General features: G+C 41.6%; 6 protein-coding genes across 6 annotated transcripts in view; all 6 read right to left on the bottom strand.

Moving 5' to 3' along the window:
• Positions 1-2,673, bottom strand: part of LOC306899748 (extracellular calcium-sensing receptor-like) — a gene marked incomplete at both ends in the record, with an annotated part of 3,230 nt that extends 557 nt beyond the window's left edge. The window contains 6 exons of the mRNA XM_079466220.1: positions 1-342; positions 443-566; positions 780-1,007; positions 1,076-1,870; positions 2,066-2,357; positions 2,462-2,673. The exon at positions 1-342 is cut by the window's left edge and continues 557 nt beyond it. Of these exons, the coding sequence (XP_079322346.1) occupies positions 1-342; positions 443-566; positions 780-1,007; positions 1,076-1,870; positions 2,066-2,357; positions 2,462-2,673 (1,993 nt within the window). The remainder of the gene's footprint in view (positions 343-442; positions 567-779; positions 1,008-1,075; positions 1,871-2,065; positions 2,358-2,461) is intronic.
• An 11,693-nt stretch (positions 2,674-14,366) lies between these two features.
• Positions 14,367-32,550, bottom strand: LOC306899597 (uncharacterized protein; the record flags this gene model as incomplete). The annotated part of the gene is made up of 17 exons (XM_079465962.1): positions 14,367-15,271; positions 15,345-15,468; positions 15,565-15,792; positions 15,975-16,760; positions 16,846-17,137; positions 17,254-17,486; positions 24,920-26,080; positions 26,214-26,444; positions 26,553-27,365; positions 27,753-28,038; positions 28,167-28,309; positions 29,331-30,229; positions 30,494-30,617; positions 30,713-30,946; positions 31,033-31,851; positions 31,951-32,239; positions 32,414-32,550. 17 exons carry the CDS (start codon positions 32,548-32,550, stop codon positions 14,367-14,369), a joined length of 7,704 nt encoding a protein of 2,567 aa, XP_079322088.1.
• On the bottom strand, positions 20,442-23,694 carry LOC306899749 (extracellular calcium-sensing receptor-like; the record flags this gene model as incomplete). Its single annotated transcript, XM_079466221.1, has 6 exons — positions 20,442-21,337; positions 21,485-21,608; positions 21,726-21,953; positions 22,100-22,891; positions 23,059-23,350; positions 23,480-23,694. The coding sequence occupies 6 exons, from the start codon at positions 23,692-23,694 to the stop codon at positions 20,442-20,444; spliced, it is 2,547 nt and encodes an 848-aa protein (XP_079322347.1).
• A 4,041-nt stretch (positions 32,551-36,591) lies between the features above and the next one.
• On the bottom strand, positions 36,592-42,964 carry LOC306899765 (extracellular calcium-sensing receptor-like; the record flags this gene model as incomplete). The annotated part of the gene is made up of 7 exons (XM_079466236.1): positions 36,592-37,322; positions 40,602-40,790; positions 40,951-41,074; positions 41,174-41,401; positions 41,475-42,230; positions 42,310-42,598; positions 42,828-42,964. The coding sequence occupies 7 exons, from the start codon at positions 42,962-42,964 to the stop codon at positions 36,592-36,594; spliced, it is 2,454 nt and encodes an 817-aa protein (XP_079322362.1).
• Positions 42,965-55,040: 12,076 nt separating this feature from the next.
• Positions 55,041-58,128, bottom strand: LOC306899760 (extracellular calcium-sensing receptor-like; the record flags this gene model as incomplete). Its single annotated transcript, XM_079466231.1, has 6 exons — positions 55,041-55,954; positions 56,112-56,235; positions 56,321-56,548; positions 56,623-57,378; positions 57,464-57,752; positions 57,992-58,128. The coding sequence occupies 6 exons, from the start codon at positions 58,126-58,128 to the stop codon at positions 55,041-55,043; spliced, it is 2,448 nt and encodes an 815-aa protein (XP_079322357.1).
• A 13,242-nt stretch (positions 58,129-71,370) lies between these two features.
• Positions 71,371-72,089, bottom strand: part of LOC306899759 (extracellular calcium-sensing receptor-like) — a gene marked incomplete at both ends in the record, with an annotated part of 5,707 nt that continues 4,988 nt past the window's right edge. Inside the window, one exon of the mRNA XM_079466230.1 lies at positions 71,371-71,847. Coding sequence (XP_079322356.1) covers positions 71,371-71,847 — 477 coding nt within the window. The remainder of the gene's footprint in view (positions 71,848-72,089) is intronic.

Here is a 72,089-nt window from a genome sequence, read left to right as displayed (position 1 = left end):
TACAGAGGACAAAAGTGATCCCGAACGCTGTGTGACGTAACATACAGGACCACTCAGTGGGGCGACCAATGAAAGTAAGTGAACAGAGAAAACACAGAGTCAATGAGAAGAGCAGCAGGAAGCTCAGCTCTGAGTTGTTGGCTCTCACGATAGGTGTTTCTTTATGAAGATAAAACACAAAAGATATAATTGATGTAAATAATACTCCAGTTAATGAGCAAATAAAAAGCACAATCCCCATGATTTCTGTGTAGGAAAGGAATTCAGTCACTTTTAATACACATTTGTCTTTGTTTTCATTGGACCAATACTCCAAATCACAAGGAAAGCAGTCACTAGAATCTGTGGAGAAGGAATTAATAAAAAAAATATTATTTTAATGAAAGCACATCACAAGATCTTTGGGTATTGGACAGTTTTAATAACATTTGCTAGGGTTTACCTGTGCTGTTACTGATTTCTCCATCTGCACATTGAATACAGTCATAACAGCAGACAGGTCTTCCTTTCTGTACAGCCTTCCTAGTGCCTGGAGGACAACTCTCACTACACACAGACACAGGCACCTGTGAAAAGATATGTAACATTATGTAAGGCACATATACAGAATATGATGATTTTAATGATTTGATGTTAGATTTAATTGCATAATTTCTCCCAGTATTTGTGCTAATTAACTTTGATATTTATTTATTTATTAATTATTCCTAAATGACCAATTCTTAATATGACTGTAACGGGCACTTCCCTCTACTCATGATTTACTTATTTTGACATACCTGACCACTTTTCTCAGCCCATACCATGTTTTCTTGATCAATTTGAAGTAGTTTCTCTGAAGGCAGTGAGCTGTCATACACACCAACAAGTTTAAACTGCAGACTTCCATCTTCAGCTGGCTGCCAGTTCACCAGATCATATTTTGCAACTGGATCACCACTCGCATCAAAAAAGAAATTCTCACCCGTTTTGAGGGTAAAACGGACATCTTTTATATACTCCAACACCTGACAATAAACACAATCATAATTGGTTTCCCTTTGAGTTTCCTGATCTATTTTATTATTTTAATCACCTTCTGTGGTGTGGGCAGATCTCCTTTGCTGCTGTTTGTGGCAGATTTGACATCATTTATTAAATTATGTAGTGCATGTGCGATAGCATACACTGATGTGTACACTTTACTTGCTATGCGCAGCTCTGATACATCAGTATATTCATTTTGTAGTTCTGTTAAGTGTTCTGAGCCCGTACATACACGTGTCATACTGCTGGTGTTTCTGAAAGTGCACTGAAAAACAGTTTCCCAGAATTCCCTCAAAAGTTCATTTTTTGGTTCTTGATCAGGGTGCACAGTCACGAGAAACTCCCGTAGGCCGTCAAGCTTGCCGTTCGCCACAGCAAAGCCCACAGCTCCTGTGAGAAAACTGTATTCTTTTGTTTCTGCTATAATTCGAGAGGTGATCCAGGATTCACTGGCGACCCACTGCAGAACAGTGATGTTTTGTTGTGCTAATAATTTCAGAAAGGGAACAAAGTCACCAAATGAGATAAAAGCCACCACCACCCTCGCTGTGGCTTTTTTAATCACTTCCAGTGTCTTTAAGAGCTGCTCTTGTGAATCAGTTCTAATTATTGCCTCTGAGTATTCAATACAAATCCCCTCTTGTTGTGCCATCTTTTCAAAAGCTGCAATTCCATTGTTACCATAGTCATTGCGACTCCTCACCGTTCCAACCCAAGTCCAGCCGAAGTGTTTGACAAGCTGAGCCAGCGCTTTGCTTTGGTAATAATCACTAGGTATTGTTCTGAAGAAGGACGGGAACCTCTTTCTGTCACTCAAGCATGCACATGTGGCAAAATGACTGACCTAAATAAAATAAAGCGGATTATTAACAACATTATTTCTTTCTTACAACAACATTATTTCTTACTCCACCCAATATTCTATACAAATTAAGTAACACTAAGTAAAACAATTGAAAAAGTGATTTTTTTTAATAACATTTGGAGCATCCTCATCATGCATGTAGACAACATTAAGCAGAAAAATAAGAGTTCTTACAACAGGGATGCTGAACGGTCCTACTAAAGATGCCATACCAATAGTGGGAGAAGAGCTTGATTCTCCAACAATGGCATGAACAAATGCTGGTTTAGTACAGGACTCATCATGCAAAGTCTCTTTATAGCCATTCATTAAAGCCATGCTTGATAATACAGTCTGAGATACAGATCCACAGGCATCATATATTTTATAGCCCAAAGTGACACCAGGCAACAGTTGTGTGCTGTTGTTAATCTCCTCTATGGCAAAAATCAGAGTCTGAGCAAATTTAAACTCACGTAAATTTAAGCTGCAAAAACACATGTCAACTGTCAGCAAATAATCTTTCTAGTAGAATTTCTAGTATGTACATTTTATCATCATTCCTGCTGTCAAAAAGTATCGTGCACTGACCTGATGCAGTTTGTTGGCTCTGGTTCAGAAGTGAATGGATGTATATTTAACATAACATTTCTATGGAGTGAGAAAACTGCCCCAATGTTGATGTCTCTTTCATCAGAAAGTAGTGGCCGGACTGGATGGCTCAGCATTCTGCAGACATGTGGTGTGGCTGTGACACAAGCTCCATATAACAGCAGAAGAAGTGACACTGTCTTCTTTGCCATTTCCATATGAAGGCAGAGCAGCAGCCTTTGTGTCAGAAGAGGGAAAGGCTCTGCCTTATATTATGTTTTGAAAATCCATTTGGCATCTAGTCTCGCGTAGCCAGACCTTTAGCCACATTCATTGGTAAAGACCCACCCAAGAGGCCATATGACTGGCTGGTAAAGCAACCAATCACATTTAGTTTTGTGCAGTGTCATGAGACATGGAATGCTTGTGGTCCAAAAGAGACACCTTTGGCTCAATCCTGCACAGATGCGAGGCGTCGAGAGAGTCCCCATTCTTAATGCTTAGGGGTCAGCTGTGGGCTGGTGGTTAGAGAGTTGGGCTTGTGATCAGAAGGTTGCCAGTTCTAATCTCAGGGCCAGCAGGTCATGACTGAAGTGCCCTTGAGCAAGGCACCTTACCCCTGATTGCTCTGCAGTAATATGTCACTGTAAAAAAACTAAAAGCGTCTGCCAAATGAATAAATGTAAATGTAATGCACCATCGCAAAGTGTGGACTGCTTGGGGACTTTCAAGTTTTCAACGAAGTAGCAGATGGAGGCCAACAGCCTCCCACCATACCTCCACCCCTGGTGCCCTCTCCTCAGGTAGCCCCCCCACAGATGGAGATTTCAACGGAGGGCATCAACTCCCTGCCAGCAGCCCATGAAGTGGCTCTGGCAGGTGCCACCCGGGGAGACCCAGGACATTGGGCGCAGCTCCAGCTATTGCTGTCGAGCCGCACTGGGACGGTTTTTGCCACATCTCAAATCAACCAGGGCCTGGTTGATCTCCAGGAGAGCTTTCCCTGGGTGCCCAGAGCATGCAACAGCTTTAATTCGACGTAGTGACATGCCACTTCCGCTGCCCTCTGCACTCTCCATGCGACGGTGCATCCTTCAGGGAAGACTTAAGGCTGGTAAGTCAGCAGACCCGCTGCCCCCCCTGCTCACCACACAACCTCCCCCCACTGGGGCAATGAAGCAGATCTCCCCGCTAGTTCATCCGTCATGATGTCCGGGGGCCTGGTCACAGCTGGTCACACCCTGAAGGATCTGCCGTAGAGGTAGGATTTAAACCAGCGGAGAGGACAGCCTGAGATTCCTAGAGATGACAGGGTTTCTGGCAGTATCTGGTGATTGACACTGCAGAGAGGTCTAGCAGAATCAGGACCGATGGTTTAGATTCTGCCTTGGCTAGCTGCAGTGCTTCTGTGACCGATAGCAGTGCAGTCATACCCAGGTCACTGCAGCGGGCAAAGCATTGTGGCATAAAGGACACAATGTCTCGTTCCCTCCATCAGGGAACTAGGGTTACATCCGTAACCAAGACGTTCCCTTTCTTTTGGTCTCTCGACGTTGTGTCGAACCGACAGATGGAGTTTTTATACGAAACACCACTGACCTTCGCTGTATCAGGACCTCAAGTGGCGTGAACCTGAACGGCTGAGAACTGCTGCAAATCATGATCTCCCAGTGAAAAAAGTAAGGCAGCACTTGAATGAGGGTGAGGGCTTTTACCAACGGGCGTTACAGGTGGGGGCCTTCCTACTCTAGATACGAGATGGCCGCCTGGCACCATGAGGGACACTGGGGAGGGCAGGAACCTCGAGAGAGGAGCCTGTGCTAAAGAGGCCACATCCTACTGACAGGGAGGTGATATGTGGAAATTACACACAAAGTCTCGCCAAATAGGGAGAACTCCTGGGAAATGGTGCACGACCCCAACAGGGGTTCATGGAACGGTGGAGTACACTGTGGGGAGGTCACAGGTTCACCAGCGGGGAATCAAGAGTGAGGAATATGTCAGATGGGACGACCCAAAGCTCAAGAAACAGGGGTTCACCCGAGGGAGAAACTCGCCTCTACAAAGCATTGGTATATGAGCCGCTCTGCCCGGCTCGTAACCAGAAGGGTTGCTTAATGGTGGATGGAATGCCTGTGCAATGCCTGCGGGAGAAAAGTGCGGCAATCTCTGTTTGGAGACAGCTCTCCCTGTGCTTGCTTACCGCAATAGAGAAAGCATCGCTCCCTGATGCGACGGTCACGTTCTGTAGGAGAGTCGCATACTACCCAACTGCATGGGTTTTGAAGACTCTACTGTAGGAGGGGAGCACTCCGTCTGGAAAGGGAAGACAGAGATAATGGTTGACTGGTGACTAAGGAAGCCAGAAAAACTTCCTGGGCTAATCAAGAGGGAAAATAAAAAAACCTTGACGTGAGCAAAGACAGCAGCCAGAACAGAGAGACACCTCTGGCGATGAACACAGCGGCACCTGCCATTGGCATCTTAGACCCGGCAGAGGGAGAAGGCAACAGACTTTGCCTTTTTTCAGCCTCAGCAGAGTCCTCAGCATCACGAAGAGGATGTGCCACTACAATGCGAAGAGGATGTGCCACTACCATGTGAAGAGGATGTGCCACTACAATCTCAGAGATCTGAATTGAACCCTGATAGGCCTGAGTTGGGTGAATCAGGGGTAGACCCTCTGATCTTGACACAAGGAGAGCAACAGATGGTAAGAGAGCGACCCCAAAAACTGAGACATCAGCCTGTTGTCCTGAGTTATGATTCATTGGGTCAACTGTCTTTGGTGCAAATAAACTGTAAGGTAACCGATACTCAGGTAACGCAGACCAAGGGTTACTGGAGGCCTTGAATGGCTCAGGTGTTTTAAAGAAATGTTTCCTTTGTTCACAGAAATTTCAGGTGGTGTAGTGTTTAAACTATGCAGTATGAGATTTACGACAATGACGTTTTACGTAATGACGTGTGGGAGTTCGCCTGCCGGATTACGGATATAACAACGGAGCGCCAGCATGTTAGCGCACGAGTGATTACGGCTGTCTTGGTAATAACTGTCTGGTGTCACATTAAAGCATACTGAATGTAAACGTCTGCTTCTTGTCGAACGTCAGTACAAGAACATCACATTGGCGACGAGGATAAACAGCAACACACTAAAAAAAGATGTCACTGGGAAACACCGTCACTCTGCAAGTATTCGATACTGAAACGGATCCGAGCTCGGTAGGACCACGTTGGACAAAATGGATACAAAGGTTTGAAAACTATATTACAGCAGTGAACATTACCGCAGATGCGAGGCAGAAAGCATTATTACTGCACATGGCGGGAGAGCGCGTGCATGACATCTATGACACGCTAGCAGCGGAGGAAGATACGTTTGCTGACGTTAAGCTGAAGCTAGGCACGTATTTTACGCCCAAAAAGAACGTCCAGTATCAAGTATACATATTCCGAAAGGCAGTACAGCAGCCGGGCGAGAACCTCGATACATACTGTACCAGACTACGCATGCTAGCAAAGAATTGTGAGTTTGCCGACGTGAGTCACGAAATAAAAGCACAGCTGATCCAAAGTTGCAGTTCAACGAGGCTGCGTAGAAGAGCACTCAGAGAACCCGAAAACAGCCTGGATGACCTTCTCGAGCACGGGAGAACTTTAGAACTGTCAGAGCAACAAGCAGCCGGCATGGAGCAAAGTGTAGCCGCATCAGTGAATGCTGTGCATCAAAATGGGCGAACAGATACCAGCCGACGCGCCGGGAGAGCTAAGCCCAACGTCCAGTGCAGGAACTGCGGTGGAAATTATCCACACGACGGAATATGCCCAGCAAAAGGAAAAGACTGTAAAGCATGCGGGAAACTAAATCACTTCGCCAAACAGTGCAGGGCACAACAAAGGACACCTGGAAAAGACTTTGAAATGAGACACAGAAATAACAGTAAGCAACACAAAATGCACAAGAAAGTGTATAACGTCACCAGCACAACACAGCATACCACACATGACTCGTCTAGTAGTGATGAAGCTTACGTATTTGCTGCCAGTAGCAACAAAAATACCACTCAACCACGCACACACATTTGGCTAAATGGTGTGAAAATTGCAGCAATGATCGATTCCGGGGCTGCAGTGAACATTATTAGTGAATCAGTCCTCCGTACACTGAGACCATGCCCACAGCTCAGCCCAGCTGATATACAGATATTCCCATATGGTAACACTGAACCACTGCCCATCACCGGTGCATTCACATGTAGCACAGAGACAGATAATAGGAAGACCACAGCCGAGTTCTATGTAATGAAGGGTGATAGCTGCTCTCTGCTAGGCTACAACACAGCTAAGGAGCTAGGCCTCATCAAGATCATAAACACTGTGTCTGCTCCAACCAGTCAAACAGTAGCAGATGAGTTGGTACAGAAACACCAGGAGCTGTTCGAGGGCATTGGTATGCTGAAAGACTTCCAGGTAAAGCTTCACATCAACACTGACATTCACCCAACCTGTCAGCCACACAGGCGAGTGCCATTCCACATCCGACAAAAGGTCGAAGAGGAGCTGAAACGGCTTGAGGATGACGACGTCATCGAGACAGTCACAGGCCCTACACCATGGGTCTCCCCCATTGTGACACCACCCAAGCCAAAGGATCCGGACAAGGTTAGAATCTGCGTCGACATGAGACAGGCCAACACCGCCATTCAACGTGAACGCCACATCACTCCCACCATGGATGACGTAATCCACGAGTTGAATGGAGCCACAGTTTTCTCCAAGCTCGACCTGACTGCCGGGTACCACCAGTTAGAACTCCACCCCAACAGCAGGTACATCACAACTTTTACCACACACCTGGGTTTGAGACGATACAAGCGCCTGAATTTTGGGATATCTTCAGCTGCAGAGGTGTTCCAGAATGCGATCTGCCAGACGCTGCAGGGCATCAAAGGAGTAAAAAATCTGAGCGACGACATCATTGTATATGGCAAAACACAGAAGGACCATGATGACAGCCTCAGAGCTGTGTTCCAGAGACTGAAGGATAGAGGGCTCACACTCAATAAAAAGAAATGTGAGTTTAACAAGAGTAAACTTGAATTCTTTGGATTTATTTTTTCAGCTGGTGGAATCTCAGCCGACCCGAAAAAAATTGCTGCCATCCAGCAGGCAAGTGATCCACAAGACCAGACTGAAGTCAGGAGTCTGCTGGGCATGGCGAACTACAGTGCTCGTTTTATTAAAGACTTTGCTTCCATCTCTGCACCACTACGCGAGCTGACCAGAAAAGACACACCATGGCACTGGACCCCTGAGCACGCCAGGGCACTACAGACGATCAAAGACAGCCTGACCAGCAACACGGTAATGTCATACTTCGATCCAGCCAAAGACACAGAGCTTGTAGTAGATGCGAGTCCAGTCGGTCTAGGCGCTGTTCTCTACCAAAAGGATGGAAAAGGAGAGAGGCATACCATAGCATACGCCAGCCGCGCTCTCAGTGACGTAGAAAGACGTTACTCACAAACGGAAAAGGAGGCACTGGCCATTGTGTGGAGTTGCGAACATTTTCACCTATACCTGTATGGCAACCCGTTCATCCTTGTCACTGACCACAAAGCTCTAGAGGTCATATGGAACAACCCTCGTTCAAAACCACCTGCAAGGATCGAGAGATGGGGACTGAGACTACAGCCCTACAACTTCAGGGTAGAATACAGAAAAGGTGTAGACAACCCTGCCGATTACATCTCCCGTCACCCCATCCTGATGCAGATGAGCGAAAGCACAAGAGCGGTGAAAGTGGCAGAGGAGTATGTCAACTTTGTAGCGGAACATGCAACACCAAAAGCTATGACTCTCCAGGAAATAAAAGACGAAACACTAAAAGACCCAATCCTGCAAAAGATTATTGCCCACATCAGAGACAACACATGGCACAAAATTACAGGCGACACACAACATGCAGAAACACTGAAAAAGTACAGACAGGTTAGTCGGGAGCTCACAGTGTCTCACACCGATGACATCATCCTGCGAGGTACGAAAATTGTCATCCCTGCATCCCTTGAGCACAGAGTATTACAGCTAGCTCACGAAGGACACCAGGGCATTGTAAAGACTAAGACACTGCTCAGGTCAAAGGTCTGGTTTCCTAACATAGACCAGAAAGCAGAACTGACGGTCAAGAACTGTCTAGCATGTCAAGCCAACACGCCTATTACACAGTCCGAGCCACTGAGAATGTCCGAGTTGCCAGAGGCCCCCTGGTTTAACGTCAGTGCAGATTTCTACGGGCCACTTCCAACTGGAGAATATCTACTAGTTGTCATAGATGAATACTCTCGCTACCCAGTTGTTGAAATTGTAAGATCTGTCTCAGCCAACACAGTCATCCCAATCATCGACAAAGTGTTCTCGATGTTCGGAATTCCCAGAGCTCTAAAAACGGACAACGGGCCCCCGTTTAACAGTGAGCAGTTTTCTAAATTCGCAGGCCATCTAGGTTTCCATCATCGGAAAATAACACCTCTCTGGCCTCAAGCAAATGCAACAGCGGAACGTTTTATGCGCACGCTTGGAAAAGCAATCCGTGTGGCAGAGACACAGAACACCCCGTGGAAACAGAGACTCAACACGTTTCTCCGCGAGTATCGCGCCACACCACACAGCACCACAGAAGCATCACCTGCTGAATTGTTGTTTAATCGCAAAATTCACACTAAGATCCCGTTGATCACCACAACCTGCGAATACAAAAATGATCACATCATCAGGGAGCGGGACACTAACGCAAAAGCAAAAATGAAGTCCAACTCTGATGCGCGCCGTCGTGCTAAACCAATCACATTCACCCCTGGTGACAAGGTACTTTGCAAACAACCTAAGCACAATAAACTTACTACCCCATACAACATCAAGCCATACGCTGTGGCAGAGGTCAATGGCTCCATGGTCACAGCGACCAGAGATGGACATTCCATAACAAGAAATTCGTCTTTCTTTAAAAAAATAATCTCCAAGACAACAGATGCGCCCGCAGTTCTAGATGAGGAGGAAGAGAGAATTGCTGATAATGAAGACACTGTTGCTGTGAAACCAGGGTATCCTTTTCGAGTTAACCGTCAGCGTCCATCATACCTCAAAGACTATGAGCTTGGGTGAAGAAGATCTACACTCAAACCCAGCATTTTGACCAGTTTAATGGTTTCTGAATGACTGTTCTCTCTCTTTTGTTTTTCTCTTCAGAAACTATTCACACAATGCGTAAGAATGCACCTCGGTAGTTTTGAGGTACTGTTTGCACTTTGATACTGTTCATTATAAGCACACTTGATAAGTTACATGGATGTGTTTGTTCTACAGGTTTGAATTATATGTTTACATTCGTACTGCCGAGCTACATATGTATAAAGTAATGGATCGAGTTGTTCAAAAAAAAAAGGAGTGATGTAGTGTTTAAACTATGCAGTATGAGATTTACGACAATGACGTTTTACGTAGTGACGTGTGGGAGTTCGCCTGCCGGATTACGGATATAACAACGGAGCGCCAGCATGTTAGCGCACGAGTGATTACGGCTGTCTTGGTAATAACTGTCTGGTGTCACATTAAAGCATACTGAATGTAAACGTCTGCTTCTTGTCGAACGTCAGTACAAGAACATCACAGGTGGAATTTTGTGGAGGAGAGTGTAGTAATTATTGAATGTTTGAATGATATGGCAGAAATATTGCACCCCCCTTTAAGATTTTGAATTGAGTAACGACTGAGTTCTGGAAAACTACTGTAATACTGATAATACAGTTGCATTGTATTTCTCAAATAGTGTTATTATTGTTTAAGCCAGCTTCACAAGTGGAAGGCACCCTAAGCCTTACACTAGTTTGAGGATTGGTGACTGATGCTAGGATAGCGGAAGTAGCATTCAGTATGTCATGAGAAAGTTCAAGTGCGCACGCTCCAGAGAGTTTTCCTGATACTGAACTGTGTTTTTCATATCTCTTACAGGTAGGATGACAATATTTCATCATTATTCTAAAAAGTAATGTGCAACAGTATTATATTTTCATAGACCTGCAGTCATGTCTGAGATATTACAGAATGTTGAACTTGATGTTGATTGAGAGTAGTAGCACCTAAAATGGCGTAATATTACAGTGACGTACTTTTACTCTGTAAAATACCGTAACACTAAGTGTGAGCAAAAATGATACAAGTATTTAAAAATACCATGGCTGAGATAAAAATTGTTTAGAAAAGTAATGGATAATTAACAGAATCTACATTTAAGAACATTAATTAGCTATGTGTGGTGTTCAGTGACTAAGCTAAGCGCATGTGTGAACAGGCCTGTGATCACACCGCTCCTATTTTAATTTCATCTACCGTCATATCAGCCACTCAGTGTAGAGAGCCTTTCGTGATGTTTTATTATTAGGAATTTGAGTCAGACTCAGTGTTAAAAATGCATTTATTATCCATTTAGTGAGGATGTGATGTTAAGATACAGTAACATATGTTGGTTTAAAATCAAGTTCACAAGAATGTTTAATATTGGGTTAAAACTGTGACTAAAATAATGATTAAAAAAGGAACGGTAAGAGTAAATACAGTTATAAATGCTGGAGTAACGTGAATATTCATCCTAAATCGTCATTATTATGGGTACAAGTTTGATGTATTTGCATTACTTAGTATTTGTGTTCAAGACGCGTAATGTGATACTTTAATGTTATTTGCTGTACACATGTGCTGTGTAAGAGTGACTATCAAACTTGTTTGGGCATTCTATTATGTTTTTGGATTTAGAAGGGTAACGTGTCGATTGTCATGTACAGTATTTGCATGGACATTTGCACAATTAGATATCATTGTTTTTGACTATAGGTTAAACTGATGCCAGGATAGTGGATGTAGCGTTCAGTATGTCATGAGAGAGTTCGAGTGGGCTGATTCGCAAGACCTTTTCAGGGCATCCTCTTTACCTCAGTCAGAGGGAAGGCTGCTCACGTGCTGCGGGCCGAGATTGCCCACCTTCTAGGCGAAGGAAGCGATTGAGCCGGACCCCCTGGCCGAGATGTCCAGCGAGTTTTACAGCCCATACTACGTCGTCTGTCAGACGCCAGTGTTGGTTCGTGGCCATTGACCTGAAGGATGCGTACTTTCATGTCTCGATTCTCCCTCGTCATCGACCGTTCCCTGCGGTTTGCTTTCGATGGACAGGCATATAAGTACAGGGTCCTCCCATTCGGGTCTCCACAGGCCTTAACGAAGGTCCTTGAAGCCATCCTCACTCCCCTCAGGGAGAGAGGTGTTTGCGTGCTCAATTATCTCGACGACTGGCTTATCTTGGCTTAAGTGACGCCTCTTCTCATCCTGGTGTTCTTCTCGAAAAGGAGACCCACGGAATTGCTTGATCGGGAACGTGCTGTCCTTCCTGCAGGAGAGGCTGGAGAGTAATCTCTCCCCTTCCACACTGAAAGTGTATATAACCGGCATCACCGCACATCACAAACCATCATCAGGTTCCTCAGGGGCGCGAGAAGGCTAAATCCGTCTCGTCCGTGCTCTGTACCCTCTTGGGACCACAAATGGTCCTGGCGGGCCTTCTTACGATGAAGACGGCTCTCCTGATGGCGCTTACATCCATCAAGATGGTAGGGGAGCTCCAAGCATTTTCCGTGTCCACTGATTGCCTAAATTCCGTGCCCGGTGACTCTCACATGATCCTGAGACCTGGCCTTTCTGGACCAGGTGTTGAACTTTCAGGCGCTCCCTACTGGGGAGGAAGACCCAACCCCGTCCGGGTTGTGTCCAGTACACGCACTGCGCCTCTACTTGGATCACATGCAGAGCTTCTGGAGCTCTGAGCAGCTATTTGTCTGCTTCAGAGGTCAGCAAAAGGGGAGGGCTATCTACAAACAGAGGTTGGCGCACTGGATCATGGACGCCGTCGCTATGGCGTACCGGTCCCAGGACCGCCCGGGGTGTAGCCTCCTTGTGGGCACTGGCTCAGGGCGCATTTCTCGTGGACATCTGCAAGTTTTACAACCTCTGTGTGGAACCGGTGTCAGCTCAAGTCTTGCATGGTACCAACAGGGGAGACCGGTGGCCGGGCGAAGAATAGGCATTCCATCCATCACTAAGCACTGGAGCAGCCATCCCTCCTGTGGCCGGGTATCAGCTGAGTTATCCACGTATATCTCTAACCGGACCTAGTGCCCCACACGTAGTAACCCCCTAACAGGGTGGTTCCGTCTGATGTATCCTCATGAGATGGCTCCCCTCGTGGAAACCCTTGACCTCCTCCATGTGGACATCCACATTGCGGCACTTCAGTCCGTACATACCTCCCATGAGTTCTCCCCTGCAGGCGAGACCATGTTGGTGTCTCCACTGTACTCCTCCTTACGGCGGGATGTGGTCTCCATAGCATGCATCCCATTGAGGGAATAGCCCTTATCCAGTGGCCCTACGGTACCGGACGGCTTCTCGCCATTAGAGAAACTAGGCCTACGTCTGTGGTGGCCGAGGGCAGGGGCCTCTCATCTTTGCCAATTCTCTGGGACCCCCTGACTGTCCACTGGATGATTACAATTTCGCAATAGCTCTCACATCTGACACGCCGAGGCCAGTCAGCGTCGCTTCGCTAGAGATTGTGACGTGGCACAGTGCTGTGGCATTTTCGATAGGAACCCCATCTGACGGTTCGACACAACGTCGAAACACTTCATGCCAAAACACTTGCCGTCCACTGCAGCAGTCGACAGATGCTCTCAGGCTCCTCATTAGAAAAGGTGAATGAATGCAGCACGCCGTCTCCGCTTTATATCTGGATATCCGGGGGCGGAGTCCGGCATGCAAATTTCATTGGCCAATTTCATTGGCCTTTTCAAAACTAGTCAGAAGATGATAGGTTCTCAAGTCAAACCACATCCGTCGGTTCGACACAATGTCTTGTTCCTTCAGAGAGGTTGAGCAAAGAGAAGATACAAACATGCCCGGTATGAGGATAATAAATCGAGGACCGTAAAAACCACTTTGTTACTCACTATAAGAAGTTGGACACTGACATCTACTGGGGGATGATTACATTAAATTTTAGCAAGCAGCAGAACACAAAAACACAAGCATACAGTTACGCGGCGTTAACATTGGACAAATGATTTGGCATGTCTTTGAATTCTGGTAGGCTATGTCATGTAGCGATAGCCTACAGCGTTGTTGTTAAATGTGCCTTTATTTATAGAGCTACAATGCTAACGTGGCCAAACATACACTTAAATGCACACATTACATACAAAATACATTTAAATAGTGTGTAATTCCAATGCGAATGGTCGAATACAGCGCAACAGTAATATTAAACTTAAACATGATTTGATATTGTGATAAATTATAATAATGCCACTTAGTCCTGCATATATGCTTCATGTGTTAATAGTGATGTACTATGCAATAACAATAAAATAAATTTAGGAAGTAAACAATAGGTTGTGATGTTTGAGAGGTTTAGAATGCAGTAGTCAGAGCAATGACCGAGCTATATGTAAATGTTATTTACATAACGCTCTTGATGTGTCACGGGGTAACACCTGTTCGTAAGGTTTTCTGAGATTTCTGTGGCTGGTGTGACAGCAAACATTCTAAGAGAAACTTTTTCATTAACCATAAACAGAAATGTCCTCTAAAATAGCAAAAAGATACTAAACCGAAGTGCGGAGCATCAAACAGAAAGTCACTCGTGGAAATGGCGCACTCCTTGGAGACGTCAAGAAAAAGGTGGATAGAAGGGCAATAGTAACCATCTCTTTTTTTATTATATTAATGAAATTGTGTATATCATATCTATATCATTGGATATTTTATAGTGTCTATTAATATATTACAATCAACAAGCTCATGAGGGTACTTTACCCATCATATGTTTTTTGGAATTTTTGTCTGGTTTCAATAATATAATATAGCATTTAGGAATGAAGATGCAAAATAACAGTCCATATGTGGAAGCTAAGATGGCAAATATCTCTACTGCTACTGTGAATTTTCCAGGAGAACTGACATAAGCTGGAATAAATGTGATCCATACAGCACAGAATATGAGCATACTGAATGTGATGAATTTAGCTTCATTGAAGTTATCAGGCAACTTCCGAGCCAGAAAAGCCAAAAAGAAGCATAGAATAGCAAGGAGTCCGATATATCCCAGTACAGCCCAGAAGCCAACAGATGAACCCACGTTACACTCTAAAATGATCTTTTCTTTGAAGTAGTTTAGATTTTTAAAAGGAACAGGTGGAGATATTGTTAACCAAAGCACACAGATAAGAACCTGAACAAGTGTGAAACCAAGAACACTGAGTCTCTGTTGTGGAGGCCCAAACCATTTCATGACATTACTTCCTGGAAGTGTGGCCTTAAAGGCCATTAACACAACTATTGTTTTCCCCAGAACACAAGAGATACAGAGGACAAAAGTGATCCCAAACGCTGTGTGACGTAACATACAGGACCACTCAGTGGGACGACCAATGAAAGTAAGTGAACAGAGAAAACACAGCATTAGTGAAAACAGGAGCAGGAAACTCAGCTCTGAGTTATTTGCTTTGACTATTGGAGTGTTTTTATATCTGAAGAATATGACTGCAATTAACATTGTTGTAAATGCACCAACAATAGAAATGGTTGTGAGCAAAATTCCCATGATCTCCTCATATGATAAATATTCAGTCTCCTTGTTAACACATCCATCCTTTTTCAGATTTGACCAAAAGTCTTCATGGCACTTCAGACATGTCACAGAATCTGTTAATGAATAATATTAATATGCTATATATTAACAGCAATAACATCATTAGCAAAATTTAGTCTCTTTTACCTGATATATTACTGATTTCACCTTCAGTACATGGTATACAGTCATAACAACACATAGGTTTTCCTTTCTGTACAGCCTTCCTAGTACCAGGAGGACAACTCTCACTGCACACAGACACAGGCACCTGCAACATATTGTAAATTGCAAATTTTTCTAAAGGTCATTCATTTTTTTATACAGATAAGGTTTAATATTTTTATTTAATCAACATTTTTTTTACCTCTGTGGGATTTTTTGCCCATAAAATTGATGTCATATTCACAGCTAAACGATCTTTCCCGACAAAAGATGCATCATAAAGCCCAACAGTGGCAAATTCATAGTGTTGTTTTTTACTTGGTTGCCAATTAATTATCTCATATTTTGCAACTGGATCTCCATTCTCATCAAAGTAAACCTCCTCGCCATCTTTGGTTTTGAAACGCACTTTTCTCAGGTTCTTCAGAAACTGCAAGATGTGACAAATTATAAAAAGCAGGCATTGACTAAAATGTTTCTATACATACTTTTACATGGTGTATTGTTGAATTGTTTATTAATATCAGTATGTCATTTTGTATAATGATATGGCTTTAGAGAACACTATATTTTACATTGTTATATTGTTAATGTACTGTAGTGTTAACGCACTGTTGAGGGATCAGGCTGTTTCTTTGTGGCACATTTGTCCGTGCAGCCCAGAAGGTCATGAAGTGCATGAGCAACAGCATATACTCCTTTATAAACATTACTGAAGATGGGCATGAGTGACATGTCTGTGAATAGATTTTGCACCTGAGACAACTCCTCTTTGCCTGTACATTCAGTTGTGTAGGTTGAATCATTGAAGTATTTACACTGAAACAAAGCTTCCCAGAGCTCAGTGAAAATGGCACTTCCCGAAGACTTCAGTGGCTTTATATCTAGAATAAATTCCTTTAGACCTGTCACCTGTGTTTTAGGTATAGCCAGCCCAACAGCCCCCAGTAGTATATGATGTTTATCCATACTCGCAATGACTGAATCTGAGATCCAGGCCTCCGTGCCCACCCACTGAAATCCTGTGATATTGTGTTCAACAAATTTATGCAACAGAACCTCCAAGTCCCAGTGAGCAAGAAATCCCACAATCACCCGAGAAGTAGAGCTTTTAATCTGCTCAATTATTCTCAGTACTTTATCTTCTGTGTACGTTCTGAAAAACGGGAGGGAATATTCCAGACAGATGCCCATCTGCTCAGCTACTTTAGTGAAAGTGGCCATTCCACTGTTGCCATAATCATCATCTGTTCTTAAAGCTCCTACCCAGGTCCAGCCAAAGTGTCTGACCAGTTCCGCCAATGCTCTGCTCTGAAAATAATCACTTGCAATAGTTCGAAGAAATGAAGGATATTTTATTTTGTCACTGAGGCACTCACATGTGGCATAATGACTGATCTGGAAGACAATGAATTAATTAAATTTTATAAGCAATGCAATTCTAACATAAATTCATGTTTAAATTCTGAATATTTAAACATACCAATGGAAGTTTAAATGGTCCAATACTTTTTGTTATTGCCATGCATGCTGATGAGGTTGTATCTCCTATAATGCCTTGTACCTCTGCTTGTTTTGTGCACGGCTCTACAACAGATGTTTTATCGTGCCCATTGGCAAGGGCCATAGCTGCTTGAACCCCCACTGCCACAGAGCCGCATGTGTCATAGATCTTGTAGCCCAATGAAACTCCCGGCAGCAAAGTAGAACTGTTGTTAATTTCCTCTATAGCGAAGAGCATTGACTGTGCATACTGGAAATCTCTGAAATTAAGACTGGTTAAAAGAACCCAACAAAAATTAAGCTGAAGTTATGAAATATTCTTGACGACTTATTTTGAAGAGCACTTCAAGACAGTTCAGAAACTGCAATGTTCTAGGGTTCTACTTACCTGATGCACTTTAGTGGAGGCGGTGTAATTGAATATGTTAGTTGTCTGACCTCCCAGCTGCTATGGAAGGAGAAAACCCCTCCAACTATGATGTCCCCATCTTTCCATAACTGAGGGTAGGCAGGCTGTCCTCGCAGATGACAGACTGTCTCATTAGCTTTAGAGAAAGTCATGATGGCCATTACCATATGAAGAAGTGCAATAAGTGGCTCCATTTGTCCATCGAATAGATACTATAATACGTGAGAGATGTATCGTTTTCAATATTACAGGACTGATCGTAGGATGGATTTTGAAGAATTTATAAGGTGGAATCTGATAATCTATTGGGAAATGACACTGGTGGACCTCACCTAAAGGAGGTGCCATTTTCTGACGTATGTTTGAAGGTTATAGGATACCAAATATTTTTAACTGTGTTAACAAAACAAAAGTCGATGAAGAGTTCCCGCCCTGATTAAAAATATTTAATTCAATTAAATTAAATACAACCATTTACTTTTGGTTTTATGCATTTGGGAGATGTTTCAATCCACAAAAAAATTAAAGTGGGTTCAAGGTAATACGTTTTTATTAATTTGTGTGTTCTCTGGGAAATAACCAATGACCTTTGTGAAGTAGGGGAACACAATTATTACATTTTATCATCGTCAATGCTCTTAGGCTTTGATACAACGCATCAACCAAGGAAGCGGTAGAAGGAGCATGCGCACAAGTCACTTTCAATTGTGTGCAGGAGAGAGAGAGAGAACTACATCCGCTGTGTTGTTTTTTGCTGCATTTGGGTGATGAATGTTATATAAACGGTGGATATAACCCTGGATTTGGAGATTGTTTGAAACTGATAGATGGAGCAGCGGTCCCAGCCCTAAAAGATTCAGGACATGAACCGCCCGCAGTAAGTGAAACTGATGTCTGTGTTTTCTTGGCAATGTGTGCGCACGTGCTTTAGTTCCGCCCTCTCCCACACATGTGTCGCATGTTTTCGGAAAAACACCAGGCTCTCTACATAATACACCAGCCTATTGATGCACAAATAATTTTATAACACCGCAATTTTGAAACAAATGTTTCTAAGGACCTTTTAAAGACACAAAGCCAATAAAACAACAAACTTTAAACAGTAAAGGCTTATGACACAAAAGCCTGCCTAAACATGTCAGTGTAATGTACTTAAACTATTTGTAAATTATAATATACTGACATACCACACATGAGTCAAAGATTCAAGTTTTACCCGGTTTTGAGTCTAAGAGTGATTACTTCCTACTTTTAAACAAGATAATTTACTTAAATGCTGCCAAAAAGGTGTTCCTAGACTTTGCTAAAAACTTATTGCATCAAATATAAAGTCCAAAATCAACATACAAGTCTAAACAAAAGTGAGCATTTAGAATTATAAACTGAGAAGAGAGGTGAGAAACATCCACGCTTTGGACTTAATAACTTAGTAGCTTCAATAAGCATTATAGAACTGTACATTAAATAGAAATTTGACCAAAAGCTTAATTTAATTACCTGTGATAATAGTTCTGCAATCTATTGAATTGTTCTATGTTAATTAAGTCCACCATATAATTTACACGGTCTTATTTTATGGCTTAAATAGCATGAACCAGAAATTTCTCTCCGCTGTAGCTGTTGGTTGTGGCTAGAAGGGATACAGCTACGGAAGGAAGTGATGCAAAATCGCTACATAAAATTACAATAAATTACTCAACATAAAAACTCTAAACTGTCCGTCTGCTGCACCCATAGACATAAAAAATGTGAATCTGCTTCAAAATAAAAGAATCTGCTTCACTGCCGCGATACGTCAACAGTGCTGCCATATTAGGTAGGGCAAAAGCCCACTAAGCTCATAGAAGGAAATGGGAGATTTTAGCTTTTTCTCCAATAATAGCAAAATCGCGTTTACATTCCTTAACACATTTCAATGGTTTACGATATACGTAGAGTAAAAATGTAGCATGTCCCTGGTACTTTAAATCTCTAGTTATACTTTAAAATGAATCGTTGTCATAAGGAATTTTGAAATATACCTTAATTGAGCCTGTTATTCAGGAGAATCCAATAGATGGCACCACGTTCACTGATATGTTAGGCAGGAAAAGCAACTGAAAAAAAAAACATCATGTTGAGATTGTTTCTGAGTTTAAGTTGAATCATCGAACAAAACACCCAAGTTAAACTAATGTATTTACATATCTAAAAAAAATCTATTTTTAACTGGGGATATGGCTTTTTCTGTCATAATTTTATACAATTTCAAAAATAAAACATGTTCTGTTATAAATCAGGTGAAACAATTACAGCTGTAAAACATGTATGTGAGATAGTAAAACAAATAACACTGCTGTGCATTATAAATAGTATGAAATATGGTAATATGACCTAAGCTTAAAGGCTGAGTATAGGCATTCCTGTCCAGAAACGTTTTTTGTCATGCAGGTTGGAAGTCTATTAACATCCTGATAGCAATCCATAAGTTAAGTGATACACTCGTATTTTTATAATTATATATTGTATGTGAAAGGCGTAGGACCAAAAATGTGCGCCCAAACATTGCCCTCGTTTCATATAAGAACAAACATTTAAACAAAACAAACTCAAACAGAACATATTTTTAAAATGTTAATAGATGTATAGTATATGCACAATTGCAAAAGAAATAAACACTTAAGACTCTTAAAAAGAAGAGTTGCCATTCAGTCCCATTTTATCATGTGTTTTACACAAAAATGTCTTCCTGGAATTTCAAAATCTAAATGTAAAGGGCTCCCTGGAACCTTCCAGGCATTCCATGAGACTATGAATGGATTTTTCCTTGTCCTCTTTATCCACTGCCAATGCAGAATTACAGCCAATCAAATTACAGAGACCATGCAGAATACAGCTGAAAATTAATGTTGATAAAGAGTGGATCCTTAAATGATTTCTATGGTCTGATACTTTATTTAGTTAAAATTAGGTAAACTACCTACAAAAACCAAAAGCTACAACATGAAGGAAAATTGAAAATGGGTGGACATAAGCTTTAGCCTAGCTAGAAGATTGTTAATGTCACTTATATATTTTGTGTTTTCTTTCAATACAATTGCGATTTCCATGTTTTTATTTTATTTATTTAGTATCTTGCCTTATTTACTTTTTCATAAATACTATTTATAAGGGAAAATCACAGATCATCATTTGCCCATTATGTGCTTCTTAGAATTTTTCTCTGGTTTGAGTAAAATCACATAGCATTTTGGGAGAAAGATGCAAAACAGCAAACCAAAACTAGAGGCTAAAATAGCAAATATTTCTACTGCCACAGTAAACTTTCCAGGAGAACTGACATAAGCTGGAATAAAAGCAATCCATACAGCACAGAATATGAGCATACTGAATGTGATGAATTTAGCTTCATTGAAGTTATCAGGCAGCTTCCGGCCAAGAAAAGCCAGAGTGAAGCATAAGAGAGCAAGAAATCCTATATAACCTAAAACAGCCCAGAAGCCTAGAGCTGAGCCCACATTACACTCTAAAATGATCTTTTCCTTAAAGTAATCTAAATTTTTAATGGGAAAAGGAGGTGATATTGTCAGCCAAAGGATACAGATAAGAACCTGTATAAGTGTAAAGGCAAGAACACTGAGTCTCTGTTGAAGAGGCCCAAACCATTTCATGACATTACTTCCTGGAAGTGTGGCCCTGAAGGCCATTAACACAACTATTGTTTTCCCCAGAACACAAGAGATACAGAGGACAAAAGTGATCCCAAACGCTGTGTGACGTAACATACAGGACCACTCAGTGGGGCGACCAATGAAAGTAAGTGAACAGAGAAAACACAGAGTCAATGAGAAGAGCAGCAGGAAGCTCAGCTCTGAGTTGTTGGCTTTTACTATGGGGGTTTTTTTATATTTGAAAAAAATTATGGCAATTAAAATTGTACTGAATGCACCAACGGCAGAAATTGTTGTGAGCAAAATTCCCATGATTTCTTCATAAGAGAGATATTCAGTCTCCTTCTTAACACATCCATCCTTTTTCAGATTTGACCAGTAGTCTTCATGGCACCGCAGACATGTTACAGAATCTGTTATGTTGTGATAACAAAAAATTAAAAACAATCATGTCAGCAAAAAGAAGATTTTGTATGTATTTTTACATTAAACTTTAAGGTAACTATGCAGATAGTTGAAGCTATATTTATTTCAAGGCTTTTATATTCATGTATTTTTACCTGTCATGTTACTAATTTCACCTTCAGTACATGGTATACAGTCATAACAGCAGAAAGGTCTTCCTTTCTGTACAGCCTTCCTAGTGCCTGGAGGACAACTCTCACTGCACACAGACACAGGCACCTGCCACCCACAGATTTAAACTTTCTTTATAATTCTGCTACATGTATTATCTTATTGTGTTAATCACATAAACAGTATAATCACAATGCACTTAAATGAATAGTGCTGTAATCTCACCTTTGTTTTGTAATTTGCCCATTTAATTGAAGCCATATTCACTGACATACGATCTTTTTCCGGAAAAGACGCATCATAAAGTCCAATGGGAACAAATTCATCATGTTTTATTTTACTTGGTTGCCAATTTATAATCTCATATTTTGCAACTGGATCTCCATTCTCATCAAAGTAAACCTCCTCGCCATCTTTGGTTTTGAAACGCACTTTTCGCAGGTGCTTCAGAAACTGAAAGAGTAAACAGACTTTAAGAAATCTTATATCAAAATACAACTTTTGCTTCATTATTTGATATCTATACTGTTTTTAAAATCTTTAAAGATTTTTTACAAACACAACATATGAATAATATAATTAGGAAAAGTGTTACACACTGTTGAGGGATCAGGCTGTTTCTTTGTGGCACATTTGTCCGTGCAGCCCAGAAGGTCATGAAGTGCATGAGCAACAGCATACACTCCTTTATACACATTGCTGAAGATGGGCATGAGCGACATGTCTGTAAATGTGTTTTGCATGTCAGACTGTTCCTCCTCGCCTGTACATTTAGTTGTGAATGATGAATCGTTCTTATTGGAGTATTTACACTGAAACAGAGATTCCCAGAGCTCAGTGAAAATGGCCCTTCCTGAAGACTCCAGTGGTTTTATATCTAGTATAAAATCTTTTAAACCCGTTACTTCATTTTTGGGTATAGCCAGCCCAACAGCCCCCTGTAGAATATGGTGCTTATCCATACTGGCAATGACTGAATCTGAGATCCAGCTTTCCGTTCCCACCCACTGAAATCCTGTGATATTGTGTTCAATAAGTTTATGCAACAGAAACTCCATCTCCCAGTGCACAAGAAATCCCACAATCACTCGAGAAGTAGAGCTTTTAATCTGCTCTATTATTTTCAGTACTTTATCTTCTGTGTACGTTCTGTATATTGGAAGGGAATATTCCAGACAGATGCCCATCTGCTCAGCTACTTTAGTGAAAGTGGCCATTCCACTGTTGCCATAATCATCATCTGATCTTATGGCTCCCACCCAGGTCCAGCCAAAGTGTCTGACCAGTTCCGCCAACGCTCTACTTTGATAATAATCACTTGCAATAGTTCGAAGAAATGAAGGATATTTGATTTTGTCACTGAGACACTCACACGTGGCATAATGACTGATCTGGAAGACAATGGTATTTTCCAATATTTAGCATTTCATAAGCAATGCATCAATTATATTACATTCATTACATTCAACAGCACTTAATTTGGTGAAAGCATAAAATACAATTTCATGAAAATACCACATGATGCACAACTATATGATTATAACGCATTTTAGCATACCAATGGAATCTTAAGTGGTCCAATACTCCTTGTTATTACAATGCATGCTGATGAGGTTGTGTCTCCAATAATGGCTTGCACCTCTGCTTGTTTTGTGCACGGCTCTACAACAGATGTTTTATCGTGCCCATTGGTAAGGGCCATAGCTGCTTGAACCCCCACTGCCACAGAGCCGCATGTGTCATAGATCTTGTAGCCCAATGAAACTCCCGGCAGCAAAGTGGAACTGTTGTTAATTTCCTCTATAGCGAAGAGCATTGACTGTGCATACTGGAAATCTCTGAAATTTAGACTGGTTAAGAGAACCCAACAAAGAGTAAGCTGAAGTTATGAAATATTCTTGACTTTTGACTTTTAGACTTTTCTTCAAGAGCACTTTAATACAGCACATAATATGCATTGTTTCTCAGGTTTTACTTACTTGATGCACTTTAGTGGAGGCGGTGTAATTGAATATGTTAGTTGTCTGACCTCCCAGCTGCTATGGAAGGAGAAAACCCCTCCAACTATGATGTCCCCATCTTTCCATAGCTTGGGGTATGTAGGCTCTCCTCGTAGATGACAGACAGTCTCATTAGCTTTAGAGAAAGTCATAATGGCTATTACCATATGAAGAAGTGCAACAAGTGGCTCCATTCACCCATTAAATAGATACTATAATACGTGAGAGATGTGTTAACTAATAGTAGAATTTCGATGTATTTATAGAGATGAAAGTGCCGAAAATCTTTTGGGAAATGACACAGGTGGATCTTGTTTGAAGGAGGTGCAACGTTTTGAGGCGAGAATCTTTGGATATACCTCTGCGACTTGTAATTGTTTGTACATGTATCACATACACAGTGTGGGTAAAAGGGTTGCAGGATGCAGAAACATCATGAATCAACATAATGTTCAAAACTTCTTTCTATATATGCCAGCGAATCTTTTCGGGTGTTGTACAACTAATCATGTAATTTTGGTTGTTTAAGGTTTGTTAGGCTATGTTTGGTAATGATCTGGGTCAAATATGATAAAGATTTGATATAGTTCTTGGAGTAGGCAAAACATTTATAATAATCACCAGTAGGGGGTGATGTCACCAAACTGTTCCTTTAATCCGAAAGGTCATTTCACCAATGACACCCATTCAATTTCATATTCACTGTAGATTTACAACCTCAGCTCTCTATTGGCATTTTCACCATCACATTTGAAAACAAAAAGGCTAAACTGAGCCTGGTCAGTACCTGGATGGGTGACCTCCTGGGAAAAGCTAGGTTGCTGCTGGAAAAGGTGTCAGTGAGACCACCAGGGGGTGCTAACAATATCGGTTGTATGGGTCCTTATGCCCCAGTATGTGATGGGGAAAAAAGCAACGTCCTTTGGATGAGATGTTAAACCGAGGTCCTGATCCCTTTGGTCATTAAAGATCCCTTGGCACTTCTTGTAAAGAGTAGGTGTTTAACCCCGGTGTCCTGGCCACATTCCTTCCACTGGCCCGTGTCATTCTTTCATTTAATGTTAGGAAATGACTAAATAAAACATATGTGGAATTGGTGGATTGGTGTTTGGCCCCTCATCACCACGAAAGGGAATATTTACTTTATAATAGTCACAAATCTCTTAAAAAGAAAATTTCTACATTTATTTAGTTTGAAGAACTAAACACCATATACGAAGTAAGAATTCATTATTTATTTAGTGCACAATACATCCAATTTTTGTGTTAATTAATCATGCATTATTCTTCATTGTATTGCACAAGCAATACAAATTAGCATTTGAAATTTATACCCAAATAAATACCCCACAGTTAAATATTTATTGTTGAGATTTTATAGCAATAGTTTCAATGCCCTTGGCATGTTAATCAGTGAACCTTTGAAGAACCTTTACCCATCATATTCTTTTTAGAGTTCAGATCTGGTTTAAGTAAAATTATGTAGCATTTGGGAATAAATATACAAAACAACATCCCATAACTTGAGGCCAAAATGGCAAATATCTCCACAGCAACAGTAAATTTTCCAGGTGAACTGACATATGCTGGAATAAATGTGATCCACACAGCACAGAATATGAGCATACTGAAGGTGATGTATTTAGCTTCATTGAAGTTATCAGGCAGCGTCCGAGCCAGAAAAGCCAGAATGAAGCACAAGAGAGCCAGTAGACCAATATAACCCAACACAGCCCAGAAACCAACAGATGAGCCTGAATTACACTCCAGAATGATTTTATCTTTGTAATGATTCATGTTTCTGTAGGGAAATGGGGGTGATATTGTTAGCCAAAGCACACAAATGAGCACTTGTATGAGAGTAAATGCAAGAACACTAAGTCTCTGTTGAAGAGGCCCAAACCATTTCATGACATTACTTCCTGGAAGTGTGGCCTTGAAGGCCATTAACACAACTAATGTTTTCCCCAGAACACAAGAGATACAGAGGACAAAAGTGATCCCAAACGCTGTGTGACGTAACATACAGGACCACTCAGTGGGGCGACCAATGAAAGTAAGTGAACAGAGAAAACACAGAGTCAATGAGAAGAGCAGCAGAAAGCTCAGCTCTGAGTTGTTGGCTTTTACTATAGGAGTATGTCTATGCCAGAAAAAAATCAACCCTGTTGTGATTGTGAGACATCCACCACACAAAGAGAACGTCACTAGTATATTGCCCATTACTTCGTTAAAAGTGAGGAATTCAATGTTTTTAAGTTCACATCGAGTTCGGCTTCCATTTGATTTGTACTCAAGTGGGCATTGGACGCATGTTACTGCATCTGAAAGCATAGACAAATTACAAAGAAAAAATAACATAATTTTAACACAGCGTAACACAATGCAGACTTTCAGTTTACCACACAGAAACATGATGAGTATCACTGTTAATGAGAGAGGCCTGGTCATCTCACTTGTGGTGTCGCTGAACTCTCCATCTGCACATGGAATGCAGTCAAAGCAGCAGATGGGTTTTCCTTTAACAAATGCCCTTCTGTTGCCTGGAGGACAGGATTCACTACACACAGACCTTGGGACCTAAAACAAATACAAACATAAAAAAGCCAATGCACATTTTGAAAATCATTATACTACATGATGTATGTATACAATATATCATGTTTTTTATGCTAGCATATTATGTATAAAAATGATTTTCTCATTTGCTTACATTTTTTTGATTTCCTGCCCAAATGGCACTGATCTCATCTTTCATTCTAATCTGTTGTCCTTCCGGCCAAGATGCGTCGTACAGTCCAATTTCTTCAAATGTTATCATTCCGTCATTGTTCATTTGCCAGTTTACCAAAGCATAACGTGCAGCTGGGTCGCCACTTTCATCAAAGTTAACATTCTCTCCACTTTTGATTGTGAAGTTCACCTGGATAAGGTAATGCAACACCTGGACAGAGCAGTGGTGTTAGTGATACCCTTCAATCATCACAACAACAGTGTAGAATGACAGAAAACTACAAAGCAGCGCTTTAAACAAAACCAAGGGCGTTCACACCTGCCAAGGCTGTATTTTGCCCTTCGCTGCACAAGTTTTGTTAAGAAAAGGTCCTTTTCCTTTTTCACATGCAAGCAGTCCTTCAATAGCATGAGCGACTGCATATACTGCTTTGTAGATGTTGCTGAGAAGACTAGCATCAGACACATCTGTAAAACGTGTGTTTGTATTTGCTAGGGACTCCTCTCCATTGCAAATGTTGGAGACATTGTGTGCATTCAGGTTGAAAGTGCATTGAAACACACTTTCCCATAGCTCAACCAGCCCTGTGTTACCTGATGTCAGGGAGGGCTGTCTACTCACAATAAACTCTCTCAATCCAGGAATATATGCATTGGGCACTGCAAACCCGACGGCTCCTCTGAGCACGGCGTAATTCGTGGGGGTTGAAACATATCTGTATGTAATCCAGCCTTCGCTTCCCACCCACTGATAGCCAGTAACATTTTGGTAATAAAGCTCTTTTATGAGAAAGTCCAGATCGTTGCCATCTGCAAAGGCTACTATGACTTTAGATGTGGACGTCTTGATTGTATCTACCACTTCCAGAAACTTCTCTCTTGAATCGGTTCTGTAAACCGCCACCGAGTATTCCACACAGACACCCTCTTTCTCAGCTGCTTCTAGAAAAGTAGCCATACCGCTATTGCCGTAGTCTCCTCTGCTTCTCACCGCCCCAACCCAGGTCCAGCCAAAATATTTGACCAGTTTGGCTAATGCTCTGCTCTGGTAGTAATCACTAGGAATTGTCCGGAAGAAGGAGGGATACTGATGTCTGTTACTAAGACATGCGCATGTTGCTGAATGGCTAAGCTGAATCAAAAGAGAGAAATTATTTTAAAATAGGCAGTTTAATATGGTTTGCATGTCCACATTAAATTTGATATTCTACATCAAGGGTTCTCAACTCTGTTCCTCCTGCACATGTTGTGAATCATCAGCCTAAGCACAGAGAGGTCAAGTGAGTGTATACATGGAAAACATACAAAATGTGGAAACCATAACATGGGTCATTATAATGAATTATATCTGTTATTAGAGAATGAATCCACAGGCATATCTGCACATTTACATCACTATTAAACTTAAACACAACAATACTGTATCTCTGTCCTCTTAAACATAACCAACATCAAATTATCAATTTTTTACTTATTTAAAAGAAATGTAAAACTCAATTTAAACCATCTGAATACATACCACGGGTATTTTAAATGGACCCATGGTTCTTGCAATGTCAATAGTAGATGTGGATGTAGTGTCCCCAATCACAGCTTGTATAGTGGAGGGACTTTCACAGCTCTCTTCTGCCTCCATTTGCCCATTCATCAGAGCTAGTGATGCTCTAACAGAGAGAGGAATGCTTGGGCAAGATCCATAGATGCGGTACCCGAGCGTGAAGCCAGGAAGAAGGTCTGTACTGTTGTTTATTTCCTCAATGGCAAACATCATTGTCATGGCATACTGCAGCTCGCCAGGATCAAGTCTAAACACCAATGTGTCAGGGAAATGTTTTGTTGCATTCTTAAACAAGTGTATAAATTTGGCAGAAAAGGTTTCTGTCACATTGTTATAAAACTTTTCATATGTTTAGCTTTTTAATATACATCTTACCCGTAACACCTGCTGTTTCCTGGATTGATCAAGAGTGTCGGATTTACATCAGCTGGATTCTGGTGTAACGAAAAAATGCCCCCAATTGAAACATCACCATTTTTGGAGAAATGAAGTAGTTCATCTGTTCCATAAGCTGTACACTTAGGTTGTGCAGCAGTTTCAGTAAAGGGGATATTTGTCAAAATGGCTGCAAGTGCCAGCATGACTCTGCAGTGTGTAGATGTCTTGCTGAAGTGGAGGTTGTGTGGAGTAAATCTTGCTTTATATGTATAGCGTTAGGCCTTGTATAAAGCATAATGACATGTCTACAACTTTTTACTAATAGGCTAATCCAAGCAGTTAAAATGAGTGACAGAAAAACAGTGCAATAATCTTTGTTTCTGCACTTGGATTGGGTCCAATCAAAGACACTTTAGATCTAGACCTCCTTATTCACTATACTAAATGGGAAAATGCAAAAGCTTTTTTAAATTGTATCTATTTCATCTTAACTGAGGTCATCCAGTATCAGAAAACATAATTGATAAAAATAAGAACACTTATTATAATATTTCAATAAAGTCATTTATATATTATTTATTTATTTTCATAATTGATGTATTTATTTATTTATATACATCAAGATACAGTATATTTGTTCTGACATTCTTTTTTAATTCACCTACACGAGAATTAAGACTTATTAAAAATAGTAATGTACTTTTACAATTTTTTATTTGAATTTATCAATATACATGAGACTGAACATTGTAATGGTCAAATATAATATTTTTTTTTAATTTTTAGTTTGTTAGTTGATTGCGGGTTTGTTAATGGGAAGGTAGCTTTTCTTTTATTCACTTAACACTAATAACATTAGCGATAATAACATTTTCTACTAAATTGTTCTGGTGTGGTATTATATTTTCACAGCAATTGGTACAGAAACAGGTTTTAAAATGGTATATTACACACTGCAGTATTAAGGTAACTGTTTAAATAATAAAAACATAAGATACCATGGTTTCTCTGCTTAACATAATCTATTTAAGAATACACTGGGAATTCTATTTTTAAAACATTAAAAGTAAGAGATCATCCGTCTTAATATTATAATACTGTGGGGTGGTTCTTCTACGTTTCGCATGGTTAGGTTTAGGTTATATAGGCCTAGTGTGATTTAGAATTACCTTTCCCCATCATATGTTTCTTGGTGTTTTTGTCTGGCTTAAGTATGATAATGTAGCATTTCGGTGTAAAAATACAGAATAACAAACCAAAGCTTGAGGCTAAAATTGCAAATATCTCCACAGCTACTGTCAATTTTCCAGGAGAACTGACATAAGATGGAATAAATGTGATCCACACAGCACAGAATATGAGCATACTGAATGTGATGAATTTAGCTTCATTGAAGTTATCAGGCAGCTTTCGAGCCAAAAAAGCTAGAATGAAGCACCATACAGCCAGCAAGCCAATATAACCCAGTACAACCCAGAAACCAACAGTAGACCCTAGATCACATTCAAGGATTATTTTATCAGCTGAATGTGCAATATTTTTATATGGTTTTGGGGGTGCTAATACCAGCCACAGGATACATATGATTATTTGAAAAAGAGTGCAACAGAACACACCAGTTCTTTGTAAGGGCAGTGAGCATTGAGGGACACTTGCACCAGGTACCGTGGCCCTAAAGGCCATTACAACTGCTATTGTTCTTGCTAGAACACATGACATACAAAGGGCAAATGTGATTCCAAACGCCGTGTGACGTAACATACAGGACCACTCAGTGGGGCGACCAATGAAAGTAAGTGAACAGAGAAAACACAGAGTCAATGAGAAGAGCAGCAGGAAGCTCAGCTCTGTATTGCTGGCCTTCACAAGAGGTGTGTCCATGAAGTGGTAAAACACAATCGCAACCGCTATAGTTAAAGATACTCCGGTCAACGAGAATGCAGTCAAAAGTATTCCCATGTTTTCCTCAAATGAAAGGAACTCCACTTTCTTGAGAACACAGAGACTCTGGTTTTCATTTGACCAGAACTCTAGAGGGCATTTGATGCATTCAGCAGAATCTAAAATAAAATAAAATATCAACATTGAGATGTTTAGTGTAAATGACGAAAAAAGTACAATAATGTATTCATTTTAATTATTTAGTTGAGCTTATGTATAGGTATTGCCTTATTATGGAAAGTATATACAGTATAGTAGACCAGAAGTCCCTACTCTAAAGCATATGAGAAAATAAATAAATATACATGACATGGTAAAGTATGTTTTAAAATAACATATAGTTATTTTAAGTATATTATATTTAATTATGCATGTTTTCTCACCAGTTGTATTGCTGATTTCACCAGAAGGGCATCTGACACATTCAAAGCAGCATATTGGTCTTCCTTTGATCACAGCTTGTCTGAAACCTGGCAGACAGCTCTCACTGCACACAGATCTTGGTTTCTGTCGTGTATACACATATTTACTTTGTTGCACTTTATAAATGCCCCTTTTCATTGATTTGTACATGAAACACATTGATGTCATGTTGTACATACCATTTGGCTCTCTCCTGTCCAAACTACAGGTACGTCAACAGAATTCATCACAAACTGCTGTTCTTTGGGTCGCGATGCATCATAGTGACCCACAGTGATAAAACTAGTTTCCCCTGCTACATTTTTCTGCCAGTTCACCAGCTCATATCTGGCAGTAGGGTCTCCGTTTTTGTCAAAGTATATTCTCTCACCTGAGGGCATTGTGAAATTCACATTTTGAAGGGACTGTAGTACCTGTAACAATTGTCAAAACTCATTTGTGAATCACTGTGTTAGTAATAAAACAACACTGGCAACATGTAAATGTGATCTTTTCTTACTTGTCTAGAAAGCATTAAATCTTTTTTTCCACATGTGTTATTAGGTGCACCATTTGAGGATTTGCAAGCCAGTGTGTCGTGAAGTGCATGAGCTATAGCATAGACTGCCTTGTATACGTTGTTTGAAATCCTTAGCTCTGATACATCTGTAAATGCATTACTAACATTACTCAGATTTTCGGATCCATCGCAATACTTATCATACTCAGTTTGTGGGCTGATTGTGGGAGAGAAGTGGCAATCGAATGTCATCTCCCAAAACTCTCTCAAAAGTGGATTTGAAGGGTCCTGAGATGGCTTGACATCAAGGAGAAACTGTTTCAGGCCTGGAATTTTTGATTTACTGATAGTAAAGCCAAGTGCACCAGCGAGGATTTTGGAAACTCTTTCAGTTGCCAGGTATCTTGCTGTAATCCATGATTCGCTGCCTACCCATTGCAGCCCAGTTACATTTTGTTTGATAATCTCCTCCAGTAACACATCCATTTCACCTTGTGCCAGAAAAGCCACCAGAACCTTAGCAGTACCCGATTTGATCACTTCAACAACCTTAGCAATCTTTTCTTTGGAGTTTGTTCTCAGTATGGCCTCTGAATACTCTATGCATACTCCTTCACGTTCAGCTACCTCTACAAAAGTTGCCATGCCATTGTTTCCATAGTCATTATCACTTCTCACTGCTCCAACCCATGTCCAGCCAAAGTGTTTGACCAGCTGGGCCAGCGCTCTGCTTTGGTAGTGATCACTGGGAATGGTCCTGAAGAAAGAAGGGAACTGCTTTCTGTTGCTCAGGCAAGCACATGTAGCAAAATGACTGATCTGGTGAACCAAACAGACACAAATGCCAAAAAACATAATTTGTTGATTATCTGGCAACATTAATATATTTATGAATATTAATTATGTATATGTATTTACCACAGGAATCCTGAAGGGCCCCGTTGCTCTAGACAGCACAATGGTGGAGGAAGATTCAGATTCTCCTATAATGACATTCACTGCTGTTTTTCCAAAGCAGGTTTGTTCCGCTGTCACCTCCTGACCATTTATAAGAGACATTGAAGACCTCATAGAGGCCAGCGTTGAACCACAGCTGTCAAATATTTTGTATCCAATTGAAATGTTTGGGAGCAAGCTGCTTATGTTGTTAATTTCCTTAATGGCAAAGATCATCGTCTGAGCAAATCGGAATTCTCTCAGGTTAAGGCTAATATGATGTGGAGAGGTTTATTAAAAGTTATTGTTTAGGCAGGTTTCTCGTTACAATTTAAGTCATTTTGTAAATAGTAACTATGTTACAATTCAGAAAATAAAGTATTACATATTCTTTATATGCAATGACATACAGTTAATGTGTAAAATAGAAGCAGAGGCAACAAACCTGGTGCACATTAGACGATGAGGTTTTTCAGTGAATGAAGGTATTTCCAAGTAAATTTTATTGTGAATTGAAAAAGCTCCACCAATAATAATATCTCCATCATTTGACAGCAGGGGGTACTCTGGTTTCCCTATCATGCTACAGTTAACCCGTTCCCCATATGTTTCAATGCTACAGAACAGCAATAACCCAAGGATAAGCATCATAGAGACTATGGGACCTCCTTTGCTCTTATCAATATGTTGTGTCGCTTATATAGAGTTTGTGATGCTCATCATTGGTGCATCAAAATAATATCATGCCATCATGTGGTCTGATTTTTTTTGTAGAAGCTGTTTAACATTTTACAGATGTTGCTGTAAACTATGTGTCAGCCCTGTAGTTTTTGTTAAAATACAAACCAAACCTCAAACTCCGAAAGCTTCTACCCAAAGAAAAAAATAACATGTATTGACCCCCTCCTACTCAAAAAAAATTCCACTTAATATTTATTAAAATATTTACGTTTTTTATATATATATATAAATATATATATTTTTTCAATGCTCATTTTGTCTCCTTTTAAAATTATCTTGAGGAGCCCTTAATAGCCAGCCAGGGCCACCTTGTGGGGCAGGAAACCACGTTAAGAACCGTTCCTGTAAATTATACATTATTAAAGCAGTTTTAATGCTACTCCCACATTATGGGAATATAATTTATTTATTCTCTTAACAGTATAAAAATAAAATCAATTTGTTAATAATAAGATTTACAGTACCAGTAAGATTGATTAGAAAGCATGGAGTTTCTAAAGGGGCATGTTTTTATGTACAGGTGTCTTCAAAAAACCAAGCTGCCTGCAATACCACAAATCTGTGCTCATAATATTAATATTTAATAAAACGACAGAAGCCAACTGGAAATTAAAATTAACTAATCCGAAAGTCATTATGATGAAGAAACATCATTGTTCTTATTTGTGTTGCACAGAGATACGTTAGACCTCCATTTGTTTGGGCTGTTTTTATTTACCCTTTTTGTTTGTTAGCAAATAGATAAATTCTGAGCACAATTAGTAACTTACAGACACAGACAAACACACACAAAATAACAACAACAACAATAATAAATATAGCCACTTGTTCAGCAATTGTACTTGGTGTCAACTGGCTGTAATCAATGTTACAATATAATTTACTACAAATTGTTACACAATGTTTTGTCCATGGTGTAAAGATTATATATGAGAACAATCATCTTAGAAAATCATATATACTTATTATAAATATTATATGTGCCATACTTTGAGTTCTTAAGTAAATTGTACCTACTTTAATATACTGTATACGTATAGGCCTACTCTACATCACAAATCCCTACAACAAACTTTCCCCAAATTCATCTGAGCCATTTTTTATGGGTGTAGTACATAATGAGCACTGCAGAAGACACTGGACAAAATGAATGGTAATCTTACCCCAACTTATTTATTATTTAATATATAATGCCTTAAATGGTCCTTTTCTCATTATATGTTAATTTATATTTGGTTCTGCCTGTAAATTGACGATATAATATTTACAGTATGTACAAATACGGTATGCATATAAGTAAGCCAAAGCTTGAAGCTTACATGGCAAAAATCTCCACAGCTACAGTAAATTTTCCAGGATAACTGACATAAACTGGAATAAATGTGATCTACACAGCACAGAATATGAGCATAATGAATATGATACATTTTGCTTCATTGAAGTTATCAGGCAGCATCCGAGCCAAGCAATATTGAAGCACAAAAGAACAGTGAAATTTGACCTTAGACTTTAAACCACCTATTAAAAAGGCAGTTTTATTTTAGTGGAGCTAAAGTTCATGTTGAAATATAACAACAATGGTCCATTGAAGGTTTAGGCATTTAAGGCATATTTCACACTTTGAAAAATATATTAGTACATATTAATAATATATCGGACAGCATTTAAAGTATTTTAAATTTGTATTTAATAATTTGTTATATATGTTCACTTATGTTTCATACTTAAAACCAATCAAAATGTTGTAACTTTCTTTTATATACAGAAAATGCTGCACTGTATTTTCATTTAATTGCTTGTATTCAATGCCACAAACATGGACCATAACAGAGGCAGATTTTGTTTTGTGAACTCAAATGAAGGTAATGTTTCTATATATATTTAAAAAAGTGCTCCAATAGTTAAGTCTTCGTCCTTGGGTAGCATGTAGGATGAGGGTGATGGAAAACCAGAATTGTGTAAAGAAACACAAGCATCCCAAAAAGATGATTTTAACTGTGTCTGTCAAATAGAGGAGACCGGCCACTAACTTTGTAACTTCATAGACACAGTTAATATGAAGGAATGATTACGAACATGACATGACCTTTTAGAGCAGGATGTGCTGGGAAGGAGTAAACTTACTACAGTAAATATATATTATTAGTATCTTATAATGGAATGGTTGTCACATGGTTTGCTGAAAACCAGATATATCTAGACATAAAACATTAGTAGAAGAAATTCATTTGCCTTGAATATAGCCCATTGGATACTAACTCCCAAAACAACCAGCTGTCCTCTTCTTTTGTTATTTTGTGTAGTAGTTTTGACTGACAGTAGGCTGCATGATGACACTACTGTATATTGAATATACATTTTATTATTTTGTGTCATCGTAATGAATTAGCTTGCAAGGACATGGAATGTAATGCTATGTTAGGCCACGAATGATATTGGACTTTGTCATTTGATTTGGTAGCGTAATGCAACACACGTTTTACGTGTTTAAAATAATCATACAGTCAAAAAATTAAACTTAGTTTACGCTTTGTTGGGTTTCCTTTACTCGCCGAAGAGTAATGATGATCCATAATAACATATCAACAGATGCTGCATCCCAGATGCTGTATAACCACCTCCACATTTGCGTGTTGCGGTAGTTTCTACAACCGGAAACTGAGGGAAGTGCAGAGCAGCAGATATTAGGTCACTGATATGCGACAAATACAAGAGAGACAAGGGACGGGCCATTATTTTAAATAGGAATTTATCTGGATTTGCACATTTTTGGGAACATTTGGGATAATATAAGTACACAACTGCATGCAATATATCACACTGTGCAAGTGATTTTTGGTTATTTCATAACAATTCTTCCATATTGTGGCTTTGACAAATGGTGACAGAACTAGATTGTATGACCACTATAGCAGTGAAACATGATTGAGTGACCAATAATGGTCAAAGTTATCAAGTTGGCACTAGGGCCACATAAAAAAGTTAAGTATATCAGCAGGGCCGTAGCTTTAAAAGGATTCAACTGCGATGATAAGTTGCTCTGTCAATATCAGCATCTCTCAATCTTTCAGTAATAATTGCTTATTTCCTTAATTGAACTCAATTTATAACAATTTATTAAATCCTACATTGATAATGGAGCTGAAAATACGAGTGTCATGCCCCTGGTACTGTATGTTCATTTCACAATCAAAAAATATCCAATTAAATTATTATGCCTGATATAACAATTGTAGTGAGTTGCATCATGTGTTTATTCATTGCTTTTGTATTCAAAACAATTAAACCAGTTGACATATTTACGAGTCTAATGCAGCTTCCAGCTATGCTTTAATTAAAGGATTTGTTATTTGTGTTCTTCGTGTTTTTCGAGACACCTGTCAAATTTGCTTGCGGGCAGATACAAGCCACAGGAGATTTGCATCATCCTGTTCTTCAGTTTGCAACATGTTTTGTGTGTACAGAACTCACAGGAAGTAAGACAACAGCCAAAACATAATCAGGAAGCTCCGCTTTTTATTTCTGGCCCTTAGAAGAGCCACAAAGTGATCAATCAGTAGTGCAACTGCACATGCTCAAGATGGTCAATAAGAATACAGTAAATCAAGCTACATGATTTTCTCAAATAAAATAAATGTTATTTAAGAACTTAAATGTTGTGTCAAGTGACTTGCACATTCTACATGCAACATCTGTTGAACATGGGTTTGTTTAAAGAGTCTGACAGCATGTGCATCCTGTATAATATTGTAACTATGTGGTCAAGTGTTAATGTATGTTAACATTTTGATATTAATTACTATACAAACTTTATAATATACAAAAATGTTTAATTGATAATATCATCTCTATTAAGTTCAAATTGCAATCTATATTTATTTCTCAGTAGGACTTAGTTTGTGTTTTCCCCATCAAATGTTGTTTTGTATTTTGTTCAGGCTTAAACAGGATGATGTAACATTTTGGTGCAAATATGCAGAATAATAAACCAAAGCTTGAGGCTAAAATGGCAAATATCTCGACAGCTACAGTAAATTTTCCAGGAGAACTGACATAAGCTGGAATAAATGTGATCCACACAGCACAGAATATGAGCATACTGAATGTGATGAATTTAGCTTCATTGAAGTTATCAGGCAGCTTCCGAGCCAGAAAAGCCAGAATGAAGCACAAGAGAGCCAGTAGACCAATATAACCCAGTACAGAAGAAAAACCTACAGTGGATCCCAGACTGCACTCAAGAATGATCTTCTCTTTATAATATTTCATATTTTTATAGGGAAAAGGAGGAGATATTGTTAGCCATAGCACACAGATAAGAACCTGTATAAGTGTAAAGGCAAGAACACTGAGTCTCTGTTGAAGAGGCCCAAACCATTTCATGACATTACTTCCTGGAAGTGTAGCCTTGAAGGCCATTAACACAACTATTGTTTTCCCCAGAACACAAGAGATACAGAGGACAAAAGTGATCCCAAACGCTGTGTGACGTAACATACAGGACCACTCAGTGGGGCGACCAATGAAAGTAAGTGAACAGAGAAAACACAGAATCAATGAGAAGAGCAGCAAGAAGCTCAGCTCTGAGTTGTTAGCTTTTACTATGGGGGTATCTGTTAGGACTCTGTCCTTCCTGTCTCGAGCTTTCTAGCTCCCTGGGCAGAGTCATGACATTGCCACGTCTTTCGGGTTTCAGTTGTGTTATGTGTGGAGACATGTGGCTTTATGTTGTTACTTAATGCCACGTGTCTTCCTGTTATGTCTCTCAGCCCCACCCTCCTATCTCTGGTAATTTCTTAAGGGTTTCATTCCCATCGTCTGTTTGGTGTTTCACTTTAATTAGGGTTTTATTCCCATCAGCTGTCACCACTCTCCCCATGTAATCACTCCTCGTTAGTGTCTCCCTTTATATAGTCTTAGTTTCCCTCTGTTCAGTGTCGGTGCATTGTCTTCTGTTTGTGATCACTGGATGTCTTGCGTGCACGGTGTTATCCCCTGTTATTGGATTACCTGGTTCCTGTTTACAGTTTGTGAACTTATTATTTATCTTTCCTAAAGATTCTTGTTTTGTTTTTATCCCCCTCGTGGGAGGTGTTTGTTTCCAGTGTTTGGTTGAAAGTGTTTTCTTTGTGCTGGTTTTCCCCATTGCGGGTGTTTTATTTAATAAACATTTACATTTACCCTTCGTCTGCCTGCATCTGGGTTCTGTCCAAGCCAGTTCGTGACAGAATGCACCGACCCACATTGAACCCAGCAGGCAGTACGGACACGACTGCCCGTGCTAGTGAGGCGTACCTTCTCTTTGGCCTCCGCCAGAGAGACATGTACATATGGGACTTCGCTGACAAGTTCTTGGCAACGGCAAAGCGAGGCTGCTTCACGGAGGCGGAGTTGAAGGTAATCTTCAACGGCTGCCTTGCAGAACCGCTCTCCCAGGAGGAGATGAAGTTACAGAGACACCTGGGCTTCACTGATCTTGTTCAGCGGATTAGTGATCGGGATCTGCCCAGGGTCTCTACACGCCTCAGCTCTACGACCACATTGGGTTCGATCCCTGAGGATCACACCCTGGAGCTTGGGGTCGTGACCACCACCGCACCATCAGTCTCGGACCCTGCAACCTCTCCACCAACCACCAGTCTTCAGGGCAAGCGTGGAAGGAGAGAGTCCTGGGGGTCCTCTTCGGAGGCCTCCAACGCGGAGCCAGCCCCGTCCTTCACCTCCTTCCTCCAGTCGACTACCAGGAGATTGGCTCGGCAGAAGAGGAAGAGGCAACGGAGGGGGGCACGTAACCCAGCCCAGCCGGCGCTCCTGCCGGTTCTCCAGCCGGGTTCAAAGCCAGCGATCCAGCAGGCGTCCAGACCTGCCTCTCCGCAGGCGTCCGGACCTGCCTCTCCGCAGGCGTCAGGACCTGCCTCTCCGCAGGCGTCAGGACCTGCCTCTCCGCAGGCGTCAGGACCTGCCTCTCCGCAGGCGTCAGGACCTGCCTCTCCGCAGGCGTCAGGACCTGCCTCTCCGCAGGCGTCAGGACCTGCCTCTCCGCAGGCGTCAGGACCTGCCTCTCCGCAGGCGTCAGGACCTGCCTCTCCGCAGGCGTCAGGACCTGCCTCTCCGCAGGCGTCAGGACCTGCCTTTCCGCAGGCGTCAGGACCTGCCTTTCCGCAGGCGTCAGGACCTGCCTCTCCCCAGGCGTCAGGACCTGCCTCTCCCCAGGCGTCAGGACCTGCCTCTCCCCAGGCGTCAGGACCTGCCCTTCAGCAGGCGGCCGGACCTGCCCTTCAGCAGGCGGCCGGACCTGCCCTTCAGCAGGCATCAGGACCTGCCCTTCAGCAGGCATCAGGACCTGCCCTTCAGCAGGCATCAGGACCTGCCCTTCAGCAGGCATCAGGACCTGCCCTTCAGCAGGCATCAGGACCTGCCCTTCAGCAGGCATCAGGACCTGCCCTTCAGCAGGCATCAGGACCTGCCCTTCAGCAGGCATCAGGACCTGCCCTTCCGCAGGCATCAGGACCTGCCCTTCCGCAGGCATCAGGACCTGCCCTTCCGCAGGCATCAGGACCTGCCCTTCCGCAGGCTTCAGGACCTGCCCATCAGCAGGCGTCCGGACCTGCCCATCCGCAGGCGTCCAGACCTGTCCTTCCGCAGGCGGACTTCCAGCCGGTGCCTCAGCCAGTTCTCCGGCCGGCATCACCTCAAACTTTTTTCCCCCTTGGACACACACCTCTCCCTAGCCCCTTCAAGTCCCCGCCGGTCTCGTCCGGTTGCTTCAAGTCCCCGCCGGTCTCGTCCGGTTGCTTCAAGTCCCCGCCGGTCTCGTCCGGTTGCTTCAAGTCCCCGCCGGTCTCGTCCGGTTGCTTCAAGTCCCCGCCGGTCTCGTCCGGTTGCTTCAAGTCCCCGCCGGTCTCGTCCGGTTGCTTCAAGTCCCCGCCGGTCTCGTCCGGTTGCTTCAAGTCCCCGCCGGTCTCGTCCGGTTGCTTCAAGTCCCCGCCGGTCTCGTCCGGTTGCTTCAAGTCCCCGCCGGTCTCGTCCGGTTGTTTCAAGTCTCCTCAACCTGTCCCACCCTTTTCTGGTGTCCCCAAGGTTTGGCCTCCCATTCCCCCACCCCCCCTCCCATGTTTGTTGTTTTTGTTGACCCACCCGAACCCCTTCATAGCCTCCCTTATGTTCCCCTTAGTTTGTTCTGTGTTGTGCTTGTGGTGTTTGTCTTTGTGCTTTGGTGTTTTGGCCCGCTGAAGTTTCTCCCTTGAGACGCCATGGGGCGTTTCTGGGGGCGGGGGTAATGTTAGGACTCTGTCCTTCCTGTCTCGAGCTTTCTAGCTCCCTGGGCAGAGTCATGACATTGCCACGTCTTTCGGGTTTCAGTTGTGTTATGTGTGGAGACATGTGGCTTTATGTTGTTACTTAATGCCACGTGTCTTCCTGTTATGTCTCTCAGCCCCACCCTCCTATCTCTGGTAATTTCTTAAGGGTTTCATTCCCATCGTCTGTTTGGTGTTTCACTTTAATTAGGGTTTTATTCCCATCAGCTGTCACCACTCTCCCCATGTAATCACTCCTCGTTAGTGTCTCCCTTTATATAGTCTTAGTTTCCCTCTGTTCAGTGTCGGTGCATTGTCTTCTGTTTGTGATCACTGGATGTCTTGCGTGCACGGTGTTATCCCCTGTTATTGGATTACCTGGTTCCTGTTTACAGTTTGTGAACTTATTATTTATCTTTCCTAAAGATTCTTGTTTTGTTTTTATCCCCCTCGTGGGAGGTGTTTGTTTCCAGTGTTTGGTTGAAAGTGTTTTCTTTGTGCTGGTTTTCCCCATTGCGGGTGTTTTATTTAATAAACATTTACATTTACCCTTCGTCTGCCTGCATCTGGGTTCTGTCCAAGCCAGTTCGTGACAGGTATCCTTCTTATTGTAAAACAGGACTGTGACTAATACAGTTATTCCGAAACCGGACAGTGAAGAAAAGACTAGCAATATACCCATAACTTCTGTGAATGACAGAAACTCTACAGTCTTTGACACACATTTATTTTTGTCAGCATTAGACCAGAATTCCCCTGGACACTGCATGCAGTTATTTGAATCTGGAAAGGAAGTTGTGATCACTATAGTTAGATACATAAAATAAAGTATTTCATTCATGAACTCCTTTAAAAAGCAACTGCATCCTAAACAGCAGAAGGAGAACACAAAAAGAGCAACTAGCCAGTTTTCTTTGAATCTTTGACTTGGTCTGAAGTTTACCTGTCTCATTACTGATTTCTCCATCTGCACATTGAATACAGTCATAACAGCAAACAGGTCTTCCTTTCTGTGTAGCCTTCCTAGTGCCCGGAGGACAACTCTCACTGCACACAGACCTTGGCTTCTAGATACAGCACAAAAATAAGTATCGCTCTAAAATTCCAGGAGTAAAAAGCTGAACCCCACCATCCCAATTCTTACAAACCTTGTTAGTTTATTTTACCTGCAGCTGTCCTCCAGCCCAGATGATGTTTTCAGTGTTTAGCACAAAGCGCTGGTCATGGGGCAGTGAGGCATCATAGTAACCCACTGCTTTAAACTGAATTGATCCATCAGAGTCCTGCTGCCAGTTCACAACTTCATACTGGGCTACTGCAGCACCAGTTTTGTCAAACCACACACGATCTCCAAATTTAACAGTGAAATTGACCTTTTTCAGAGCCTCAACCACCTTGTGTAAAGATATTAAGAAATGTTAACATGTTGTAAGTAATTGGGTGTCATATACTGTCTGTGTTGTTTACCTGCTGTGGTTGTATCGTCAGGCCTTTCTCACAACCTTCATTTTCTTTGCACTTAAGCAGACTGTGTAGTGCATGAGCCACAGCATAAACTGCTTTGTAGACATTACTTGAATATCTCTGTTCAGGCTCATCTTCCTTGTAATTCTTTAGCACAAGAAGATCTTTATATCTGTTGCAACTTAATGCATCTTGGGATGAATTCAGATTTTCAAGTGAGCATGGAAAAGCTGTGTCCCAGAATGATTTTACAGCATAATCTGAAAACCCTTCAATATCTATTTTTCTCATTGCAAATCCCAGCGATCCTCCCAGCACATGAAAACTGTTTGGGTTGATTAAACTCTCTGCTGTTATCCATGCCTCCACACCAATCATTTGGATGCCTGTAATATTCTGAATATTTAACTGCTCAAGAAGATTGTCCATCTCTAAACTGGTAAGAAATGCAACAATCACTTTTGCTGTGCTTTGTTTTATTACGTTTACCACTTTTTGAAGTTTTTTAGGCTCTGTGCGATAGAATTTCTCAGAGTACTCTACACAAATCCCCTCTTCCTGTGCTGTATTCAGAAATATGGCCATTCCGTTGTTTCCATAGTCATTGTCACTGTTCACAGCTCCAACCCAAGACCAGCCGAAGTGTTTTACTATGTATGCAAGTGCTCTGCTCTGATGATAATCACTAGCAATAGTTCTGAAGAATGATGGGTATTCTTTCCTATTACTGAGACACTCACATGTAGCTGAGTGGCTTATCTGAAAAAGAAAGCACAAGAACCATTCATAATATCATCAATCTTGTTGGCTCCATTATTATGGATTTGGCCTTCCTTACCACTGGGATTTTAAAAGGTCCTGTTGTTCTGGAGAGAATCACTGTGGCAGAAGACTCTGTTTCTCCTATGATAGCATGTATAGGAGTCTCTCCATTGCATCTGTCTCCTTCTGCAAACTCCTGATCATTCATCACTGACATAGTTGCACTCATAGAAGACAGCCTTGAACTACAGGTATCATATATTCTATAGCCAATAGAAACATTTGGGAGCAATGTTCCACTTCTGTTGATCTCTTCCACCGTAAAAGTCATAGTTTGAGCCATCTGAAAATCTCTTATACTCACGCTGTGAAAATATGTAAACATTAGGAAAAACTGAATGATTATACGTTTTAATATATTAAAAAGTATATGGAAAGTATATATTTTTTCTTAAATTACCATAGCAATTCTTGATGTTATGATATTTTAAAATAAACTCGTAAAAATGCTGCAATGTACGCTCATTTACAAATGGTATTATTAAAAACATTATCTGCTGTATTATTTGTTAAATAGTTTTCAATGTTACAAACCTGGAGCACAACAGAGGCTGAGGTTTTTGTCTAAACTCAAATGAAGGTAATGTTTCTATGCTGCGGACTGCGAAAAGTGCTCCGATAGTTATGTCTCCATCCCTGGCCAGCAGTGGGTATTTAGGGTCTCCCATCATTCGACAAACAGTGTTTTCATCCTTTGCACAACAATAATGGATAAGAAGTGGGCAAAGAAATCTAAGCATACCTAACGTTGATCTGAGCTGAGGTTTCTCAATTCATCTGACCTGAATAATTGCCCTTTTATAGACATCATTTATATGGATGAATGATTATAGCAATGACCTCATAGGGCAGGACATGTGCAAAATTGTGTCGTGTTTTAAGGGTTGCAGTGTTACATAAGTTCAACTTGACAGGCAAAACTTTATGACTTTGTTGACACTATGTCATTGTAGATGTTTTATGTACTGTAAGCTGCTAATTGAGAAGGCAAAAGTGAAGAAGATAAATCATGTTTGTTTATAAATGGGTATTTTTGAATGAAAGGTTGTGAAAACGAAAATAAAAGTACTCACAAGATTTTTTATTACAGATTTTATAAACATTTGAAATGGACACATTGATCTGTTATCCAAACGGTAAAACAGTGCCTTAAAGTCCTCCTGTGATGTTGTTTATATGTCTTTGTTGAGTTTTGAATATGCTTTGAGATAAACAATGTGCAGATTCATAATTTTATATTTTAAAAGAGTATTTTCTCTATAAAACTCCATGAAGTAGCGTTCGTTGATATGGCATGCCCGCACTGGGAGCTGATGTCTGCCATGCTTGCCAGGGCAGGCGATGCTTGACTCGTGGTATCTGCATACGGAGCGCGTTCACCCCAGTACCTTTTTTCCTGGAGGTGCTCTGACGAGCTCTGTCATCCTGACTTCCCTCAACTCCAATGCAGCTAAAGGCATACGTCAACGTACCCTAGGTCGAGCATGATGCCCTGATACATCTGTGCTTGCAGACAGTCTCCACCTGGAGGGGTCGACCAAGGCTCCCTTCCAAGGCGTGTAAGTTTTCTTTTGCACCCATGTCCAAGCCTTACAATTCTGTGGGTCAAGATGCCTCCGCTCTTCATGCCATGGCTATCCTGCAGGTCCACTAAGCCAAGGTGCTGAAGCAGCTGGAGAAACAACCTGGCCGTTATGCAGGAACTGCTCTTGGCGACCAAGGTGAACGGCGCGTGCATTGGGTCCTACCATGTACACTCTGGTGGTCCAGGATATCTGGGGGGTAATCTCCTCGTGGGCACTGGCTCAGGAGGCCTCTCTGGCAGACATCTGCAGAGCTGCAAATTGGGCTATGCCAAAAACGTCGCTTGGTTCTACAACCTAACAGGTAAGGCCGTCTGGGGATATGCCTGCGAAGCACCTTCTCCTCTTCATCAGAAGAGTCAGCGCTATTTCAGCTTCCCTACCTCCCCCACCAGGAGAAGTACAGGCATCCCATCACTAAGCACTTCTTTGAATTAGAGCCGGGTGGAGTATAGGTAGAGTTGTCCCTCATGAGGTTAACCTCTATACCTCAGCCATTGCTCCACACTTACTGACTCCCACCTTGGGTAGTCCGGTCTGACATTTCCAGCTGTCTGGCAGTTCCAGAGACCCACAGAGAGAGTCAGAGGTGTAGAAGTGGATGTGTGAAGGGGACGCGCGTGAGAGTGAGTGCAATGTGCCTTGCGTCTTGGGCGAGAACATTGTCTGCGGTGGAGTACATGAATAAACTGGAAACATATGATGTTAGTATACAAGGAAATGAAAGCAAATGTGTGTTAAATATACTGATGTGACTTGCCGTGTCTTTGCTCAGTGGAGTCACGCAGGTAGAGTTGCAGGTCTTTACATTCACCGGTCAACACACGAGGGCTGACGCTATGCTTTCCACGCCTTGTCTCATCTTCAACAAGAGCACAAGCTGCTCACAGGTTAAATGAGGCATCTATGTTACTATTATCAACGGTCCGAGCTCACACGATTGACTCATTTGCATATTTATGAATCTGTGTATAGACAGTTTCATTGGATGTGCACACCTGACCCCCAGTTAACTTCCGGTTTTGTGTTTGGCCAATGTCCCTTCCACGGCTCCGTAAGTGTATAATAATATAACTATTTAATTTAATTTATGTTAACATAAATTTCAGTTTGTCTGTATTTAACATATCATATGATTTAACAGTATTTGGGTTAAATCTGCGCAGGTTTGGTTCACATGAATTTCTCCAGCAAAGAGAGTGAGCTAAATTATACATAAAATACCTAGCTAACACTAAATTTCCTAGTGATTTTAAACCCTGTTTGTACCACAGTGAAACATCTCTTATGTGACATACTTGAACACTTTGGGTTGCTAGACCTCCTGATCGTGTTAGTATTCTGTGCAAAGTCCTTTCATATACAGTACTGTAGAGAGACCACTGCTTGCATCATATTCTGTTCATCAGATGTTTGAAAGCTTTTAGTAATTACTTGATACAACATGGATAAGTGAAATGTAAAGCATTGTACATACTCAACAGTGGCAAGAAGTGTGCAAGTGTTGTTTATGTTGCAGTTTATAATTTTTGAAAAGAAGATCTGTCTAGCTTTGCCTAGTTCCATGTTGAAAGCATAAATACTGTCTGTATACTGTAAATGTTATAAAGTCTTGTGTTATCATTGTCCTTGTGTGATGTGTCATCGAAATGGCCACCCATGTATTGATGTAAAATCCTGTGGTTATTGAGGCCAAGTGTATTTATGCTTTTTAGGAGTGAATTGACACACTGTTGTTAAAGACTAATAAACGTGTAAACGTATTGCTTTTTTTGGGACATTCAAGGCCTCTTTTATCATGTGGATTAATATCTTGAGTAAATTTGGTTGTTTTCCATGAACATAACGAGTTGTATATTTGAAAAGTCCATGAGAAGATAACAAATAACAAAGATTAAAGTAATTTTTCACAGTTACACTCAAGGTCTTTTGCCTTTGTATAGGGCAGTGTAGTTTGTCACATTCCAAAGAGTGAGAAAAAGACTAGCACTATACCCATACTTTCTGGGAATGGCAGAAACTATATAGCCTTTTTCACACATTTATTACATGAAGCAAACATTCATTGTGATGTTTCAAAATGTGTTTTTAAAGATAGTTGAGATTAAGTATAGCATGTCACACCACTTGACATGTCATGTGAGTTGCACTACGTTTTAAGTTAAAATATAAAGTAAAAGCATGTTAAATTATATTCATATTTTAATCAAAATGATATTTATATTTTGATCAAAATGATATTTATATTTTGATCAAAATGATATTTATATTTTGATCAAAATTATATTTATATTTTGATCAAAATGATATTTATATTTTGATCAAAATTATATTTATATTTTGATCAAAATTATATTCATATTTTGATCATATGTGACCCTGTCTGTGAAAACCAGGCTAAAGTTTTAAATCAAATTATGAGATTGGGAGCAGGTAGAAAACAGTAAATCATAAAGAAATTGCATCAGCTGGGTTTTCATAACCAGGGTCACATGTCTGTGATTTCAGAAACTAGAAAATAACTAATTAAACAATTATGCCTAATCAAACAGCTGGTGTCAGTTGCATCATGTGTTTATTCACAATTAAAAACTTTACATGTTTATTAGTCTAGAATAGCTTCCAGCTATGCTTTATTTGAAGGATTTCTAATTTGTGTTTTTCATGTTCTTGGAATCACATGTCAGATTTGCTCTAGGGCACATACAGGCCACTGGAGCCTTTGCGTCATCCTGTTTTCTTTGTTTCACGTTACAATGTGTGGTTTCTGTTTTGTCAATTGTCTATTTTATTTCTGGCCTTTAAAAGAGCCACGGAGTGGTGACACATTGCAACTGCAGTTGCTCATTACAGTAATTAGAATACATTAAATTCCCATGATTTCCTTTCGCTAAAATATTTTAACCTTATTTAAAAAAATCTTTACCATAATCTGAGTAAAGCGAATGTAAATGAACTAAAAGGAAACATATTCAAGGTGCCTGTGTGATTCTTTCAAACATTTTATATTTCATTTGCATGAAAAGTGGCCAAGTGAAACATTAGATTTGTTCAAAAGGACTGCAGAATTCAAATGTATATCATGATATCAATTTATTCAATTTGGTTTTCCTTTATTAAAGCTTTTGCGTAATTGTTCTTGTTTCTTAATATTTCTTAAACAAATAATTGTTATTTTGTTTAATATTTTCTTCTCCCTGAATAAACAATAACAATAACTGCAAGGTTACAAAATGCAATGTTTTTAGTAGGCCTTAGTTTGTGTTTTTCCCATCAAATGTTGTTTTTTTGTATTTTTTTATTTAAACAGGATGATGTAACATTTATGTGCAAATATACAGAATAATAAATCAAAGCTTGAGGAGAGTCGATCTCTAAACTTGTATGTAATGCAACAATCAGTGCTTTGTTTTATTATCTCTGCTGCTTTTTTGAAATTTTCTGGCTCTGTGCGATAGAATTTGTCAGTGTACTCTACACAAATTCCCTCCTCCTGTGCTGCATGCAGAAATATGGCCATTTCCATTGTTTCCATAGTCATTGTCACTGTTTACAGCTCCAACCCAAGACCAGCCGAAGTGTTTTACTATGTATGCAAGTGCTCTGCTCTGATGATAATCACTAGCAATAGGCCTGAAGAATGATGGGTATTCTTTCCAATTAATGAGACAGGGGACCTATCTGAAAAAGAAATCAGATTAACCATTGATAAAATCATCACTCTGGTAACTGTGTTAAACTTTTGCTGTCATTTAATCTTTCCACTGGGATTGTAAATGGTCCTCTTTTTCCGGACAGAATCACCGTGGCAGAACACTCTGTTTCTCCTATGACAGCATCCATGTCTGCTGCAAATTTTCTTGTCCATTCATCAAAGTTATAGTTGCACTCATAGAAGCCAACCATGAACTACATGTATCATAAACTCTATAACCAATAGATACATTGGGGAGCAGAGTTTCACTTTTGTTTATCTCATCAATAGCAAATGTCATAGTTTGAGAATTCCAAAAATCTCTTAGATACACACTGTGAAAATATGAAATACAAACTAAATGATAAAACATTTTTAAGATGTAAAATGTATTTGATTTATATCTAATTTTACAAACCTTTCAAATTTAAATCACCATAATAGTTTCTGATGTTATGAAAGTGATATTATAAAACAAATATATACATATGCAGTAATGTATACAAAATCTTTGTTTACAATACATTTTCTACTGTAATATTTTTCAAATTTGATTTCTATGTTACAAACCTGGAGCACAACAAAGAAATATTGGAATAAATTATATAAAAATAAATCGCTGACTGGTCATGTGGGATTTCTTTATGATAAATGTAAGGATCGTGTTTTTCCAATAGTTTTATAGATTGTTTTTTGTTTGCCTATAGCATCTTATTGAGCGCTTGGTACCGGAAATAGTATATGACCTTACAAATATGGTGGCGCGTTATGTCAGGCTTACCAAGCGGATAGCAATGACCTCATAGGGCAGGACATGTGCAAGATTGTGTCAGGTTTTTAGGGTTGCAGTGCATATTATTTCAGCGTTTCAAACCAGCTTTATGTTTCTGTTTTCATCCCAGCTAAATCTGTATGGCTTTGGCACTAACATCAACACAGAAGTTTTTTGGGAATGTAAGCTGCTTGTTGAACATGGAAAAGTTAGTTATATAACTCCTGTTTGTATATAGTGGCCATGGCTGCCATTTGTCTGGGTGAATGTAGGACAGTGCCATCGAAAATATGAATCTGCATAAAACTTTTGAACAGAGTATAAACTGTTCAGAATTATTTAACAAATACTATTTTAGACTATTTTAAAGTGAGATGGATATATTGAAATTTAGCGCTTGGCATAAGCAAGTCAGGTTGGCTAGAGAGGAGCAGAGAGCAGGCTTTCATGTATGAGCGCTTTACCACCATCGCGCCAAATCATTCTTGTTGCTTAATTGTTCCGCTCCGTGCCGATCTGGGCCAGCCAGTATGTAAATGTTTCCTTTTCCACCACGGTGCTGATAAAGGCAATCTTAACTGTAACCACCGTTCCAGGCCGAGATTAGAACGGTTCAGCACAATGGTGGAAAAGCACTCTATGTTTGCCCTATATTATTTTTAGTCTCGCATATAAATATAAATAGTTCCATTTCTGTCGGTCTCTCGATATTATGTCGAGACGACAGTATGGGCTTGGATCTCCAAAATGTATCACCTTTGATTGTAAATTCAAAAGGTCAAGGAACGTGGTGAATAGCATCCACATGCCAGTCTCCGCCCCGTACATATGAGTTTGATAGGAAGATTCATTCATCCATTCATTTGTTTCTTCGGAATTTTGCCAGGCTACATGTTGATTTGTCTCTGATAAATAAAGAATTTCAATTCTACTGGATAAATGGCTTGTGCAGCGAATCTGCCCTGTGTTTCAGAGTGGATTTTCCTGTGGGCACTCTGGCAGCGGGTCACTTTGTCTAAAATAGCTTTTAATCTCTCTTTACAATTGTGCGCTGTCTTCGCTTTGCTGGTTGCCGCCACTTGTAGGGGTCAACCAAGGCTCTCTGCTACGGGGTCAGGCCGCCTGTACCCTGCATGCCATGGCCATCCTGCTGGTCCATCAGGCCAAGGCTTGAAAAAAACTTCACAACGGGAACAATTGGGTCTTATGCAGGAACTCCATGCCACTAACTTTGCAAAGCAATGAAGGTCACGGCGTGCTCTCTGGGTCGCACAATGTCCACTTTGGTGGTCTAGGACAAACATCTGTGGCCTGTGCAAATAAGAGATGCCGAGAAAGTTCACTTTAATGCTAAGCCCAGGTATCCACTCACCCCAGAACCACCCCTGGCAATAATGAATGTATCCTCAATACCAATAATATACACTTAAAAGGTATTGCAGTATGCATGCCGAATGCATTTACATTTACATTTAGTCATTTAGCAGACGCTTTTATCCAAAGCGACTTACAGATGAGGAAACATTGGAAGCAATTATAACAACATAGGCAACAAAATACATAAGTGCATCAAACTAGTCCATTAAAGCCTAGCACAGTATAAAAAGCTAAGAATAGTGAGGTTAGTAAGTGTTTTTTTTTTTTTTTTTTTTTTTTTTTTTTTTAGAAGGAAAGGGAAGAGAATTAGGAAAAATCAATCAGCGACGTGTTGACGGAAGAGATGCGTTTTTAGGCGTTTTTTAAAGATGGCAACCGAGTCTGCTGATCTTGTAGCAGCTGGTAGATCGTTCCACCAATGTGGAACAGATCCAGAGAAGGTACGGGAGAGTGACTTTTTTCCTTTTTGGGATGGTACCACTAGTCGTTGTTCCTTTGCAGACCGCAGCGATCTGGCAGGAACATAGATCTGCATTAGCGAGTGGAGATACGATGGTGCAGATCCGGTGTTGGTCTTGTAGGCCAGGAGCAAAGCTTTGAACTCTATGCGGGCGGCAACAGGGAGCCAGTGTAACCTGATGAAGAGCGGAGTTACATGCGCTCTCTTCGGTTCATTGAAGACCACTCTTGCCGCCGCATTCTGGATTATCTGGAGAGGTTTGATTGTGCAAGCAGGAAGTCCAGCCAGAAGCGCATTGCAATAATCCAGTTTGGACAGGACAAGAGCCTGGACTAGGACTTGCGTAGAGTGCTCCGATAGGAAAGGTCTAATTTTCCTAATGTTGTAGAGGATGAATCTACAGGACCGGGTGGTGCTGGCAACATGACTTGTGAGGTTAAGCCGATCATCGATTACCACTCCCAGGTTTCTGGCTGTGCTGGACGGTGTAATCGTTGATGAGCCTAGTTGAATGGTAAGGTTGTGGTGAATCTTTGGGTTGGCCGGGATCACAAGCAGTTCCGTTTTTGCAAGGTTTAGCTGCAGATGATGATCCTTCATCCAAAGCGAGATGTCACTCAGGCATGCCGCGATGCGAGCAGCGACCGTCGGATCGTCCGGTTGAAATGACAAGTAGAGTTGTGTGTCGTCGGCATAGCAGTGATAGGAGAAGCCATGCTTCTGAATGACCGAGCCGAGGGATGTCATGTAAATGGAGAAGAGTAGCGGTCCAAGCACTGAGCCCTGTGGCACCCCTGTGTTGAGCTGTTGGGACGCGGAGACCTCATCTCTCCAGGATACTCTGAATGACCTACCCGAGAGGTAGGACTCAAACCATTGCAACGCCATTCCAGAGACACCCATAGCACTGAGGGAAGCCAGGAGGATGTGATGATTGACAGTGTCAAAGGCAGCAGACAGATCCAGTAGGATGAGCACAGATGACATGGATGCTGCTTTTGCCAGTCTCAGGGCTTCGATGACGGAGAGCAGTGCAGTCTCTGTGGAATGACCGGTCTTGAACCCAGACTGATTGCTGTCCAGGAGGTTGTTTTGCATGAGAAAGGAGGAGAGCTGATTGAACACAACTCGCTCCAGGGCTTTGGCGATGAAGGGAAGAAGGGAGACAGGCCTGTAGTTTTCTAGAAGTGCAGGGTCCAGGGTGGGTTTCTTTAGAAGCGGTGTGATGCGGGCCTCTTTGAACGCTGTGGGAAATGTCCCAGTGGTGAGCGAGGAGTTGATGATGTGGGTCAGAGCAGGCACAACCGTTGGAGAGATGGCCTGTAGGAGATGGGTGGGGATGGGATCCAGTGGGCAGGTGGTAGGGTGGTTGGAGCCAATGACCTTTGAGACATCAGCTTCAGACAGAGTTGAAAAGGCAGGGAGCACACACGTGTCAGGGATGTGGGCGGGTTCGACAGATGGTGGCGTAGAGAACTGGCTGCTGATGGCAGTAGTTTTCTTTACGAAGAACGATGCAAAATCAGCAGCTGTTAACTCCGATGAAGGTGCAGGAGCAGGCGGACAGAGGAGAGCAGAGAAGGTTTTGAAGAGCGTTCGAGAGTCCGGAGAGTTGATGATCCTCGAGTGGTAGTAATCTGTTTTTGCAGAGGTGACATCTACAGAGAAAGAAGAGAGAAGAGATTGGTAGAGAGAGAGGTCAGCAGGGTCCTTTGACTTGCGCCATTTTCTCTCAGCTGACCGGAGGCTGGCGCGATGCTCACGCAGGACATCCGATAACCAGGGAGCCGACGGGGATGGACGGGCTGGTCCAGATGCAAGGGGGCATAGGTTGTCCAAGCAGGATGAAAGCGTGGAACACAGGGTGTCTGTGGCATTGTCTGTATCTAAAAGAGAGAGCTCATCAGAGGGGGGGAGTGCAGAGAAGACAGCAGAGGAAAAACAGGAGGGAGGGAGAGACCGCAGGTTGCGCCGGAAGGTGACCATCGGTAAGACATCTGCGATATCCGGAGCAGTGAGGTCGAGGTCAAGGGTGACGAAGAAGTGATCAGACGTGTGCAGCGGGGTGACCTGAGAGTGATGAGTGGAGCAGTACCTTGTGAAGATCAGATCTAGATGGTTTCCAGACTTGTGGGTTGCTGATGTGGAAACCTGCTCGAGGAGAAATGATGCGGTCAGGTTGACGAAGTCAGCGGCCTGTGGCTTTCCAATGTGGATGTTGAAGTCACCTAGTACCACCAGGGGAGTACCATCCTCAGGGAAGGATGAAAGAAGCACATCCAGCTCCTCCAAGAAATGTCCAAGCTGACCTGGGGGACGATATAGAACTACAAAATGACTTTTAACAGGGTGGGTGATAGTAACAGCATGAAACTCGAAGGAGGTGTTGTCACACATGGGTGTTAGCTGATTGAATTTCCAGTCTTTGGGGATGAGTAGACCGGTGCCTCCACCCCTTCCTGTGATGCGCGGGCTGTGGGAGAAAGTGTGGTTATGGGAGAGGGCAGCGGGAGTGGCAGAGTCCTCTGGTTTGATCCACGTTTCTGTAAGTGCTACAATGGAAAGACCAGAATGTTTAACAAAAGCTGTAATGAAATCAGCTTTGTTCACAGCAGATTGGCAGTTCCCCTGTTGAATGGTCAGCCATATCTCAATAGAAATTGTAGCATCCATTCATGAGCACAAAGACTATATTTGTGAAATAATTGAGATAATATTGTAAATGAGGTGTAGTTTCAGTTACAGCTGATGTGTACAGATTAGGTTTTGTCCACACAACCTATTGTGGGCCTACCGGTAACTATTCTCATCTTCTCAAACCGTTCCAAACTCATAGTATGTTGAAATGAGTATGCCCTATGTATATTTGGATGACATACTACATTGTTGCATCATGTGTTTAATATTGTATAGTGTTTTTGTATTCACAGTGAAACAAGTTAACATGTTTACGACTCCTTTATAGCTTCCAGTTATGCTTTAATTAAAGAATTTATCATTTGGGTTGTTCATGTTTTTGGAGACACCTTTCAAATTAGCTTGAGGGCAGACACAAGCCACTAGAGCCTCACATCATCCTTTTTTTCAGTTTGCAACATGTTGTTTGTGTTGCTTTGTTTTTCATTAGCTTGAAAAAAAACTCTTTATTCCTCCATATTTTTAGCCGTTTGAAGAGCTAAGAAGTGGTGAAAAGTGCATAAATGTATAAGTGTAATGGCAAGAACACTGAGTCTCGATTATACTGGCCTAAACCATTTCATGATATACTTCCTGGAATTGTGGCATTGAAAGCCATTAACACTGTCATGATCCTGCCTCTCCTTGTCTTGGTTTTCGAGTCTTGTGGAAGGATCATGTCAGTCCCATGTGTTTTGTGTGGAGAAAGAGCATTGTTTTGGTTTATCACGCCATGCTCTCTCTCTGGTGTCGCGTCCTTTAGCCCCGCCCCCTTGTTTCCCTGTTAGCGGCCCATTAGTGTTAGTCTTGTCACCAGCCCTGGTCCATCTTTCCCTTAGTGTTTCATTCCCCTCACCTGCCTCGTGCAATCCTCCTGTTAGCTTTCCTTTGGTGTTTCATTCATGTCACCTGCCGCCACTCTCCCTTTGTGATCAGTCCTCGTCAGTGTTTCCCTTTATCTAGTCTCAGTTTCCCTCTGTCTCTTATCGGTTCATTGTCATTATATGTTATCATCATCCCTGTTGAAGTCACCTTGTTGGATTGTACCTATTCGTGTATATCTCGTTCCTGTTCTAAGTTTGTGGATTTTGTTGGTTTATTTTTCTAAGGACTTCGTTTGTTTTGTCCCCCTTGTGTGAAGTTTTAGTTTTCATTTGTGTCTTGGTTTTTGTTAATGTTTTTCCCCATCGTGGGTCTTTTGTTTCAATAAAGTTTTGTTATATCAAGTCTGCCTGCGCTTTGGTTCTGTCCATAACCGTGACAAACACAACTAATGTTTTCCCCAGAACACAAGAGATTCGGAAGACAAAAGTGATCCCAAACGCTGTGTGACGTAATATACAGGACAACTCAGTGAACGAAAACTATATGAAACTCAAGAATAAGAACACATTTTTGTTGCCTTTTTTGAGGGTGTGCCTATACGCCAGAAAGTGAAAAAATGACTAGTACCCATCACTTATATGAATGACAGAAACTCTGAATGTAATGTTAACAATTCATTTTGAATCATTTCAAGTTTCATGCTAATGTAACTTCAAATGTTTAGCTTTGTTTATGTTTTAAATTATCTAAACTATTAGATACTTTTTTTAAATGAAAATAACTTATTAAAATATAGCTGCAAGCAGCAATTACTGGATACACATGTCATGAATGTTCATGAGTTTATGAAAATCAGACTTAAAATCATTGGTAAAATTACGGTGCACAGGAAGTATGTTATGATGTTATTAAGTAAGTTTAGAATATGACAAGTTTTTCATTATTTAGAATTTTTCATGTTCTAAGCAATTGAACAAATTGCGCTAGCTCTTGAACCCCCGGGGGGGAACTGGCTTAAAACATCAAAGGTTCCCGTAGAATATGGTCATGACGAACCATCCCAAGTTTCATAGCAATTAGTCATTGTGTTCATGAAATTCTGCATTTTACGACAAATTTCCAGAAGGGTGGTGCCCAAAATGGCCAACTAACGAACACTTGAGAAAAAGACAATGTAAGACAAAAAAATTATTTCAGTTCTTGATCAAGTCTATAGGCTTACTCTGACATTAGTGTTTGAACAGCTACCGTCAATAATATAAAATGGAAACTACAATGTTTGTACATACACAATTATCATTTTTATTAATCATTTCCCAGAAAACACTGCTAAGTTAAAATTAAAATGTTAATTTATTTCTCAGTAGGAATTAGTTTGTGTTTTTCCCATTAAATGTTGCTTTGTATTTTGTTCAGCCTTAAACAGGATGATGTAACATTTAGGTGCAAATATACAGAATAATAAACCAAAGCTTGAGGCCAAAATGGCAAATGTCTCCACAGCTACAGTAAATTTTCCAGGAGAACTGACATAAGCTGGAATAAATGTGATCCATACAGCACAGAATATGAGCATACTGAATGTGATGAATTTAGCTTCGTTGAAGTTATCAGGCAACTTACGGCCCAGAAAAGCCAGAATGAAGCACAAGAGAGCCAGTAGACCAATATAACCCAGTACAGAAGAAAAACCTATAGTTGATCCCAGACTGCACTCAAGAATGATCTTCTCTTTATAATATTTCATATTTTTATAGGGAAAAGGAGGAGATATTGTTAGCCAAAGCACACAGATAAGAACCTGTATAAGTGTAAAGGCAAGAACACTGAGTCTCTGTTGAAGAGGCCCAAACCATTTCATGACATTACTTCCTGGAAGTGTGGCCTTAAAGGCCATTAACACAACTATTGTTTTTCCCAGAACACAAGAGATACAGAGGACAAAAGTGATCCCAAACGCTGTGTGACGTAACATACAGGACCACTCAGTGGGGCGACCAATAAAAGTAAGTGAACAGAGAAAACACAGAGTCAATGAGAAGAGCAGCAGGAAGCTCAGCTCTGAGTTGTTGGCTTTTACTATGGGGGTGTCCTTCTTACTGTAAAATAGAACTGTGACCAGTACAGTTATTACTACACCAAACAGTGAGAAAAAGATCAGCACTATACCCATAACTTCTGTGAATGACAGAAACTCTACAGTCTTTAACACACATTTATTGTTCTCAGCATTAGACCAGTATTCCCCTGGACACTGCATGCAGTTATTTGAATCTGGAAAGAAAGTGGTCACTATAGTTAGAGACATATAGTAAATTATATTAATTATGAACTCCTTTGATAAGCAACTGCATCCTAAATAGTAGAAGGAGAACACAAAAAGAGCAACTAGCCAGTTTTCTTTGAATCTTTGATTTGGGCTGAAGTTTACCTGTCTCATTACTGATTTCTCCATCCGCACATGGAATACAGTCATAACAGCAGACAGGTCTTCCTTTCTGTACAGCCTTCCTAGTGCCTGGAGGACAACTCTCACTGCACACAGACCTTGGCTTCTAGATCCAAAATAATAATAAAAATATCTATTAAAATGTAATACCCCAACCCCTAGTTTTAATAAAACCCTGTAGTGTCATTTACCTGCAGCTGACCTCCAGCCCAGATGATGTTTTCAGTGTTGAGCACAAAGCGCTGGTCAGGGGGCAGTGAGGCATCATAGTAACCGACTGCTTTAAACTGAATTGATCCATCAGAGTCCTGCTGCCAGTTCACTACTTCATACTGGGCTACTACACCACCAGTTCTGTCAAACCACACACGATCTCCAAATTTTGCAGTAAAATTGACATTTCTTAGAGATTCAACCACCTAGTGAAAAGACATTTCATGATTTTGACATACAGAAATAGGGTTACCCTCTTGCTCTCATTTTGTGTTTTTACCTGCTGTGGTTGTAATGTCAGGTCTTTCTCACATCCTTCCCTTTCTTTGCACTTGAGCACACTGTGTAGTGCATGCGCCACAGCATAAACTGCTTTGTAGACATTACTCGCATATCTTTGTTCAGGCACATCTTCATTGTATTTTTTCAGTACAAGTAAATCCTGATATCTGCTGCAACTTAATGCATTTTGGGATGTATTTTCATCCTCTTGTGAGCATGGAACAGCTGTATTCCAGAATGCTTTAACTACGTAATCTGAAAATCCTTCAATATCAAGTTTTCTTACTGCAAAACCAAGCGATCCTCCAAGGACACGAAAACTGTTTGGGGTGATTAAACTCTTAGCTGTTATCCATGCCTCCACACCAATCATTTGGAGGCCTGTAATATTTTGAATACTTAACTGCTCAAATAGATTGACCATCTCAACACGTGAAAGAAATGCAACAATCACTTTTGCAGTGCTTTGTTTTATCACATTTACCACTTTTTGAAGTTTTTCAGGCTCTGTGCGATAAAATTTCACAGAGTACTCTACACAAATCCCCTCCTCTTGTGCTGTATTCAGAAATATGGCCATTCCGTTGTTTCCATAGTCATTGTCACTGTTCACAGCTCCAACCCAAGACCAGCCGAAGTGTTTTACTATGTATGCAAGTGCTCTGCTCTGATGATAATCACTAGCAATTGTTCTGAAGAATGATGGGTATTCTTTCCTATCACTTAGACATTCACAGGTAGCTGAATGACTTATCTAAAGAAAGAAAAAGTTAAAAAAATAGTAAAAAAAGTAATTTGTCTGTTAATTGTGTCAAGCTTTTGCTGTTTTTCCTGCTTACCACTGGGATTTTAAAAGGTCCTGTTGTTCTGGAGAGAATCACTGTGGCAGAAGACTCTGTTTCTCCTATGATTGCATGTATTGGAGTCTGTCCATTGCATTTGTCTTCTGCGGCAAATTCTTGTCCATTCATCACTGCCATAGTTGCACTCATAGAAGACAGTCTTGAACCACAAGTATCATAGATTCTATAGCCAATAGAAACATTTGGGAGCAGACTTTCACTTCTGTTGATCTCTTCAACAGTAAAAGTCAAAGTTTGAGCCATCCGTAAATCTCTTAGATTCACACTGTGAAAACAATAACTTAGTAAGCAAAATACAAAGAGATTAAACATGTTTACAATGTATAAAATATATTAGATTTTTACTTAAATTGTACACAATTCCTAATGGTATGATAATGATAATAATAAAAAACATGAATGTGTTATCTAGTGTATTTTTTTATTTAAAAAATAATAAAACGTAGTAGTATCAAAGACATTATCTGCAGTAGTGTTTCTCAAATTGGTTTTAAGTTAACAAACCTGGAGCATGACAGAGGCTGAGGTCTTTGTCTAAACTCAAATGAAGGTAATGTTTCTATACTTCGGACTGAAAAAAGTCCTCCAATAGTTATGTCTCCATCCTTGAATAGCAGTGGATATTTAGGGTTCTCCATCATTCGACAACCAGTGTTTTCCACCTTTGCGTAACAGTAATGGATAAGAAGTGTGCAAAGAAAGATAAGCATCCCGACATTGAACTCAGCTGTGCTTGCTGAATGCATCTGACCTGAAATAATAAATGTCTCTTTATAGACATATGTTATATGGATGAACGATTATAGTAATGATGACATCATAGGGCAGGGCATGGGCAAGATTGCCACATGTTTTTCATGTCGCTGTGCCACATTTTCTTGTAAAAATTGGTTTTGTATCAGTGCTTGAAGTGCAGAAAAAAATTCTGGTACTCTCTTGTGCACCATTGACATTAGAAATTTCTACAATGAAGAATAGAATAGAATGCCTTTATTGCCATTGTAGGCTATATTTAGCATACAATGGAATTAGCGCACTGCCATGACTGGTGTTAGAACATGTAACAAACATGTAACCATAGACAATAAGACTATAGACTATTACAAATATATGTACAACAGTTTTTAATTTGAAATGGAATCGGAAACAGTAGTGATTAAGTAAGTGTATTCCACACAGATATATACTGTATATATTATTACAAACATTCCATGTCAACTTTTTATTTTTTTATTTTTACAAAAGCGAGAGTTATTTAAAAATAATATATGAAATTCCACAGATGAATAGTTATTAAGTAATCAATTAATTTGAAGAGGGAGGTTAACATATCAATATTACCTGAAATTTGAAGCCATATTAGAGGGACAAAAGAAATTTGCAAGCATCATAATTTTATTTTTACTTAGAGATCGGTATATTTATTGGTAAATCTGTTCATTTAAGAAATCCTTGATGCATTTTATGCCAATGGTGAAAGCTCAAAAATGAGGAAAGGGCACATGCAGGCACATGCATGCCTTTAACTCCAGAACAGGTAGAAATACCTTAATGTCCTTTTAAATTCTTGTAACTGACAGACTTTGTTTAATGTTCAAATATGAGATAGACAAGAGCGTGTTTTTCAGTAGCTGTTTTTACTAGCCAACCCCGTAGCCCGGGACTGACAGACCAGAACAATCAACTGTCGATCACATCCTGTAACATCCCCTTTTACAACAAGAAGCAAAGAATTCCCTCTAAAGAACCAAATATGACAATATATCAGGGGCGTGTCCTCCGAGGAGGCAAGGGAGGCAGTGCCTCCCCCTCGAAAATAATCGAATGAGAATATTATTAACAGTTCAGAAATAAAATAGGACAGCGGATATAACGTATTGAGCTAAGTATGAGATAAATCAGCGTGTACAACAGTGTGAAACAGCGACCCCGCTCGAAAGAATGCCAAAGGGGGGCAGAGTTTCTCTTGCCTCCTCTAAGCTCATTGACTTTACATATACCCGCTAAAGCGTGCCGTGAGTTTAAGTGGGGGTAATTGAAAAGAATGGAGAAAAGTCACGTCAGACGAGGCAATGCCTCCAATGGGCTATGATTGGATTAACTCATCAGCGAGATCCCGCCTTCCTGCTTGTCTTCGTCATACGTTTTAAACTGAGGGCGCTAAATTAGATTGAACGTTAATTAAATTGTTTTATTAGTTGTATTAATCGGAGTTTAGGATTCGTGTCGGAGATGGCGGAGGCAGAGGAGTTATCGATTGTTGACAGAATATTACGTGGTTCAGATTTGTTCAAAAACTTTTGCTTGTGATCAGGCTTGCTCAGGATAGCAGCAAGGCTAAAGTAAGTCACATCTATTTGATTTGATCTCTTAAATGCTTTGAGTATTTCTGGGACTGCTAATAATTAAATTGATGGTATTGGTAATGATGTTATTCTTATATAGGAAATCCCAAATGTTCCAGAAAAAGATGAAGGTGGTGTTGATGTACCTTTTCCCAAAGCAGGGAAAATAAAAAACTAAAAAAATCTGAAGTACATACTGTAATGAACTTGTAGTAATTAAAATGAATTTTTCACACATAAACACTGAAATGACACTGGTTTTCTGACAAACGCACTTGTTAATAGTGCAGAGATGAACAAAAATGACATGGGTAGAAATCTGCCTCCTCATTTTTTAAGTCCACAGCACACACTGCAATATATATATATATATATATGTATATATGTATAGATAAACTTAAGTCACATAACAACTAATGCAACTGCAATAAACTGGAACTGTGACTGAGTGTTAAGTCCTAGTGAGATAACAGCTTTTTTCCATAAAAACATCACAACTCATTCCTACAAATTAAGTCTCTTAGGTGGCCTGGACAATCTGCCAGCCCTGGTGTATGCATGGCATTCTGAGATTTTGACAGTGCCAGGTGTAGCCTGTGGCATGGGCTTAATAAGAGTTACATCAGCAGCCAAGGGGGCCTCTGCAACACTCCCTTCTAGTGTATGAGGCAACTCTGGTTCTGTACTGTCCACTGCCTGTGTGGATGTCGACTCTGCCACTCTTAGGTGTACTCTGTTGCGTCTATATATTGATCCACCCACGTTTACAAGATAAGATCGTGGTGCCACTTTTTGAAGGCAGGTGCCTACCCTTCAGCAAGCTGGGTTTTCCCCTGGAAGGGGCTTCATAAGAATCTCTCCTATGTCCAGCTCCGGCAAATCACAAGCGGACCTGTCATAACAGGATTTTGCCAACTGCTTTCGGGGGTGAAGACGCTCCACAACCCGGTCACAACACATGGCTCCAAAAGCTTGTTTGTCACTGGAAGAGACGTTTTCAGTCGTCTTGACATTAACCTTTGGGCAGGGCTGCTGTCCATGTATTCCGTTGGAGTGTTTCTACAATGAAGGATTGCTTTCCAAGTGTCTGTTCTTTTAAAATTTTTACAGCTGACTCTGCCTTTCCATTCGATTTGGGATATCGTGGTGAAGAAGTGAAATGCTCAAATTCCCAGCTGGAGGCAAAGCGAGGGCCATCAAACTGAGGGCCATTATCCGTGATTACTCTGTCCGGCTGACCATGTCGAGCAAACTGAGCCATGCAACGCCTGATAACTGTCTCTGCCAATAGATCAGGTAGCAGTTCAATCTCCCAAAAATCTGAGAAGTAGTCCACAAGTAGAAGATAATCTTTTTGCCGGTGACTGAACAAGTCCATGCTGACAATTTGCCATGGCCTAATGGGAATGTCATAAGATAACATTGTTTCTTTCTGCTGGTTATGTGCAAATTCATTGCAAGTAGAGCAGTTACTCACAAAGTCCTTGATTTCTGCTTGCATGCATGGCCAGTACAATGTCTCATGGGCTTGACGATAGCACACATCACCTCCAATGTGGCTTGAATGAATCCGCTTGAGCATCTCTTGACGCAATGACTTGGTGATCATGACTTTCTGTCCTCTGTATAAGATACCATCTTGCGCACTAATTTAATCTCGATAAGGCCAGAATTCTCAGATGATGAGTGGTGTCTTATCTTTCGCTTCAGGCCAGCCAAGAAAAACAGTGATTTAAAGGGCCTGTAGTGCATCATTCCTTTCAGTGTATTCTCTGATTCTTTTTAGCCACTGGTCTGTCATGTTGAGATACTCTGCTTGGTTAATGTGTTGTACATCGTCCAACTCGTTCTGGAGATGACATATGGCATGTCGTTGGTAGACTGCTTCCTTTCCTGGCCATCAACAGCTGCTATGCTTAGCATGTCACTGATATACATTTTAGCCCCTGGCTTGTAGACAACCTTGAGACTGTAGTTTTGAAGTGTCATGAGCATGCTTTGAAGCCGCTTTGGTGCAACGAGAAGTAGTTTGCTGAATATAGAGATCAGGGGTTTGTGGTCAGTCTCGGCGGTAACCAACTTTCGTCCGTACAAGTAATGGTGAAATCTTTGACAAGCGAAGACGATGCTGAGACACTCTTTCTCGATTTGTGCGTAATTTTGTTCAGTTGGAGTCAGGGCTATTGAAGCAAAGGCGACAGGCTGTCCTTCTTTCATTAAATAGTACCCGAGACCACTTTGGCTAAAGTCGCTTTGTATTGTGATGGGCTTAGTGACATCATAGTAGTGCAGCACAGGCATTGATGTGACCAGGGGTTTGAGCTCACGTTTGGGTAGCCAGTGCCAAATAGTGTCTTTGTCATGCAAGCGTCGCAGTGGCTCACAAACAGAAGACAAATGGGACATAAATTTGGCTATTTGTACACCTTTCGCGTCCATAGGGTTGGGCATGTCCATGATAGCCCTCACTTTCTCTGGGTCGGGCCTTAAGCCGGTGGATGAAAGGATATGACCATGGAACTTCACTTTGCTGACCCTAAATTGCAATTTCTTTAGGCTAAGGCGCAGCTTGACTTCTCTACAACATTCATCAGGGCCAGACGTTTGCGATCATGATCATTTTCTGCTTGCTGGTCTGTGTCAACACAGCCAACGACAAGAATGTCGTCAGCGATGGGCTCAATCCCTGTCAGGCCCGCTAACAGTTCATGCTGTTTCCGTTGATACACCTCAGGTGCCACAGAGACACCAAATGGGAGCTTTAGCCACCATTTTCTGCCCCATGGGGTCCAGAATGTGGTCATGAAGCTACTCTCTTCATCCAGCTTGCACTGCAAAAATGCATTTTTGGCATCAACCAATGTGAACATTCTTGCTTTAGGCAGTTTGTACAACACATCCTCTAGAGTTGGCATTATATATCAGAGCGTATCAGAGCTTTGTTGAGGAACTTTGGGTCCAAACAAATCCTCAGCTTGTCCGCCTTTTTAACTATTACCATGTTGCTGATCCAGACAGTTGGTTCTGTAACATCTGTGATATGACCTTCTGCCTGATACACGTCCAGTTGGGCTTTGACATCTGCTTTCATAGCGATTGGAACATTCCGGGGGACACACTGTACTGGTACAACGCTGGTATCCAGTTCAAAATGGACCTCGCCAGGCAAAGACTCCACAGGCAGGTTGAACACATCACTGTACTTCCCGATTAGCTGTTCCTTAGTTAGAGGCTCAGACCTCTCTTGTTACATTTTGAGCACATCATCTGGGATTGTGAATTGCATCAGGTTTAGCTGTTCACAAGTTGACCCTGAGAGGAGTGGACTCTGACTTGTCTCTACTATTTCAAATGACAGTTGGTATTTTACTCCATTGATGACGCATTCGGTATCAAAAACACCCATAGAGACTCGCCTGAAATAATTTTATGTTACTGGGGCAAAGCGTATTTAGTGTCACCTTAACTTTGTCTTTGTAGCTCATCACATTGCATGTTGCCCCTGAATCCAACTGCCAACGAAGTGGCTTGCCATGTAACCGCAGAGTAACAAACCATTTATTTCCTTTTGTGTTCACTGTGCTATTAGACTCAACAATGTAAATGTCATCATCACTGTAACCAGACAGCTGCATTTTGGAATCTTCAACGCAGTGCAGTTTCCCCTTTGTAGCTCTGTTGTTGCTTTTAAGGCACACTTTAGCAAAGTGATTATCCGTTCCACAGAGTCTGCATGTTTTCCCATATGCTGGACAGTGCTCCCTGCCTCTTGAGTGCACATTACCGCAGTATTTACATGTGTGACTGGTGTCTGAAATTCGCGGTGAATTACTCTGCTTCCGCTGATTATGTCTGAATGGTTTCCTAGCAACAGCGTGGACCGTTTCGGCTCGAGACATGTACGCTGCATCCATTGCTCTCATGTGCAAGGCAGTCTGTTCAGCTGTGCGACACATCTCAATGGCTGTGAGCAGCGTTCGTTTTTTTCACTTAACAGTCTGCGTCTGGTGCCCTCATTTGTGATACCCAGAACAATTTTGTCACGAAGCATTTAATCTTTCAACCCTCCATAGTCACAAGTTGCCGCTTTTTCTCTCAATCTAGTCACAAAGTTGTCTATGGATTCCCCTTCTTCCTGCTTACAGCAGCCAAACACATACCTCTCCTAAATGACGTTGCTGGCGGGCTTGAAGTATCCTCCCAATGCGTCCAGAATTGCTTCAAGGTCGACTTGTTGCATCGGTGTGAGATTCAAATTGTGGCGATAAACATGTCTGCATTCCGACCCCATTACACTTCTCAATGTGGCAGCCTGGACCTCTGCCGTTTTATCAGCCAGGCCTGTGATGAGCGCTGTGGTGAGGAAGGCAGGTCGAGAGCAGTGACGTGTGATTGATAAGTGCAATCAGCTGTACGCACAACGGTTCCGCATCATTCTCGGCGGAGACCGGGAGCTTAAAAGGAAGACCGGCAGGACTGTTGACGAGAGAGGACGTGTTTGTTTTATGGCCGGCAGTCGACCGTGAGGTGGCTGTCGGTCTTTACTTCTGTGTTTATTGTTTGCTTATGTTTAATTAAAGTTTTATTATTTGAATGTCCGCCGGTTCCCACCTCCTTCCTTCCCGTCTACAAACTTTATTACACTGGTGCCGAAACCCGGGAGGAAGGAGGGGCATGCTGTCGAAGAGCTTTCGCTGCCGAGGGGCATCGCGGTGCCGAGGAGTTCGGGCAGCGCGGACAAGGGACGTCCGCCAGCAGGCTGCCCTAGGTGGTAGTGCTGTAGGAAGATGAATTGGCTGGGATCGAGAGCCCGCTGCCGTGCTCCTGGGCCGAGGTGGGTTGACCACCGTCCAAGGGAGTGGAGAAGTCGCCGCCGTTCGCCAGAGGCCGAAGCCTGCTGCCGTCTGCATTAAAGGGTAGGAGCAGGGAACGGGGGACTTGCGGCCAGCTGCCCGAGCAGGAGGGGTCATCGCCAACCGCCAGGAGGCGGAGGAGGATCGGGCCATCCTCCCGACGTCCAGCACCACCGCATAGCACCGCAAGGAAGAGCCTCTCGGCTAGGCTGAGGACCGAGAGACAGCGTGTCGGGGAACCGGACATTTTTTTTTTCTTTTTCCTCTCTCCCCTCTCTCGTCCCTGTCGCTCCGGGGGCTCCCGTCTCCGTTCTCTTGTCTCGTCGGTGCATACCCCCAGGCGTTGCCTACTCCGAGAGGGCGGGAGTAGGTACAGTCTCGGTGGTGCCCCCAGCCTGTAAGGGGTGATGGGGGTATGTGGTGAGGAAGGCGGGACGAGAGCCGTGACGCGGGGCCGGTGGCGTGAGTGATAAGTGCAATCAGCTGTACGCGCACCGTTTCCGCATCATTCACGGAGGAGACCGGGAGCTTAAAAGGACGACCGGCAGGACTGTTGACGAGAGAGGACAGGGCCCGAACATGTGTGAATTTTTTTTTTTAATGGCCGGCAGTCGAACGTGAGGTGGCTGTCGGTCTTTACTTCCGTGTTTATTGTTTGTTTATGTTTAATTAAAGTTTTATTATTTGAATGTCCGCCGGTTCCCGCCTCCTTCCTTCCCGTCTACAAACTTTATTACAAGCGCATTATCCTCAAATTCTGCTCTGAATAAGTCCCAGTTAGCACTCCAGGCTCCGTTCATGTTCATGGGTGAAGGTGGAGGTATGTGAGCAGCTACGGCGCTAGACTGGCGAGATGTGGCCGCAGCATTATCAGCGTCCATAGTCTAGTGAATAGTCCAAATCGGCTGCTACAGTTTAAGGCGAACAAGCTAGGCATCTTCTGACACCATGTTTAATGTTCAAATATGAGACAGACAAGAGCGTGCGTTTCAGTAGCTGATTTTACTAGCCAACCCCGCAGCCCGGGACTGGCAGACCAGAACAATCAACTGTCGATCACATCCCGTAACAGACTTGTCTTTTGGGAAAAAAATTCAAGCCCTATAGGTTTCAGTATTAGAGAAATGAGGATCTAAATGTGGCTTCATGAGAAAACTGTTAAAATAGACACATGTTCAGTCATCAAAATCTAAATGTGGGTCATTTAAAAACAAATCTGTCACTTAATTTCTTTTAAAGTTCACTATCCAACTTGACAATTCCACAATCACTCCCTCCGAATCAGCCAGGAACCTCAGAGTCATATTTTGAACAGCTTTCCTTCAATGATCACATTGCAAAGATAACGCAATCCTGCCGACATGACTTATTCAACATTCAAAAGGTTAGACCGTCTCTCACTGAGCATGCGGCAAACTCATTGTCCAGGCCCTGGTAATCTCAAGGTTGGACTACTGCAATGCTCTCCTTGCTGGTCTTCCTGCAAAGGCTATCAAACCACTCCAGTTGGTTCAAAACAAAGCAGCAGTAAATCGCTTTCCCACTCATTCTCATTCACAACTCCTTCCTGGTGGAACATTCTTCCTAACTCTATCCGGTCAACCACATCTCTCACAACCTTCAAAAAACTACTCAAAACCCATCTTTTATTTGAAAACTTGACAGACAAATGAAAAAAAATTAAACTAGTAAATTTGTATTGGCACCTATTGTACTATTCCTCTTACATCATTTGTTCATCAAATTTGTTGTCTACAGTCCTTTGCCATGTTTAATTGCAATGCCTTTGGATTTTTGTTCAATGGCGTGTCCATAGTGGCCCTGAAAAAGGTTAAAGTTTAGCCATGAAACATGAACTTGAGAGGTAAGAAACTTCACACCAGCGTCCACAATCTGCACCAAGATGTTAGGGCCTGACATCCACGCCTGTGTCTTCGGACAAGATTGCCGAATCCACGCCTGTTCCTGAGCCTGTACCGGTTCCTGAACCTTCGGACCCGCCCTATTCCCCTGAACCGCCCTGGCCGCCTTCACACCCTGCTCCGCCCTGGCCACCTTCACAGCCTGCTCCGCCCTGGCCGCCTGCACAGCCTGCTCCGCCCGGTTCCACTTCCGCCCCACCTTCCTCCTGGACAGTTTTAGGATCGTCTGGAATCCGCTCCTTAAAGGGGGGGCTATGTAACAATCACCAGCTGGAGTGCCCTTGAAAACCACCAGAGGGCACTCCACATCAAACTTATCATTCACTCACAAAACTACATCTCCCATAACACACTTCCCGGACTCATTATCACTGATTACATTCACCTGTATCTCATCACCCTGTTAATCTCACTCTATATATACCATGTGCACTTATTCACACACTGCAAAGTCTTGTTAGTCTGTCTACATTTCTGAGCGTTTCCTGTATTTATTCTTCCGTGTATTACCTTGGACTTTTGATGTTGATTACGATTCTCTGCTGCCTGCCCTGATCTCTGCTTGTGACCGTTGACGATTCTGGATATTCCCTAACATACCATACGCTGTTGTTGATCACTGCCTGTTTGACCATTCTTTGAAATAAAGCTGCATTTGGATCTGACCTGCCTGTCTCGGAGCAGTTTCATGACACTTATATAAGTCTGTGTCATATAATTCTGTGTCATATTTGTGTGCTGTCAACCACCACTAGCCCACACCATACAATTTTGTAGGTTACCCTATAGAGCCATTTTGCCACACTTCATTCTAAAACCCATATCAGGTGTACACTATTCACCACATTTGACATGTGCAAACTTTCATCAGTTTTCGAGCATCTTCTAAATGAAATTCATTTTGATGATTATAACAAACGAAGACATTCCTCACATCATCTGCACTCGGGCCATAATTAACAACATCCCTTTATCAAAATTTCCCTATAACTCAAAGAAAATAGAATCTTATAAATAAACTATTCAAAACAAGTTATTGTGCCATAACCCGATATTTTTTGACAGTTACTCAGTGACAAAAGGACACTGAAATGGATATGTTTAGTGCAGTTCTTTTAATAGAAGGAAAAAAGATGAATTTCTAGTTTCAACATTATTTTTGTTCTTCGGACTTTCTTCTTTAAAATACATGAAGTGACAGATTTTGACTGAAGATGTGTCGATTTTAACAGTTTTCTCATGAAGCCGCATTGAGATCCTAATTTATCTAGGACTGAAGCTTATAGGGCTTGCAGTTCCCAAAAGATAATTACAAGAACCTAAAAGGACATTAAGGTATCTATAACAGTTGTGGCAGGCAGAGTAACAACACGTTCACAAGAGTTACAAGTACACAACCCCGGAGGGTGACTTTACCCTGGAGGATGCCCGGTGGAAGACAGGAAGAAAAAGGGGAATTAGCTCCTTCAAGCTATGGATGAGAAGTTGGGGTAAAGCACTGATAGTAACCCGCTTGCCCCAGGAAGGACGTACCAGGTGTTAATGTGTGTGTTCGGGGGCATCCCAGACAGCTTCCCCCTTCTTATTGCTAATTGAAGGTGATATTGCTAATTGACTAATTTACCTTCTTCACTTGGGGCTGGATGAGTCCTCCAGGTACCCTAGGTACGCCGTTAAGCTGCCTTCCGTTGGTCCATCAGCACCATCCACAGTCTGGCCAGGTGATCTTCCCAGGTCCCCGAGTGGATGACCATGTGGAGTAGATGATAAACATCATCCGCTGGAATGTGGCCAGTGCCCCATGTAGTTCGAACGGTAGCACCCGGTACTGCCAGTGTCCTGATGATGTGCTTTCACCCGGGACTCTGGAGAGATGGGCACCTGGAGACTTCATTGAGCCGACGAAAGTCGTTTGCAGAAGCGTAGAGTGCCATCTGGTTTTGGGACCATAACAATGAGGCTGGATCAGGGGCTACCGGAAGGCTCTATCACTCCAAGCTTTTTCATCCGGTTGACCTCTTCTTCTATAGCCAGTCGACGAGCCTCTGGAACCCGGTAGGGCCGCTGTCTTACTATGACCCCAGGTGGAGTTCGGACTTCATGATGTAGTGTTCGAGTCTGCCCGGGCTTCTCAGAGAAGACGTCTTGGAACTGACTGACCAGGGACTGGAGCTCTTTCTCCCAAATGAGAGGGCTCGGGGGAGGATGCTGGGGTGACGTCTGCTGGTAGGTAGGGCAGCTTTGACAGAACCTCTTCACCTCGGCCTTGAGTCTGGTCCAGTGGAAGCGATCCCTGATGCGTTGGGCGGTGTTAGCGGCCCCCAGGTATCCCTCCGTGTGATGTGTGTACGCCAACTCCAGGATCGTCAGGGTTTTGGAATTGGGGACTGCCAGCAGGATATTTTTCTCACCCCGCCTCACTTCTACACAGTATAACAGACCCTGCTTGATCACAAAGTACGGGAGGGGTAGCGGAGCATGCTAGCTGTCTTCATCATTCGACGACTCTTACTTGGGCCCAGCAGTTTTGCAACAGTTTATCATCCCGCTGCTCTCTTCCGAATGAAGCTCCCCTGGTCACCTGATGGAAAAGGTCAGAAAAAAGGTTATGATTCTGGCTCGCTCAAGCTTCCTCCCTCTCGCTCTCTAGCCATCAGGACGGCACAGGGTTTCGGTCGGTTCCTGTCAGGGGTGTTGTCTCTGCTTACAAACCCCGCGGCTGAATGGGGTTGGCCAGTAGCTGGTCGAAATATTCAAAATTTTGTTGATTTGACATGGAATGACCCTATAGTGTTCCATATTGAGTGAATCTTTTTGTATTGCATATTGACAAAATACAATTTAGGGCATTTTGAATCCTTATAACAAAATGTTCAGAAGGTGATATCGCTAATTGACCGAAATAAAGATTGGAATTGATGAAAGGGGCTGCAGTTGAATGGCATGGCCGAAATTGTGTTTTAACACAAAACAACAGTATTTGTAGATTTTGTAGAACAACATATTTATTTACTAAAGTAACCATTTACCAAACAACACATTTGATAATGCTGTGTGTGTGCGCGATGAAATGTTCTACTGTACATCCAACCTCAATGCGTCCCAGTCAATAACACGTAAGTCATGTTAAAGAGCGTCAAATTCATGTTAAAGCATTTATCATTAACATTAATTCATTAATAAACTAATAAGACGTTTTTTTCATTTTTACCTTAGAAAGTTCTGTGTTAAACTCAATGGAAGCATCTTGGTCATGACTTAAAATGACTCGTCTCCTTGAGGTTGGGGTGTATCGGCCTAAGATGAGTTCAGAGGTCTAATGTCCAAGAGTCGAGACAGAAGGAACATATTATTGTGTGGGGTTTCCAGACATTTATTTTGGGGTTTGAGGTAGGGAATATTCAACGGTCTGGAACGCAGCTGTCAGAAATGCAGACAGAATCCAGATGCAGACAGCAAGTGGCAACACAAAAAACTTTATTTAAGAATGAAATGCTAATGGGAAGGTTACGGGGAAACAAGGGGGCGGGCCAAGGCACGCAACTGGAGAACACATAGCCAAAGTCACAACAAACGCCCCTGTGTTTCCACACAGAACACAACAAGCACAAAAGACATGGTACTGTCAAGGGACCGGAACGAAGACGAACACCATAAACAGAGAACAGCACAAATGAGGGGGAACATGAAGGAGGTAATAAAGGGGTGGCACAACAACAATAGCATTAACGGGAGAGGAGGAGGCCAACACTTGGGGACACTAGGCATGGGTGGGGCTGGGGGGGGAGACCAAGGAGGGGCTGGGGCTCGCTTTCTGGAGCAGGGAGTTGTGGTAAGGGCAGGACAGGAAGGGCCGAAAACTGGCTGGACAGGCGCAAATTCTGGCGGGGGAGGCTGCGATCCCCTCCTCCACTTCTTCCTCCTGGAGCGGACCACTGGGCTGGCAGGCTGAGGAGATGCAGTGGAGAGCTTCTGACCTGGAGTGGCATGACTCCCTTCAGCTCTGATCCCGCCGGCAAAAGCATCGGTCCTGCTGGCACCAGCCACCTGTCTGGTCCAGCCGGCACCAGCCACAGAACCAGTTCTATCGGTACTCCCCCAGTTGCCAGTCTGGTCACAATTCTGAATCTCTGAAAAAAAAACTCTGCATACCCGGAGCTTGGGGAAATGCCAACATTTCCCGACTTTTTTTTCAGAGATTCAGAATTGTGACAGTGCCATGTCTTTTGTGCTTGTTTTGTTATGTGTGGGGACACATGGCCTTTGTTGTGACTTTAGGCCATGTATCTTCCTGTCACGTACCTTGGCCGCTCCCCCTTGTTTCCCGTCATTGTCCCTTTAGATGCAGAAGCCCCTCTGAAACAATCTGCAAATTCACTTAAATGTTCATTTTCCCTTTCATGTATATTAATGAAACAAAGCAGGTTATAGTGAAAGAGGGGTGGTTTCAGATAGAACTGATATGAACAAATTAACAGAAAATGTCTGAAAATATTAGTTATTGAATGTGAAACAAAGAATGTTCCTAGAGTGGTAGGTGAACTATATAAAAATTTACGTTTTTTGTAAAACTGTGGTCAAATTCAAATGATGTGGACCGCCAAGTTATTATCCAAATTATCCAAGTTATTAGTGTCAGTATCAGTTTTATTGCCGCTTAATGCATATTTCCTTAAAATAACTTACAGTACATAGCAGTCTGTGAATAAATAAAAAAACACTTAAATGTTAATATAACCATTTAATGTTACAATGTTTATTTCTCAGTAGGACTTAGTTTGTGTTTTTCCCATCACATGTTGCTTTGTATTTTGTTCAGGCTTAAACAGGATGATGTAACATTTAGGTGCAAATATACAGAATAATAAACCATAACTTGATGCTAAAATGGCAAATATCTCCACAGCTACAGTTAATTTTCCAGGAGAACTGACATAAGCTGGAATAAATGTGATCCACACAGCACAGAATATGAGCATACTGAATGTGATGAATTTAGCTTCGTTGAAGTTATCAGGGAGCGTCCGAGCCAGAAAAGCCAGAATGAAGCACAAAAGAGCCAATAGACCAATATAACCCAGTACAGCCCAGAAACCTACAGTAGAACCCAGACTGCACTCAAGAATGATCTTCTCTTTATAGTATATCATATTTTTATAGGGAAAAGGAGGATGTATTGTTAGCCAAAGCACACACCCAGCAAACACGTGTATGTGGGGCCCACATGGGTTGTAAATGGGCTACAGGGGTACAGACTGGGCATGGGCTCAAAATGGGCATCTTATCTAGGGCCCACTTGGGTTGTAAATGGGCTACAGGGGTACAGACTGGGCATGGGCTCAAAATGGGCATCTTATCTGGGGCCCACTTGGGCGACCCAGATAGGACCTACATGGGTGAACCCAGGTGGGCTCCCCATGTGGTTTCTAGTTGGGTAATTCATGTGAAATGTGTGCATGGGTTTAAAATGGGCTACAGTTAT

This window comes from Barbatula barbatula, assembly GCF_947034865.1.
Source record: "Barbatula barbatula genome assembly, chromosome: 10".
Classification (NCBI taxonomy): Eukaryota; Metazoa; Chordata; class Actinopteri; order Cypriniformes; family Nemacheilidae; genus Barbatula; species Barbatula barbatula.
This window is presented reverse-complemented; position numbering and strand designations above follow the sequence as displayed.